Source organism: Corvus moneduloides, chromosome 4 (genome assembly GCF_009650955.1).
Source record: "Corvus moneduloides isolate bCorMon1 chromosome 4, bCorMon1.pri, whole genome shotgun sequence".
Classification (NCBI taxonomy): Eukaryota; Metazoa; Chordata; class Aves; order Passeriformes; family Corvidae; genus Corvus; species Corvus moneduloides.
Window position 1 is genome coordinate 31,089,411 of NC_045479.1, and position 72,089 is coordinate 31,161,499.

The following is a 72,089-nucleotide window of genomic DNA, read 5'->3' on the forward strand; positions in this document are numbered from 1 at the left end:
ACCTCAGTCCAGGGTACAGACAGTTGCCCTGTAAAGAAAAATATTAAAGCAAAGTGAGAGACTCAAGAACTGAAAAATACCAAGGCATTTCTGACATGCCTGCCAGCATAATTGGAGGCTGGAATGCTGGATCTATCAAAAGGCTGTGGGGTTTTATAACACAACTGGATCTGCAAGAAGAAAAGTCCTTTTCAGATGCTGCCAGCACAGTTAAAAATTTGGCCACATGCGTGATTCTCCCTGCTCCATGCTCTTCTCTGGCTTTTTCTGTTTCTTTCTCAATAGTCCAGTTTGCTACCACTATTCTTCTTCAACATTTTGAGGGAAAAACACCACCATAACAATTGTGAATAGAAGCCAGTGGCCACAGCAGACTGTGTGACACTTGAAGGAAGAAACACAAACACTGAGGTAAAAATTCGGAAGACAACTAGAAAACCAATTTACATGTTTGCAATTTCTAACTCTAGCACTTATCCTGTGTCATTGAAGGGATTTTCAGTCACCCTTGCTGCACCCAAGTGGTTTCCAATGTTTGCTACAAGTAGCTGCTGTTCACTTTTCCAGCCTAGAAAAACTATTTGCTGATACCAAATTGCAGCTAGTTTCATTACCTACCTGGGATCAGATTACTGTAGCATCTACATTTCTGTGTTGATTGTTAAACAGCTAATATCCCTCTTCTGCCATGTGTGGCTGAGGATCGTTGACATTGTTAAAATCAGCAAGTTAATATCTTTCTCCTGACTGAAAGTCTCCTCCGTAATTGCATTTTTTTACCCAGAATTGCTTACCCATTTAAGCATGAAGAGAGGCTCTATAGGGCACCACATTCTCTGTGTAGTGATACTCAGGAATAGTAATAACCACGTCAAGAGTAAGAAGCAATATCCATAATTCATCTCATGTTCTGCCCTAGCTAAGTTACTATCTCCCCCATTAGTAGAAGTGATATTGCTTCTAAGTCCTGTGCTTGCCCTAGCAGTGCTAGTTCCAGCAATCTACACTTTAATGAATTCAAAACCTTTCCAAATACAGTTTTTTCTTATACTTCCTGTGCTATTGCCAAGAGTCTGTACATTCTTCTTACTCTTTTTGTCTCGGTTTCTGTAGCATTGGAATGAGTCCAAAGGAGGGCCACTAAGTTGATCAGAAGGCTGGAAAACCTCTCCTGTGGAGACAGACTCAGAGGGCTGGGACTGTTCAGCCTGGAGAAAAGAAGGCTTCAGAGAAGTTGTGGGTGACCTATGCTTGGAACTGTTCAAGGCCAGGTTGGATGAGGCTCTGAACAACCTGGTGTAGTGGAAGGTTCCCTGCCCATGACAGAGCTGTTGGAACTAGATCTGTTGCAATCTAAATCACTCTATGATTCTTATATCCATTTGACCAAACTCTCTGCCTATCAGCTTCATTTAGTTTTGTTTCTTCAGTGGTTTTTCACTTATGCATCTTTACACATGTGGTGTTAATGTCTGTCCTGATGTCCTGCCCTTTCCTGGTGAGTCAACTCCATCCGGAATTCCCCAGGGAAAGGGTTGCCCTGGCTGCACACAGCTACAGCAGCAGAACAGCCCCACTGCTCACAGCGCTCATACCTCCTCCAGTGCCTGAGTGCAGACCCAGGCTGGTGCTGTCATGTACAGAGAGTATATCTGGAAATCTCTTTTCCAAGGCTTACTCTCCCCACCCCCAGTCTTTTTTGTAGGAAAATTTGTGGGGGAACTAGAATCACATCTTCCACCAAGAAAAGCTGTTCCTAATTAGGGGCTGGGGCAATGAAAGTGGCATGTGGACTCAGCAAGTCTCAAGTGAAGCTAGGCTTTTTCAGTAAGTTTGTATTCATTAAAATGGTCTATCACCATTTTTATTAAATTTTAGTGGATTCAGAAAAAAACTTGCAAATAGTTTCAGCCAGAGGAAAGGAAAAATTTCATGCTTCTTATTTAATATTCTTCTTGCTAAGATGTCCATGTAGCATGATATGCCCTTCACCAGTTAATGAAATCCTTGGATTTGTTTGAAATCATGCTCCCACTGCTAGGAAGCCTATTTCAAGGGTGATAATCTCCTTGCGATGCTCTACTTTGTTACAGGACTTGAAATAATCACTGATTCTCTCTCCTGGCAGTGAGGATAGGCTTCATGGTATTATAGGATCTAGGCTCAAGTCCTTGGCTGAATCAGAAGCAGATTGAATTGGAGTGTAGATTTTTTTTTTCTCTCTGAGGAGGCTGTTTTCAGCACCAGACTAGAGGTTCACACTTCTTTGTGAATCCTAATATTTGTTTTTTGTAATGACTGGAACTGCTTCCAATGAAAAAGACTGATGGCAATGCTCCTCAACTATGTTTAGCAGCAAAATAGAAGTGAGTAACACTTACACTGTCTTTGACAAATCTGCCAGGAGCAAGGTCCCCAAATTCCCTGCTTCTAAATTAGTGACCAAATTGGGAAGAGAAAGCTGTGCATGAAGGTTTTCTCTGAAGGTCCCAGTGGTTTGGATCTTTTAAAAAGCTAGTTATTTATGTGTTTATTTTGGTTTGGTGCAAGTTCTTTAACATTCAATTTAAAATACCACATATAAACATGGTGTGAGGTTTATTTTTCATTTTTATATAAAGAGGAAGATTAAAATAATTATTTCTTCTTTAAACAAATATAAATATTTTTACATTGGACTGACTACCAAATAAAAAAACAATCAGAAAAGTAAATTTTCTGTTCTTAAGTCAAGAATTCCATGCTTTCCTTTTTTTCTCCATTGTTATTTATTTACAACTGCATTCTGTCTGGCATCAATGTGGCAGACTTATTATGTATTGAGGAACATTGAGGATTATTTCAGCTGCAGTGTTATCCATGCTTCTCATTTTCATCAAAGCATTAATAAGACTTGTGCCTGTATTTTCCTACTTTTGCAAACCCTGCGTTACAGTCCCCCTTCTGCATCACAAAATCATGGAGTTATTTTGTCAGTTGTAGAACTGGGAACAGATACAAACTGTGATGAAAAGGAAGTGATGTGATATGAACAAATCAGAAATCAGTTATCAGATCACATTCAAAATGGCTGTGGATGGCATTTTTTACTTAGAAAGGTATGCTAACATTAGCCATATTGATGGCCTTTTCCACTTTTTTAAAAAGTGCCCTTTCACAGCATTGTAACTGTAGAAAAAGTGCCTTTTTAGGGAGAATTCTTAGAGATCTCAAAAATCTGTGCAGGACCCTCAGTTGTTACCAGTTTTACTCAGTATTTCCGGATATAGGAAAAAGCTCTTGTTGTGGCCTGTATCTGAACAAGTAATAAAAATAGTGTATCTTTCATTTTTCATGTCACTAATATAACGATTCTTTGATAAGGAAGAAGAAAAAAGAACTCAAATACTAGAAAAGAGAAAATAAAAGACATTTAAAAAATGACTAGGAAGGGAAGAGGAAAAATTTGTGATGAGGGTATAAAAGAGGAAGAAGGAAAAACATTTGTAAAAGAATGGGGAAGGAGACACAAGATGCTCATGTGCTTTTAGGGAGGAAAAATGGAAGCTGGAAAGCTTGGAAAATATCAGTCCACAATGCTGCTTATAGCCTGAGACTTATAATCCTTCAGCCTAGTCTAGAGTTATTTCTTTTGGGAACTGACACAACAGCAACAGCTAAGAGTAAGTGTTGAATATTTGTAATGCTGACTAAAGCACTGATTAATACTCAGTCCAAACACAAATGAACTGTGCAGATATGCGAATAACACCCATGAGCTTTCTTCAGATCATGCATTGCTGTATTCCGTGCACTGTTTCATGCTTTTTTTCTTGCCTTTTAGAATGAATTACAGAAGGAATATGATAATATGCCACAGCCATCAATTTCATTAGTTGGAAACCACATGAAGAGGCAATGTCAGCTGGCAAACCAATTCTGGCAGCTTCTCAGGCTTAGCCTTCACCCTGTAAACCATATGCTTCTCTGTGTTTTATCAGCTTATATGCTTAGTTTCATCAGCTGATGTATCAGACACTGGTTGATGTAAGATCCAAGGTCTACTAATTTTCAGAGGCATGTTTACTTGTTGGGCTTTACGGAAGTGCCATGGCTCCCTCAATACTGTGAGCTGCTGAATCACAGCTCAGATGTACTACAAGATCCAAAGCAAAGTTTTGGCTTCTTGCTAGCCTCCATTTCACATCATGCAATGAAAAAGTCCTATTTTTTTTTTAAGAACACCAGAAAAAGATTGTGCATGCTGAAGGATAAAAGTCAATATTTGATGGTTATAGAAAAAATGTTTAAAGAAATTCTAACTGTCCAAACACTGCTTAATTATAAAATCTTTGCCCATCTAAATTGGCTGGCTTTGTAAATTCATCTTACTCATGATAGGAAAACAACTGGATGCTTAATGTTGATTGGTATGGTGCAAATTTAAATTTAAATTCAAATTTTAGAATATCAGAAATCCAACTTGCAGTATTTTTTTTTTTATTAAAAACAGGTTACTTTTCAAGATAAACCTTTTTCAGGCTTTTTTTTTTTAAAGGAGATAAACATCTGATCTTACATCCTCTGGGGTTCCAGGAATGTAAAAGTAAACTTCTTATTATACAGATAGATTGGGTTACATTGGTCCCAAATGGCTTCTGGTCAACAATTTGACAGTGAGAACAGCAGCACTGTTTTGAAATGGCCATGACAGCAATAGCAACAAAATTCAGCTGTTCCCTCGTTCGGGACAATGAAGTCAGTGAAGCAGCGGTTCCCAGACACGGAGGGTGATCTTATGGGTTCCTATTAAAAACTAAGGGAAAAGTAAGGGCTAAAAGGTAAACTGCTTGAGTTTCCTAAGTCCTTTTCTACTCTAATCATATATAGAAGAGTAGAAAAAGACATTAATTTTGAAAGTGAATTTCAAAGGAAAGGGAAAGCTGAGAAGAAAATACTCAACAGCTTATTAAATCCTTGTACTCACATTATTTCTTTTTGGCTCACCCTTAACACAACACATTTTTATTTCAATACACAATCTAATTAGGGAATAAAATGTTGGTTTGGATCATTCATTTTCTCTCCACACTGACTCATCTTCTTGCCAGAATTCCACAGTGGCAAGGTTGTTCTTTGTGTCAATAGCTCCCAATTGAGTGATATATATGCTCGTTTCAGTATGGTTTTTTTCCAATTAAATATGTGTAGCGCACAAAAGAAACATACTGCATGCACGTATGCGACATAGGGTAGAGGAAGAGGCACAAGAATGAATAAAAGATACTATAAAATGAAGATTTCCATGAAACTGGTTTTAGTTAGAGGAAAATGAAGCTTTTAACCATAATCAATGCTTCAAGCTATTCTGGAAATAATCCAAAAGAAATGAAATGAGAATGAGGTACTTGAAAGCTGCTGGGTTTGAAATAGTAACAGCTGTGTCTAGAGAACCTGGACAAGAGGGCTTCTTATCCAAATATCTGTTTAAATAGTATTTCTGATTCAAGCATACATCTCAGTCCATTAAAACAAAGGAAAAAACCAGGGTAAGCACACAGGACAAACACCATATGATCTTCAATAAACAGCCTTATAATCAAACACCGTGTAATTATTTCAAGAATTGAGTGCCAAAAATATGTTGTGATTCTATGAAATGTACCCTTAAGGATTTGTGAAAAAGAATAGATATTCTAGGATCTGTGCCCATTTATCCCCTTTTGTTCCACATGAAAGAAATTATATTAAATCAACTGAATATCTGGAAAGAATTAAATCATCATCTCTCATTGGCAAACCTAAAGGAAAAATTCACAAGAAGGCACAGTTTTATATAATAAAAGTTCTCATGTTTCATGGAGTAAAAGGGAAAAAACTAACTGCCAAAGGGAAAGTTTTTGTTGCCTTTGGTTATTCTTCTCAGACTATATATTATGGAGTTCTCCTCTGCTCCCTTTATTATCTTTATTCAATGATATAAAATTTCAGACAAAATGAAATGAAATCATTTCAAATTCTCTTGCATTAAGTCCTTCAGGAACAAACTTTTCTCTGTAGCAGCTGATACAGTGACAGTCACTGCCACTATAGAGTAGCAACCAAAGCTGACTGGTCCCCTCAGCAGGATTCTTTTTAATGACAGAAATGTCTGACTTATTCACTGCCCTTGAATTCTATTTAAAGTAGCACGTGGGCCAAAATCTGCCTGTGCTAATGGGGTTTCAGAGGTGTAAATGAAATCAACGACTTTTGCCAACAGACTGTGCTCACCACAGGCCCCAAATGATTTGCCTCAGAGATGGCTTTACTTCAGTAATGTCGTTTTACAAGTCACACTGCACTGTTCTTTAATTTAGATTTAGTTTTGGCATATTATGCTTGCATGTTAGTTATCATTAAACCACCATAAATTGTTCAGGGCTCAACTTTCATTAATCTGCACTCTGATGGGAAAATCTGATGATTTTCACCAACTGCAGCTGTGTTCCTCAGAATTTACTAAGGTAAAGAAAATCTATGAATACAAGAAATTACAAATGAGATGAACACCTACATCTCTGCATAACAGAGATAAACTGTCTTTTTTTCCTTCCAGGAAATGAGTATGTGAAAAAGTGGTGGTTCAGCATCTTATTTATGGGTTAAATAGCAACATCAGTAACTGGGTGTCCTCTTACATCTCAAGTCATTCCTCAGTAGTTCTTAGTCCTTCCCTCAATCTCTTCCACTCCCTGCTGATCTCCCATTGCTCATTTTCCTTAGACAAGTTTATTGATTCATACTTCTTGATCTTTAACCTCTGTGGTGGGGATTCCCCAGTCTCCTGCTGATGACTACATTAAAGAAACTGGAATTTTGAATGGGGAAATTTTTCTTTTTCTTCTGTAATTCTCCACAATGTCATCTATGTGTCTTCCTTACTGATGTTAATATCTCACCCACTCTTCTTTCAGACCCCACAATCTTCTGTGGTGTGAAGTTTGTCACTACATGTTATGCTATTTCATATGCCTGAACTGTCTGTCATTCCTATGCATGGTTCTTTTCAGCATTTTTGTAAAGCTCTGTTGTTAAAATGTCTTTCTTCTGGTCTCCAGTACAGCAATACTTTTTCTTCTTTCTTCCTTCTCTCCTCACACATGATCATTCAGATACACTTCATACATTATAAATGCCCAGTTGCAAAAACTTCTCCTTGCCTACCATTTTGACCACATCAGCCTATAGCTGAACATTCCCACTTACTCCCTTCCCATGGATGGTTAAAAAGCCCTTCTGATCTTCATATACAACTTCTTCATTTGGACCAAAAATCTCCATTACTTGTTATCACATAATCTAGTTAATGCATTTTGGTGCACTAAAACTACCAAAGGCTTTTCACCATCATAGGAGAATTCCTCTACTGCTCTTACAGATAGGAAACTTTAAAGTTTCCACCATATGGCTGACAGAAGACCTTTTGCCATGGTGCCAGCAGATAATTTTTTCCCCAGTTACTTACAGCAGACCAACTGACTACCAAAGGAATCAGCAAATAACTGCGGGCATTTGGGCAAAACAACGCTATAATCACTGCACTGCTCATCAAAGGACTGAAACAAAAAGAAAGCACCATTTATACCATGAAATTCAACACTGTTTCCCTTGTGCCTGTATGGAGAATTTTCCTCTGCACCAGAGCTGGAGTTATTCCCTTAGTTTAAAGCTGGATGAATCCAGATAAATCTGGGTTTCCTGACTTCGGGAAACTTGCACAAGCTTAAACTTCCCCATGAATGATTCCTTCACACATTCATTAGCACAGCTTTGTGTGAAAACAAGACATAAGCAATCTTGAAATAGTACTGAAACAAACTAAATGTGCAATTACGTGGAAAGATAACACTTTCCTTTTCCCTTTTGTGTATCATCCAGTCCTTGTTCATTTTCCCAACACTTGCTTAGATCAGGGTTTTGCTTTGTTTATCTCTTCTGGATGGTATCTGATAGTGAAATTTCAGTCAGTGAACCATTTAACCTGTATTTTAGCTGTATTGACTGTGCTAGAAAAAAAGCCTTTCTTTCATCAGCCTATTCTGATCCTGCTTCTGTTAACAGCAACAGAGACGTGACAGAGATTGCAGAGCAAGACCACAGGGTAACTTGGTGCAGGTGGTGAGCTGAGTAAATACTGATTTTAGGCAATGAGGGTCAATAACACATTGTTCAGGCAATGAAGCAAAACAAAGAAAACCCCTAAAAGACAATGCCACAAATTAAAAGTTTAAAGGCCATTTGATTACACTATGCTGAGATCCTTTGAAGCTGCTAGGATCTGTGTGAGTGTGTGTGTGTATATAAATTAGAAAAACACTTTTGGAAAATGCCCCCTATATTTCAAATAGAGCTGAAAAGCAACGTTTTAATACTTTAGTTCAACCTCAAATAAGCACAGAGCATTAACTTAAGTATTTTTCTTGGATACCTGCATTTTAAAAATATGACGGTCTGACCTGTAAAATAGCAGAGAGTTTCACATGCCACTCATCAACCAATGATAGTTTCCTTCATTGTCATGCTCATAGCAATCTGCACTCTTGCTGAGCTGCTGTCTTTGTTGATATTTTCTAAAAACTTTTAAAAGCTGTTTTCTAAATATTTAATTCCTATAAGTGAAGGTCTGGCTAAAAACATGTTTAATTCTTGTTCACAGACACATTATTTTATTGGTAATAGATAAATCCATAGTCATTCCAAGAGCTAAAGTAAATTAATAGTTTTCCTTAAAGCCTACAAGAAAAACCAAGATTCTCACATTCTTTGTACATTAGTGTCTCAAAGGACATGTTCCCACATCTACTCAGAAAAGAAACAGTTTAAAGCAGAAATTCAAACCAAATAAACAATATAAAAAAAAAAAATTCGGATGAAGGGTGATGTGTCTCATTTACAGTGCCAGAGGTCCTGGAGTCAGGCTGTGGTTAGCCCTGGCCCAGATCAGCTATGTCTGTCTCACTTTGTGCAACTGGCTTGTTCACTTCTTCCCCGCATTCTCTGACCACAGCACCCACCTCCCATGTACCCACTGAGTGCCACATTCCTTCTGTACCCTCAGCCATGTAAGCTGAAGCATCCAGAAGCTGGATAGAGCCTGAAATTCTCGGTTGTAGACAGAGTAGGATTATCTAACAGGACCATACTCAATCATTGATTCCATAAGAGATTAAGAGAATTAATATATTTCCAAAATTCTAGATCAGAGCAATGTAAATTGAGGATGGTAGAGCATCCCTTGATATCAAAGCCCTCAGAGCCAGTACCTTGGCTCCTGCTAGAAGAAACAATCAAAAGGAGACAATGCATATATGGCATTGAAGGATGCAACTGATATTTAGAGAACATGAACACTAAATGCATGTCTAACACACTGGTGACTGTGTAAAGTGTTAAAATTACTGGTTTATACACTGCACTAATGATTCCCAGATTATATTCTGAAGTCTGGAGGAATTACAACTTTTTTTGGATCACTGTGTGTGAGAATTACTTGCTAGTGAGTTGTACTGTTATAAAATTTATGGTACTACAAGTTATTAATATCAATGCATTTTGTAAAAAATTCAGTGAAAGCAAAGAACACCTTTATGTTGCAAACATAGGATTAGTTGAAGGCATTCAAATGCAAATGAAATTGCAAATGCCATCTTCTTTACAAACATTTTTTAACATTTTGGAAACGTGTATAGAGGGTATAAACCACAGCAATATATTTAATACAAAATGCAAACCTAAGAGCATACATACAATTTCATATGAAACTGGGACATATTTATGCTAATGAGAAAAGCAACTTTAATTCATTACATCAGTTTCAAATTTTCTCAGGATATTGAGGACATTATGCTTCATAAAATCTCTTACAGCCTCTATCTATGAAATAAGTGCAGCATAATAGCGTTCACAATTTCATTTGAATACATGGGTATGTCAACATACAACACAAAGCTTGTCCTCTACTGAATTCCGTATGCTTGTCTTATTGAAATTTGTTTTCCGTTTATTTTTCAGTCCCAAGCAAAACATCATTCATCTTTTAGCGATAAATATGATAACCCAGCTCTGAACTGTACTTGTTTAGCTAAGCAAAAACATGCTGAAATTTTCCATCTCTGAGGCATTTTCCTGAAAGGGTCTAACACCACCAGTCCACAGGCTGGGCTGAAACAGCAGACAATAACTCTGTATGCTAATAAAAACCATTTTGCAACACCACATGCTTGCATACGCAGCAGTGCTATCTTATATTCAACCATGATTAAAGAAAGAACAGTGATTTCTTTCCCTGCTCCTTCTCAAAACTGATGTAAATTATACCTCTTAAACACAAACTGTAGATTTGGTTTTAGAAGAATGACAGTCTGTCTAATGTGAGAGGAATAGGACCCAAGTATGTGAGTCTGAAGCTCTGACTCCTGCCTTTGGCCTCAGTGGGAATTCCTGAAACTGCTTTCATTAATGAGCTCTAGTATAACCTGCAAAGATCTGTGTGCATGCACATACCTGACAGACCAACCCACATGTGTAACCCAAGTCATTTCAAAAGTATGAAAGGAATAGTAACAAGGTAGAAAAAGTTGACCCATTAAGATTTCTCCGGCAAAGTCATTAGAAAAAATGTCTACTTCTCATATCCTTAGAAAAAATATATTCTCTTGATACTCTTTAATCAAATAAAAAGAAGTGCAAGGAATATAATTTATTACATAGGGTATTGCAGACCTGTTTTAGCAGAGTTTGAATAATTGGAGTTCTCTGATTTCCAAAGTGCTTTCCTAGGCTAACAGAATGGTTTATTCACATATACTATATAGTAACAATCTGACAAGGTTTTCACCTGCTTTGAAATTTATAACATACAAAAAGAGTGAATAACATGCTATGATGGATTTAACTTGTGAGCTTATTATTAAACAAATGTTGGAGATGTAAAATTGAAAATGTATTTAAGGAGGATCTTAGAATTTTACAGCAAGCCTTGCTTAAGATGATTAAAAGTAATAGGTTTTGGATCTTGCTCACAGTCTGCAACAAACTTTGGTAATTTCAGAAGCAGATATTGAAGGCTCTAAATCACCCTTTCTGAAAGAAAAGTGGGAGCCATCCATTTCTGTTCCTGTAACTATGGATTGTTTGATTCTACTGTAAATGTGCATGGTCTCTGTTAAAGCTAACGCTTTTTCTTAACTTAGAAATTCTAAGTATACCAAATGCAATGATGTATCAGAGACTATATAGATATAGTCTTTACATATGCAAGAAAACAGTATTCTGCATGCTCACTTAGAAATTCATCATAGTCTGGTAGACCAGACTGCACGAAAATATTCTGAGATTTTACTGTTAGTAAGCAATATTAGACAGACCTAGCATACATCTGACAAAAAATCGGCATGTTATTTTTTTTCTGCAAGATTCAAAAAACCCTGACCAACCAAAAAAAAAACCAACTGAAAACCCCCAAAATCCGAAACTAAACAGCTGGACAGGCAGTACAAAAAAAGCAACAATAAATATTTGAATGACAGGGAAAAAGTCATATGCTATCTGCCTGCATCAACCATGGAAGTAAGAGGTCACAATAAAAGTAACCATTGAGGAAAAAAATAACAGACTTTAAGGGTATCTGAACTGAAAATGAATCCACCATTAAGAACCAAAAATCAGGCAAATGAGAAATAAGACACTTCAGTAGATCTGTACGTAACGGGTAGTTATTCCTCTGACTCATTAAAAAGCTTCTTTTTATTACTGGCATTCACTGTTTATGCAGAAATAATTAAATCTAAACAAGGCTTTGCTAGCAGAAACAATTGTAGCTATCTCAAATTTTCTGTTTAACTCTCTTTTCCCTGCTGTTTATGCTGATTTGCTCAGGGGATGGAACAGTTGGAGCACTCTAAATCCTTCTTTTGTACTTCTTTTAACTTTGATGAGCAAAATGGAAATGCTAATCCCTTCTGCAGACACATGATTTCCTTCCTCTCTCCTTCTCTCTGAGATATTTGTTTTTCTGTTATCCAGTCTTTGTTCCCTAGTCCCAGAGAGGTTCATATGATGCTCTCCTTTTCCCAGGGCCCTAGGGTGAACGAAGTTCCACAATCCAGCAATTCATGAAATGCAAGTGATGCTGAGACAGGCAAGGGATCTATCAAAGCAGCCTTCTACCCCTCCATCCTCTCACTATGCCTTTAGAACAAACAAACAAACAAACAAACATTCAAGAATGTTCAGTATTGCAGAAGGAATCAGTCTAAAATACTGGCCTGGATTTATTTTAGCCCTCAAACTGATTGTAGGAACTTCAATGATTCCAGGATTTCACATTGTGCTTTTCCTTTGTTCAATATAATTCTGACCACATATTTAAAATTGGAAAATAAATAATAAATAATGATTCAGGAAACAATAAAGTCACAGATTATAAACAAGGTGAGAAAAACATTTATTTGGACATGAAGCAGATGCACTGGTGCATCATGTAACATCCATGAAAATGTTGCAGGATTTTCATATTAAAGGTCTGGGAGAAGTAAGATGTAAAAGAAGGTTGATCCAGGTGCAAAAAGGTAGTGCTCTTTGCTATGTACTGTAGTAAAATTCTTCATTCAGTGGGCATAATATGGAGTACTAAATACTACTTTTATTTAGGAAATGAAAACCAATGCATTTGAATTAGATTGAGGTACATATGTGTAGGCAAAAAGATATTGTTTGAAAATTCGTATTTTAAATCCTAAAATATTTTTTTTAAATTCCCAATAATGCATGTCTTTTCAACGAATTTAGAATGTCTGTAGAAGGAGTTGCATCTACTTTGCAGTCACTTGTCTACAATAAACTCAAAGAAAACAAACATTCATTTGCTTGCTCATACTAACATTAACAAGCTCATGAGGAATAACATATTTTGAGAAATGCATATTCATGGACCTCCCACTTCTGACCAAAACACAACTGTCTCTGTCACACAATGTGAGTGACCCCATTTCGTTCATCTGATGGATGCATTTCTGCTCACAAAATATGGAAGAGTTGGAGGAAACTGAGTGCAATTTTTTTAGAGACTGCATAACCCAACAGTTGAACTTACTGTCACCATTACTGGAACACTCATGTATTACCTCCCCCTTATGCAGGACTGGTTCCTGGCCCAGGAGAAAGTGATCTTTTATTCTGTTACTCTTATTCGAGATGAGAATACATCAACATGCTAATTTATTTTGCTTTATTACTCAGTTTCAGACCAGGAGAATCTTTTAGCCAGGTGCCAAGGTAAAATAGCAAAATGAATGAGATATTTTGGGATTCCCCTGTCACTCCTTTCAAAGCTGGATATATCTTGCTTTTCTTGTTAAAAAACAGTACAAGAATTTTCCAGAGTGGACACAGTAAACTGAAGACCTCTACTTCTGTTCAGACTGGCAGGCCAAGAAGCTGACAAGAGGGAAAGTTGGTACAATACCCAAGCTCTTTCTGAGGGTCGGATAGGTTTTTTCATTTTATGGCAAAGCTAGCATTTTTTCCACACATTCTTCCTTATCCCAAGTTCCTGGGGATGAATCTGTGAAGACTGAAAGAAAAGAAAACAAAGAAAAAATTATATTTATAACAAGTGAATGTTGACAGTCTGAATAAAAGGCTCAGTGCTTTATAATCAAAGTTTTGGAAAAACAAGAATAGGATAACCCTGAGGCTTTGGCACTGAGTTCAAGAACACAGTTAGGAGTCATTGCACCTCCAAGAACTGGGAGAACTGAAATGGAAACAAAGCCCTCTCAAAAAAGAAGGGGAATAAATTAATTCATTTACTACTGCCAGAAGCTATGCAGTGGGAATGCATTCTAACATGGAATGTGTTAGGCAATGGTCACAGCTGGATATGCTTCCAGTTTAAGTAGTGCCCCAAAAAAACTGAATGTGATGGAACTCTCCATTAACTTCAGTGCGCTTTTAATCAAGCCCAACTAAGTCAGACAGCAAGATTTAAAGACAACTGAGGAAGTTCACAAGACAGTAACAGGCACAAGGCCAGAGGATCTGGAAAAAACCCAAATGTCAGTGAAGGGACTAATTAGAGGACGTGAAAACTCACTCCCAAATGTCCTTTAGACAGTCTCAGGAATTTCATTATCTTCTGTGATAACAGGATTCAGACAATGAAAGCAGTGATCTGAGTCAGTTTCTAACTCAAGCACAAATTTTCTGTGAGCTTTTTTAAATGCTTGGGTTTTTGCTCAGCAATACCACAAGGCCTCTAAGTAGTCTTTTTTTCCTTTTATCTTTTTTTTGTTGGGTCTCTTGGGTTTCTAGCTGGCCTAGGATTGCTAGCGTCAGGACTTCTGTCATCCAAGTTCAAACAAATTGCCGAACATTAATTTCAGCATCAACTAAGGCACGTCCCCTACTGATACGTCACTCATTCTCCAAAGTCTTGTTCTTTAAAGCATAAACCAAACCAAACAAAACTCTTTTCTTATTTGTGTGCTATACATAACATCATGCTTGTAAGCTTGTAAAATTCTTTTTATAAAATATATTATTTTTCAGATAAGTTTCCCTAGTTCTAACAAAAAAATAAAATTCCAATATTTGTAAGTTAACATTTGCCTTTGATTAATTATAGTTACTTAGTGTTTCTGAAAAACAAGGCCAGCAAAGCATAAAGTAGTCTGACAGGAATACAGTATACCACTAAAATCAAAGCTAAAATCCAGACACAAAGTGGTTCGAAGTTAATTGGTCTTATAAAACAAACAAAAAAAAAACCTACAGACCAAAAATACAAAGTTTTCAGGCCCTAGGTCTCTGTATGCCTAAATCTATTTAGTTGTGTAAGAATGAAGGAAAACATTAGTAACGTTATGAATAATTTGTTATAGATAAGTTTTTTCCTTCAATAAAGAATAGAATATTGGGATCTTTTGTAAAAGTGAAAGAAATACTGGACCTGCCTAGAGAGGATATATTTTGTAAATGAAGGAGACACTTTGGGAGTGAGGATTTAGCAGAATAAACCTTAAATTACCAAGCACAGCAGAAAATACTATATTTAAAAATGAAATAATGTTAATTACTTGCAAACAGAGCAGCATAAAAATTACCAGAAGAAGTAAGAAGGTGAAATGATGAATTTTTGTTGCAAAAGATACAGATGTTTGCTTTGTTGTCAGGAAGGAGCATCCACAGGCATTGCAAGCAACTAGATCATTAAATTAAGGAGTAAACTGAGGCTCTTGACCTGAAGAAAAAGAGCAACAGGACACAATAGTGTGGTGTTTTCACTGTACTTACTGCCCTGATTCTTCATGGAAGAATATGCATTTGCAATGGGAAGGGACAGTGAATAAAGAAATTAAATACCTGATTTAATGATTCAAGATCCCTATTTTCATAGAAGCAATTAATGTTAAACCTTCCTTAGAAAGAAGTCTGCCATCCAAGAGGGGTCATAATACTGTAAGCCAGTGCAGACTTGACTCAGGTGTCAAAACAGCACATGATACCATTTGGTATGTTCCCTAACCTCTACCTATCTGCTAACAAAGCTATTGCTCTTCTACCCTTTGACCTGTCAGCCAAACCCTGTCAAACATCTTGGATTCACTAGGCTAGCTCTAGAAACTTGATGTTGGACATTCAAATTATTGGCATGTGGCTTAAATTCTTGATGTGCTTCCAGTGCCTCATGCAAATTTGGCCTAGTAGGAAAATTTTTTATTGGAAAAAAAAATTTCTGCGGAAGTTACATAAAGCAAAGGGAATAAAGTTTCCTTAGCACACTGGAACCTTATACATGAATCTTACATCCCTCCATAGATACAGAAGAGGCTCTGTTGTTTCCTAGCTGTTAGTATTGGACGTTGACAGTATTAGGAGGCATACTTCTTTGAAGGGTTGGAAAAATGATGAAAAGATTCAGAGAAATAGGTGCATGTTGTACAAATACTGGTAATATAAAAGTACAGAATTAAGTAGGAACTGATAATAAAGAAAACACAATCAATTAGGAGAAAAGATAGCTTGACTTATGCTAATATAGTAAAACCTTTTTCTGGTGTAACAGACCACATTATAGTACAGTGTATGCCTACCATTTGCAGCATATGGCAGAGGTTAATATCTATTAAGAAAGTGGAATTTCATCTCGGAAGGAAAACATACTGGAAATAGTATATTCTCATAAGTACTTACAGAAAAGTAAAGGGGGGAAAATGCCTCTGAATACACAAAAGATAATACCTGCAGTAGATGGAAATTCATTAAACATTATCACATAAAATAAGTCACAAAATAGAAATGTTACATACAGGAGAAATATTAATATATAACCCAATTTTCTTAAGCCTTGATTTTGGACACTGAAAAATTTCCATTTCTGCGTGATCAGGTAGCACAAAAAGTTGTTTCCAGAATACAGCTGAGAGTGCTATTGGTGTATTGGCAGGAGCAGCAAGAAATTTGAGGGGAAGGGGTAAAAAACTGTGACATGAAATAAATGCCATTTCCTCACAACAAATCTTTGTTTGACCTTCCAAAAATTCAGTTCAGCAAAATCATACATATAAAGGTGTTTGCAGTCTGAGAAACTCCCTGGGCTGAGGTCTTCAGCTGAGGGTAGAAGTTGTACTACCTCCCACAACCCCAGAATGCCACTGCCATTGGTCAGGGTCTAATACCACTCTGGTATTCTGAGTAACTCTATCCCATTTGAGAGAGTGGAAGCTAAAGGTAAGTTTTGGCACTTCTCTCTTAGTTGAATTTTTATCGCTGGAAATACTAGTATTTGTTTTATTTTATCATGCTTAATACTGATTCAAAGCTTGCAGATTGTGAAGCCTATTTTTTTTTCCCTAGATATGTCTTAGCTCCTTCCTGTGAGAGGTGTACATAATCTTCATCAAAATATTTGATCTTACAGCTACGGCAGATGCCAATATTTCTACAGTGCGTTCCAATATATTACATGAAAGGGAAATAGAGACATGCAAACAGGGCAAGTTAGTGCAGATACTATAGCCATAGGTAAACAATTTTTTTTCCACAGATTTGGTTTTGTCTACATATATAAAAAATTTAATTCTTATCAAGCCTTATACCCTTTAAAAATCTCTTATTTTTAGGCAACATGACATGAAAACAATTTTGCATAGTAAGCAAATTTTTATTTAAGAATTGTTTATTCAGAGGAAAAATTACACCACATATGTTAGTACCGCATTTTGGGTTGATAGACGACACCCTTTATAGCTGAATTATCTGGGGTAAATGACATGGAAAGGAAAAGCAAGACCAAAACCAATTCTGCCAAAAATAGGCAGCAGAAAATGTAAAGACAGACAAAAAAATGCAAATTCTAGCATACTTGCTTATTTCTGAGGTTGATTGAATTTTTATTTTAAGTTATTTAATTTTTTAATAAAGCAGAATACTTTTAGTAATATTGGAAGCTAATACTGAAAGGTGAAATTCATCTAAGCTTTCTCAAAGAGAAGACCCAGTGACTCTAGCTTCTTCCAGCAGCAGCTGAAGTCTTTCTGAATAAAGAAAATGAGAGAAAAATGAATGCCTTGTTACTGACCATCCCCAGAGGAATTTCATATCCTCATGCTTAAACCAGCTTTATAAAGACCTCTTTTCATGAAGCTAAAATTCAGCTTGTTGCACAGCACACACATTAAAAAAAGTCTCATGTATTTCTTAAAGTAGCTACAATTTTGAAATTAAATATTTAAGCGTGTGTATCATGGCATCCCATAAGGAGTACAATTTATTAGACTTATGCATTGCTTGTTATCACTGTGCTCTTGGTGAAATTAATGTGAGCTGTAGATAAGTAAAGGTGTAAGCAAAGAATGCTGAATAGAGCCTTGTGTCAGGCGTCTTATACGATAATAGCGAATGCACCCCTTACAAGGAAAAGGGAACGCATAAACACTAGTGCTCAAGCCTAGCAAGAATTTTCTACCATTTCACAAAATTCTGGAACTTTAAATGGGTGATAACTCAATTTTACCATTCTATTTTCCAAGGAGAACAGGTGAACGTACTACACCACCATTTCTCACTACTTTAGAAGTGGTGTTGACTAAATAATGAAGGAATTCAGAGTACTGTCGTTACTGTCCATGGGGCTATGAAGGACACATATTATTTCTTATTTTTCTCCCAAGACCTTTGCAAAAGTATGGTCCAAATATGCCACACCAATTAAAGTTACATTCTGATAAAACAGCTAGTGGGTGAAAAGTGTTTTGATTATGCTCATCCAGAGACAACAGAGTTTCTAATGCTTTCTAATGGATTGGTGGGTTTTTTTCGTTTTGTTTGGTTTGGTTTTTTTTTAGTTTGGTTCAGTTTGGGGTTTATATAATGGAGGAGAAATATAATATTACATTGTTATACATTTCAAAAGATTATTTATTGTGATAAAAACAATTAATATAATAATTTACCTTTTCACTGGTTTCACAAAAGTTCGTAACTAATGGTGCAATGAAAATAGGTGAAGTTGGATGAAAGGGGAAAAACACCACTCATACGTTCTCATTGAGGTCAGTTTATTTTTACACCAATAAAATTCAACTTTTCTAAATTATATAAATATGAGAATGGCCAAAGCAGTGTGCAGAATTCTCAGGCCCAAGGACTCTTCATGAAGAAAACCAGACTAAACCACTGAGTGCCCGTGAATAAATACAAATTATTCATCAGAAATATTGTGTTTTATATATATATAAAAGTACTGTATTTGTGACATTAAATTGTCATAGATTCCTTGTGAATACCAGATTACCTACAATCTGTCCATTTTGTTCTCTTTCAGAAAAAAAAAAACAGAATGCAGACCTTTGTAAATGTTTTTCTGGGATTTTTTATCTTTGAGTTTGTTGGAGCTGCCCCTATCACTGATACCATAATTTATGATTCTGAGTTCTATAACATACCATTTGGAGAGCTGCCTCATGCATTTGCCTTTGATGAAAACAAGCAGTCTGATGAAGTAGAGGTAACTGGAACTTATTTATTCTGTCTTTCCAAAGTCCATAAATGCAGTAGCTACTGATCAGTTTCTCTGTGTCATGAAAACATTTATCAGACAAATCTACTCATGTGGTTTCTATTGCCTTTGCAGTTCATGCACTTTTTCCCTAACCTACAAACAAAGCCAAAATATATTCTGATTGTTTGGGGTTTTATTTGTGGAAATTTTTAAGAGTAGATGAAAGGTACCATGCTTTCCTCAGGTCTCCATGTTCCACAAATTCTGTTGGAGATTGTCATTGTGATTTATTTGTCTGTATGATGCATGGAGGCAGCTGAGACAGGACTTCCAGCAGTTCCCATTAAATAAGGTTGTAAAATGCTGTTTCCTTAGGTTTATGTTCAGTACAACTATTTCAGGCCATAAATGCTAATGTTTTCTCTTGCTGTTATGAAAGTGGCAGAAGGAAGAAAAAGAAAGGGAAAGCACTTGAATTTAAACACAGGAAAGTAAGAAAAATTACTGAAGAAAAACTGTTGAAATTCTAATACAATATGAGCTGGTAAGATATGTCACCTGCAGAAGGAAGGGACTCTACTTGTTGACTTAAATGCTTCCTTCCTCTTCTATATTCCTTTATTTCTTTAAAATTATTAAAAGGTTACATTAATTTTATTCTCGTGCTCCTGATTAGACATCGGCACAACTTCCCTGAAGGTAATATAAGCACTCTGTGTTTCAGGACTGTGTGTGATAGAAGTTGAGTGAAAAATACAACATTTAAATAATATGGTCTTTTCTTTTTTATACATAATATTTTAGTACTCTTTCACATAACAATGCATAATTCATGAAAACACATTCCTTTGAAAGATTCATGATTACAGCAGGAGGGATAGGAGCTAGTCTTTCATCATTGTGCGATAGAAATTGGATAACAACTTTGAAATCAAAGGACAGAGACAATTTAAGAATAAATATATCCCAAAACAGGAGAACTGAAGAGGTAAGAATAATCTCAAAGCTAGAGCTAAGATCAGAACCTTATAGTTTGTAGGAAATAAATTTTCAGTCTAAGAGGGACTGAGAAGAACTTTGCTCCAAAGATCTTACCTTGCCTTTGGCCTGTTTCCCTTGTGCCACTCTTGTGCTGTACTTGATTCTGTTTGAGCTTGATTTCCTGATAAAGTCACTACCAATTTTAGTCGCTGTGCTCTCTCTATTTCACACTGATTAATAAATCACAGTTTCTGTCTCTCTTTGTTCTTAAAAATGAAGCGTTTATTCCTGCAGAAATTACTTCCTTCCCAGAAACGGGAGAAGCTATTTTGAATGTGTCTCATCGCTGAGTTTTTCTCATTCAAACAACAGATTTCTTAGTAATGCAGTGAATGGTAGATGGGATTCTCCCATGCTGTGCTTTCTCTGTGAGGTCCTGTAACACCAAAGCATGGGTGTTATAGGACCAAACTTTCCCAAGATTCTGAGTGAAAGATAAAGATAAAGCAAGGTTTTAGTGTTCTTTTCCAGCCGAAAGGAAATTCAGGATGACTGATTTTGCACCCAACAAGAGAAGATACAAGAGATCCCAACACAGGTTGGGTTTTTTTAAGAAAGCATGGAATAGGCAGAGTTCAGAAAGACTGTTCATACTGTCTGGTAAACTTTTCCAGAGCATGATTATCTTCCATTACTGAGCTTTGCAGATGGACTTCTTAAAATTCATCAGGTGAAGTTCATCCGTCACAGTAGTTGAACAGAATTTTGCTTTGCATATGGATGGACCTCCCTGTATGAGCCATTTTTCATAGATGTTTAGCCAAAATCTTTTTTTTGCTTACATTCCTAATACCATGTACCACCCAAGAGAATCCTAAACATTCAGTTCCACATATCCCAGGAGATATGAGTGGTCAGTGCTGTAGAAATCAAGCAAATTTTATAGACATGTCAGTGTACTATTTGAGAGGGCATATCAGTCTTGCAATTTATATTTTAATCATTGAATAATATTGATATCACTCAAGTTTTAAACAGAATACATTTGATTTCTTGATTGTGGTTATGACTTTCCTGTTTAAAATCTTGTTATCATAACGATGTGAACAACACAAGTGGGTCTATGTGTAAAACTCAATATTTATTCAAGGTCATGGGTTAGTTTTTATTATGCATAGCTTACATGATGAGCAATACCACAGAGACCCAGACAAACAGCAGGCCTTCAACAGATCTGGCCTGTGTGCAGTAACTCTTTAAGACCTGAATTTCCCTTTAGAGAGCTCTGAATCATGTCTTTAGACTTCTGAAATAGTGGAGAAAAAGTTAAAGTAGCATTTTCTGTTGTTCCTGTCTTCAATTTAAGATTTTAAAATTCAGTTATGTGCAAAGATAAGTCATTCTGTTTAACACATTTTTAGACTCATTGGCAAAATGCAAACTTTACCATGGTTGTGCATCCAACTGATTTGCAGAAGGTCCAGGAGACTGACCAGTTCCAGTACCTCAGATGCATTTGGTGTGCTACTCCTGTTAATTTCAAAGTGAATTAACCACCTGAATTAACTCAAGGAGTTAAACTAAAGCACCTGTGTCAGCATGTCCTTTTCTGGACCCATTAGGTACTGTAATCACACATTCAATGTGTAATCACCAAAATGAGGAAAGACCTAAAGGTAATTAGAAAGGTATAGTTTCCAGTCATTACGTCTGGTTTAAATTAGGCTTTGCATCCCAAGATCATGCTCCAAAACAAGTATGAATCATTCTCTTGGGATATGTATTGAGGTGAGTTGACCTTAGCTGGCTGCCAGATGACCATCAAAATGTTTTCTCACTCCCCTTTCTCAGAGACACAGGAGAAAAAATTAAGGTTAAAAACTTGTGAGTTGACATATAGTCAGTTCAATGAAGAAAAACAAAAATTGCACGTAGAACAAAGGGAAACAAAATGTTTGTTCTCTACTTCCCATTAGCTGGTGAGGGCCAGACACTTCCAGGGAAGTAGGACTCGAGTACGTGTAGCAGGTGCTCCTGAAGACAAACACCTTGATAATAAAGCCCACCCCCTGCCCTCACTGCCTTCTTTCTCTTGGCTTGTATTGCTGACCAGATGCCATATGGAATATCCCTTTGCTCAGCTTGGGTGACCTGTCCTGGCTGTGTCCCCTCCTGAGATCTTGACCACCTCTAGCCTATTGGTGAGAGTGTAATGTTGGAGAGACTGCCTTGGTGCTGTGCCAGCACTGCTCAGCAGTTGCCAAACACAGGTGTGTTATCAACACCTTTGCAGATAAAACCACAAAGCACAGCACTGAGGGGTACCATGGGGAAAGCTAATTCCATCCCAGCCTGACCCCATATACCTATCTTCCTCAAATAATTTTTGATGAACCCTAGACATCTGTTTCAGGCTTAGTACAAAACTTTTGCCTTAATACAGTTAACTAAGAGTGCCCGAGTCCAAGTTCATGACTTTGTTACTTCTCATACTCTGGAAGTATTTTTTCTTGTGTAGTGTGTATGTGTGTATACACACACACGCTTCATTGTATTGAAAACATTTTTCTGAAAATGTTTCTAGATAATGGCTCTTGATATTCTTCCACTTGAAGTCTATTTTTGTCATAGATTCTAGAGTAATCTCAAGGTTGGGAAAGGTTACTTAGTGTATACATGGGATACATTTTTAATGCAAATATTTGCACTGCGAAAATAATTGTAGCTGTGAATTACTCGTTAGAATTGTATTGAATCCTCAAGCAAAGCTATGTATTGTCATATATTAGGTGGGTCAAATTGGCTACATAATCTATGGTTTCTAAAATCCCAGGTTAGTGAGACACAAAATACCTAGCTAAAGCTTTGCATCCAAATGAAAATTGCTACTGGAAAAACTTTAAGTAATATCACTCAGAAATAAAATGTGCATAGATACATTAAGATAGCAGAATCAACTCTTTCACAGAAAATGGCTAAAAAAAGGCAATATAAAAGAAAAGTCTATTATCAAGGAAAGAATTCCAAGGTCCTAAAGGAGAAAGATACTGCAAATAAATGTACTGTAAGTGTACAAGCTTTTTGTTGAATTTATCTTCTGAAACAGACAGTAACAACAGTATAAACATGAGCTGCTGTATCTTCCCTTTTCTTTAAAATTCATTAGTATTTTGAATTAATTTTATATCATGATAGGGTTCAGAGGCCGCAATCAAGACTGGGTCTCCCAACTGCTCTCAAAGCATATACGAAGAGAGATTTCCTTCTTCAAAATGAATACAATCAAACCAGTCTCTCAAAGGAATTCTTGTGTGAGCTTCTCACTTTTTCCCTCTTTGAAACGAAAACTTTGTTTGGAAAATGTGTGAGAAAAACAAATTGTGGAGAGAGATTCTTATGTACATCAGCTACTGATGCCTAATAAAATGGCACTGCAATTTTATCACAGTATCTGTTAAACATAATCAGTCAGTTTTCCTTTAGGTAGGAAAAACTAAGTTAGAAAAATGAGAAGTGAAATGATAGGCCAATCAGAAGAATATTTTCATTGCTAAGATAGGCAATCAGTGAGGCTGAAAAACAAAGGAGCACTTAAGAATGGTTTGCCTAGCACTGAATAAACAGAAAAGCAAGGGAGTTAAATTAAATAAGACAGTTTGGTCTGGGTCTGCTTACACAAAATAAATAAGCTGTAAAGTAGGATCCACAAAATACTCAGAAAGAAGCAAAGCAAAAGTCTTGTATTTGATGCATTTGAGCTGATTAGCATTAGCTTGTTGAATTTGAATCGAACTAATAGTGGGATATTCAGGTGCCTGCACAAAGCTCAGAACTGCAGTTTGAGACATTTGCTTGTGTCTGTGTGCATACACACAAGCCATCTCTGCTGTTGCCATAACACACACGAAGAGGGGCCATACTTGAACAAGAACTCACTCTTGCCATTCTGCAGCGTTGAGAGAGGCTCACACTGCTGTTCATATCATTGTGGTAGGTATTAAATAAGAGACTTCTAAGTGGGTATACAATGACTTTTCAGAACATGCTGTATACATTTTTTAAAAACCCTTTTAATTAGTACAAGTAATGTACAAGTCAGCCACAGAGTTGATAAGAGAATCAAACTTATCATTTGAATTCCTCAAATAGGAATTTTTCTACTTTTTCAGGAAGTCTTTGAAAGCTCTTATTATTCACTTTTCTGAAGTGACTAACAAATCTATTTCTTTTTAAGATAGAACAGTAGGAGAAAAAAAGTCTTTAAAAGCAAAATTCAAAAAGAAACCAGTACAAGCTACTTTTGGAAAGGAAAACAAACCTCCCTGCCCGTGACAAGGGGGTTGGAAATAGATGATCTTTATGGTTCCATCCAACCCAAACCATTCTGTGATTCTATGAATAGCTTCTACCATAATTAGACATATTCTTGTAAGCCTTTGGTAGTTTCAGAACAGCTATGGGGGAAACTAGTTCCTTTTGATGGGTCAGTGTGTGGAACAGCTGTCCCTTCTAGTTTCTAATGCCTCTTTATAAGTTTTGAATTTTCATCTATGTTTTAAGTGTATTTTTTTGCAGTTAAAGAAACATTGAAACAGAACACACTTCATATTCTCCTGTGGATTTAAACTTATCATATGTAATACATCAGTTTTGATCCTAAAAGGTGTAGACATAAAAGACACATAAAATAAATTCCTGAGCCTTTTCTAGTCTTTCATTTGTCTTGCCTCCTTTACTGTCAATGGTGAGAGACAGATACCTAAACATTCCACCCTAAAAGGAATTTCTGTAGCCAGTGTCTGGAGCCGCTTTTCAGAAGTTTTGTATCATTCTGTACTGACTGTGAAGAGATGCTAATATAAACTAAGTGCCCAGCCTATGGATGGCAAGTTACAAGTTGGGTTTTACCAATTGCTTTTTATCACTTACTGATGTGTTCCGATATCTGAATTCTTGACCTTTGTAACTTCCTGGTCTGAAAGTGCCTCTGAATTGACCAGCCACTCTAAGCAATTTCATTAGAAAATGGAGTCACATTGGATAAATACAAGGCGGGGAAAGAAATAGATGCTTCATGCAATCTCAGGAAAGATACCACTGTTCTTTGGTGTGCTCTGACACTAACCTGCACTGGTATTCTCTAAATCTCTTGATTGATTCCAAAGACAGAATAGGGTAACTATTAACCATATAGTTAGATGTCTAAAGATAGGTGATGTGATACCCCTTCAGTTTTTTCTTATGCCATGTATTAAAACTGTCTTGGACAGCAGATTATTATTTGAAGACTTGCAGCTATTGGCAAACAGAAACATACTTTATTATATTTCTCTACAATGTTCTTCCTGCTTTGTGATTTTCCATAAAGCATATTTCTTAAAGTAGCAAATGAAATACAAGTCCACTCCCTGCCTAATTCCAGGCTCCCTTGTCCCTCCAAAAAACCCTATGGAAAATAATGCCATTAAGTGATATACAATCATTTATATTTCAAATTTATTTTGTTTTTAGTAAAGGCCATGTTGCCAAAAAATAAACAAACATCTGGAAGATGAGGGATCATTCTGTACAGTATATAGTCCAGGAAACATCTTTGTCTTGTTACAGTCTTGCATGATTTATCAAACATGTAAAAGCTGCATGGATCAGATGACCAATAATGGGAAACAGACTTTTACCTTTAGGTCACTGGTTCAAGTCCACATTATGTACAGCAAGAAAATACAGCTCATGCCCTGGGTCTGGTATGTAAAACACGTATGTCAGTGAACTCTACTCTGTTACCAGTATAAAAATAGCAACATCATTAAGCTGACGTCAATAATTTTTATTTCTTATGACACTCACAACTGCAGGAGACTGAATGGATAAAGCTAACTACTTGCAACAGCTTCCCTAAACCCTGGATTTAGTGCATTTGCAAGGAAGCTGCTGGGAGACTTTTAACTGCGCATCTACAAATCCAGAAAACATCCTACAGAAAGAGAGAGATCACAGTCTAGAAACAGAAGTACTAGAAGTTAACACCTCTGCTTTGTTACCCAACAGCTACAGTGATTAATCAACTAAGAACCCCCAGAGAGCATAAAGTAAATCACAAATCCCAAGAAAGTTCCATAAAGTATATCGCCAAATATGGACAAAAAAGTCCACCTTGAAAATACTCTCCTCCAGAATATTATTTTCAGTAGAACAAAGTTGCATATGAAGACATTAACAGGTCTCAAAATCTCTGGATTTAATTCCAAAGTTCAGAATAGGTACTCTTATCTGATTTCCACAAAACTGGTGAAGAAGTAGACAGCATGTGCAAGATTTTTAGTGCTGTCCTAACCTGGGTCAATAAAAGTCTGGAATGCATCTCTCCCTCTAGGCTTCCTCCATTCAGAGAACAGCTGTCCCATTTCCTTTGTTCCCAAAGTCTTCTTTTGATTTGTCCCCAAGTCCATTCCTGGTTAAGCTGTCTACTCTCAGTGCTGCAGATGGTAACATTGTGTTTTTGTCTGCACAAAATGACAAGGTACATCCTTACTCTTACTTACATCAACTCAAGTTACTCAGTCATAGTTCAGCAGAAGGTCATCTTGCTCATTTGATTACCTTGCATTTTGTGAGGTTATGACCTTGGTGACTGTATTGGGTCATTTTTTATCCATCAACTCTAATTATTAATAGTATCTGTGACTTTTTAGAATACAACTAAAGAATATACAGAAAACCTAAATTGTTCTTAGTCAAAATCTGAGCCTGTGTAGTTCGGAGTGCTTACTGGTTTTTTATTGCTCCCATGTTCTCCGTCTTCAGTGAAACTGATGCAAAATATTTGACTCTATTTCCATTATATAACCTAAACCAAATTATTTTTGTACAAAAAATTAGATTTTAGGTAGTTATTTAGGCGTTCTAAGGCAGTCCAGGGTCACAATGCTTAATACTGCTTGTAATGATATATAGCTGTGCTGCAAGATCCAGGTAGCCTATTATGAGTTATAAAGTGTTTTTTTTCCCAAAATTTTCACAGATCATAGAATTTTCTGGGTTAGAAGGGACCAAGATCTTCTACTTCCAACCCCCCTGCCATGGGCAGGGACACTTTCAACTAGCCCAGGTTGCTCAAAGCCCCATCCATCCTTGCCTTGAGCAAGGGAATCCATAACTTCTCTGGGCAACCATTTCCAATGCCTCACCACCCTCCCAGAAAAGAATTTAATAATATATAAAAGTTTCAGCTTCAAGCCATTCCCTCTTGTCCTATCACATGTCTTTCTAAAAAGTCTCTCTCCAGCTTTCTTGTAGGTCCCCTTCAGGTACTGAAAAGCTACTACAAGGTCTTCCCAGAGCTTTCTTTTCTCTGGGCTGAACAACCCCAACTCTCTGTCTTCATCTTCTTGGCCCTCCTCCAGACTTGCTCCCACAGGCCCATGTCATCTTTGTGATGGAGACCCCAGAGCTGGATGCAGTACTGCAGGTGGAGTCTCATGAGAACAGAGTAGAGGGGCAGAATCACATCCCTTGAGCTGCTGGTTACATGTGAAATATATATACACGTACAGAGAGATTCAAAGAGGGATCAAATACAGCAAAAGCTTTGCCACTTCTTGGAATCCAGATGTCAGGTGTTTTAGTTCCTTTAACTTCTATAGTCTACATACAAAATCAAATTTTAAAAATTCTAACCATTTGGCTAGTCTGAACGCAATTACTTTTTAACTGTCCTTTACAATCAGAATTTATGAACGCTACTGTAATGGATTTCAACAACTTGCTCTCCATAAAGACAGTAAAGACAGCAGTAGCTGTGGTATGGTCTCAAAAAAGGAGATGCTTGGTCAGGTGAAAGACTCAGGATTCAATAGTTTTATGGTGGTGTTGTGCTAGAAAGCTGCAGTGGATGAAAACTGAAGCAGAATTTTTGGCTTTGGTGCCTTTGCACTTGGAATAATGATACTGTGACAAAATTCCTATATTTGGCTGTGCCTTAGAAAAAGATAAGGAGTGCTAACTGCAGTGCAGGGGTGCAGCACCACAGGATTAGATACATCAAATTTTTAACAGAACCTCAGCTGTGCAAAACCCTATAAGGACACTAATTAATTGTCTTGGATTTAAAGAATAAAGATCACATTTTCACAAGGGGCTCAGTGCAGTCAAACAATATTATTACACATGGAGAAATGAAGATACAGCAGGAAAGCAACTTGCAAAGGTCACACAACTATGTCTGGGTGATTACAGAAAACAACTCTGTCTCTTTGCTAACACAGACCCCTCTGCAACAAGCTTAGCAAGTCTGCAATACTCTTTTTATGAACAGTGATATGATACAAGAAAATTGCTACATCTTAATTTTTATCCTAAATTGTCATATAGGAAAATCAACAGAATGTGTTTTTAGAATTAAAGTTAACCTGACAAAATTTACTGGTTTGACTAATTATGTTGAGTGAAGGACAAAAAAAAAAAGTTTTCTATGTCCATGCAAAGATCTTCCAAATTTTATAAGTGTTTTAAAATCTAGATTTTATCCAATATTTTTATATAAATCAATTTTTTCATACCACATAATACAGGTACTAATGAATGCAGCTAACCAGAGTCTTTTGGTATTCAGATATAGGGGAAAAAAAGACAAAAAACCCACCAACATATTATCAAGTAATATGTGAAGTCAGAATTCAGAATTCATTAATAATATTTCTAAATGATGTTAGTGTTCTAAGCAGAGCCTCCACAGCTACATTGGATTTGGATTTATGATGGTACAACTTACAATTTTATGGTAAATGACTTGCACCTTTTTGATATTTCACAGCAAATTTTCATTTGTCACACACAGTTTATCAATTTTTATCACAAATCTAATTTATCTTTAAATAAATATGAAAAGGTAATTTTGCTAGTATATATTCTCAGTAATTAAGTATATGCATGTGTGAATACATAAAAAAACATTCAAAACACTGGGATAAAAAGTGAATAAGTATGTTGGATTTTCATGAATTTTTTATATATCATCAGAATTCATTATAGTTCCTGGATAAAATGAAGCTCGAGCACTAAACCTCAGAAAATATGTGACCTCTAGTGGGAGAATACGAATAACTGGAAAAGAAACAACTTCCAAGGGAAGTAAACAGTAACATTTCCTTTTAATTTTCCCTAGACAGAGATTGGGACAGAACTACCTTCTGTAATTCAAGAGAGTTATTCTTCTGCACCATCGACAGAAGAAACTGAGGATGAAGCATCAACGCCAAAATTAATTGACGGGTCTTCAGCACAGGGGTCAGGGGTTCTTGGACCCCAGACTCAAGATGGTTAGTAGGAAAGAGAAATGAGGTTTTTGTGTGTAGCTTTGGTTTTGAGCAAGCCCACTTTATTTTCTTTTTTACTGAAGATGAAGTACATAAATTCTATACTTCTCTTACTGAAGAAATATATAACATGCCTATCTTGCATGCTCCAGATAGGTGTCAAGAGGTTTCCATACTATGTCACCATGAAAACAACTGTGCCAGTGAAGATTTACAACTTAAAAATTTGCTGATAGTTGGCAAATACTACCAGTACTTGTTTTTTTGTCTTAGATTTCAATATCATTATCAACTGTCTTTATTTATAATGATTTGCTACATGTTTTCTCTAAATGTTTTCATACAAAGTGTAGTTAAAATGTTGAAGAATTTTTGACCATGAAAACCTGTAGACTGAAAAACTTAAGGAAAGGGAGATGCTTAGAACTTTTGAGTAAATAAGATTTTCAGTTCTGACTACCTATAGTGAAATAAGAACTTTATAAATCTTGCAGGGGAATTAAAATTGCAAAACATAATCTGTCCCTCTCCCCCACAAACTTTGAAATGCTAATTATTGACATTTGTCAGAAGCTCCTCTAAATTCTAGTAAGTAAAACTCACTAGAGTTATCCATTGCTGTGAGGGATCTTTGTGTTGTATGGTGATCAACATATGGTAGCAGGAAAATCCTACTTTTTACTATGCTTAACACTACAGCTGAGTGCCATAGAAGAAAAATGAAAAAAAAAAAAAAACAACCGCAAACATAAACCCCAGAGTTCCTGCTTCCAAAATTGTGTATTCAGTGAAATTAACAATTCATAATCTTATTTTGGTACATACAACAAGTGAGCCTGACCAGGCAAAAATAAACACGGTCAAAACAAACAAAAATGGAATGAGAACTTCCCAGGAGATTTCAGAAAAAAGAAAAAGAAAGGCCCATACATACATTTTTTTCAATTTTGAGAACTACAAGATGTTACAATATATCCTGTAAATATTATATATGGTGAATTCTGTATCGATCAACATTTTTGAGTACTGCATGCAAATCAAGTAGTGCATCAACTAAAGAAATGCTCAAGACAGTATCATGTCAAATCAAATTTCTCGTGTCTTCCATTTTCTAGCAATACATTTTCCTGTCAGACATTGCTGCTGTTGGCCTGGTACTGAATAGAAGACTGCAAGGATCAGTAACATTAAGACAAGCTCATTTTTCTTGTTGATATCTTTTTGAATCCTTCCCCTACCTCTGCTTTTTTTCAGTGTCCACCAGACATAAGTGACAAATACCACTCCTCTAAGACCAAAAATAGGACAGGGTGAAACCCTTTCCCAGTACTATGCTATTATATTGCAATATTATGAAAAAATATCAGCCATCCTTAACTCTAAATTCATCTAGGCCTAGATTTGCTGGAATAGTTCAAAGTGTGGATATTTTTTCCCTGTGTCAGGCTTGCTCTCTGTAACCAATTAAATCTGTCCTGTGCAGAAAATTAGGGAAAGCATGAAAAGGTTCTTATCTCTCCAGAAATTGCATTCCTGGATGTCCAAGTAGATATTATCACATAAAAATAAAAGAGTACTCTGGTTACTGATTCTTTAATCTTGTCTCAAAAGGCACCTCAATTACCTACAGGTAATTGAGGCAGATTAAGAAGGCACATCTCTCATGTAGCCACATCTGATGTGGAGAAAAACCAATCTGCAAGAAAAAAATTTTCATATTCCTGAATTATCCTACTATTCTATAAGTAACGAGAGCAAACAACCTCATCTGCTACAAGAAGGAGGAAAACGTAACAGAAAAGTACTTCTGTGGGATTAAAAGCTGATAAACAGATATGATGATTTATACCCATAAACAAGGAAAATATGTATCAAAAAACTCAATGTCACAAGTATTATGATCCCGCTATTAAAACTGTTAGAGAGATGCCTCTGCCTGAATTAAGGTGCAAACAAGACCATATGCCGAAGTCAATAGGATGAATTTTATTTAATAGTAAATGGTGTGAGGGGGAGAGAGAGAGAGAGAGCAGGATAGAAAGAAATATAAAAAAGGAGGGAGGGGGAGAGAAAGAGAGTAACAGAGAGATAGATTCAGTAGAAAATATCACCACTCCATGGATCCTGATGGCATCCCATTGATCCTCATTTTCTGGTCTTCTTGGTAGTGAGGGTGCCAGAAAACAGAGTTCAATGGGTTAATATACATTAGGGCCAGGTGGGAATGCCCCGGTAGCTCTCCTTGGGGGTGACAAGTTTGACACAGGCTCTTGCAGCAGACTCTGGATCTGTTGCAACCCTTTGCATCATGTGCAGACCTGTGGTACAAGGCCTCAGGAATGAGTCTGGGGGCACTCTGGGGGTCTTTGATGGATTATGAAACCCCCTCAGCTGCCTCTTAAGTGAATGCCCCATGGATGTGGCCTTCCCAGGGTGGAGAGGGGTATACAGCTGAGCCAGTTTGTGTGAGGGAGGATGGGTGTTCATTGCCTCTGATCAGAGGTTACAGCGCACACCCAAAAACTCTCCTCCTGCTGCTGTGGTTAGGGGGTTGCTTGTGCCTCCCCAAACCCAGCCAGAGTTTATTTTCAGGACAGCTGCTGGGTTTTGGCTTTCTTGTGAATACATTCTTCTCCCTCAGCCTTGTTTATTTCTCCCCATACCTGAGATAATTGAATAGTGTCACCTTTATCTTATCTCAAGTTTCTTTAGGTGGTTCAGCTCACAGACCAAAGTTCCAGTCAGGAGGCACCTTCAGGGAGAGGTGGGCTTTGGTGGTCAAAGCTTCTTTATACACTTTTGCCATAATGGCAAAAAGTACTTCATAACAATGTTTAAGACATTACCTATAACATTTCAGTCTTTCACAAGTCTCACCAAATTTGAACAGTGCTATCAAAAAAACCCCTTTTAGCTTCATGGTATTCATGCAGTTTTATGGCTGGTATCATATGACTTCATTTTTCGTTTTCACAAACTTCTAGTGGCAACCAAATGTTTTGTTAACATGGTCTCCAAGTTACCTCAGCTCAGGCTCATATTGAAAATATTGTCATGATGTAGAATTCCTGTATCTGAAAATGTAATTAAACAACATACAAACGAAACACAGGTTCTTCTCCACAGCTCCGTAGGAAATTACTAATTTCCTTACAAAACAATCAGAAGTAAAATTTACAGAACAAAATAGGAATTACAACAAGTTTCATTCATCAGCTATTATTCCTCTATCTAGATAGAAGTATATGCCTGCTAGCTTAAGGGGCAATCAACTTTTGGCTGGTTGCTGTCACCAAATATTCTATGTAGTCTGAGAAACACTATATTAGAACAAGTTAATTGTTCTTCTAGGCATAGGGAGAAAAATAACTTCATTTTTAAAAGAATTTAATCACTTTATTGTTGTAATTATATGGTTTGGTGATCAAAGCAGGATGGGAAGTGAACTTTACCATAGACAAAATATGATCGCTAGGTACTTACATGAGCATTTCATTGTAGTAATTTATGTAAAATTTTTATAAATTTCCATTCTAACAAAGTGTTTTCTCTTAAATTTCTTGATAGATCTTCCCACTTGCCTTTTGTGTACATGCCTAGGGACCACAGTCTACTGTGATGATCGTGAGCTTGATGCTGTTCCACCATTGCCTAAGAAAACCACATATTTCTATTCACGCTACAACAGAATCAGGAAGATCAGCAGAAATGACTTTGCTAACTTAAGTACGGATAGCAGTATTATAGCAATTAACTTTAATTTTGTTTATTTCTGGCTCATATCAAGCTAAAACATAATGATATATTTTATATACTGTTTAATGATGGTAAATTTTACACATAAATGTGCATGCATTTTGCTGCTTTGGAGTAGAAAGGTCAATACATTAGATGCAAATTCTCTGCCAAATTTTGAGTTATAAATAACAATGATAATTGATCTTTTTGCTGTTACTTGCAATCATCTTTAGAAAGGTAATAAAAACCTCCAAATATTCAATTTAATTTTGGGGGGTTTTTTTAATTGGAAAAAGTGCTTGAGTGTATTTTATAAAGAAGCCAATATATCAAATTTCTTACATATAGGAAAATGTTGGAATAAAGAAATGTGGAACAAGGTAGTAGAGAATATGTTTGTTTCCCTTGAAGTGTTTGTTACCCTTTTTCAAAAGGTAATAATTGAAAAGATTCCCAAAACACACAGAAATCTTAAAACTCTGAACTTTGAAGTCTTTCACTGAAATATATATCAAGAATGACAAAGGCAGGGTTTTTTTAAAATATCACTGAATACATTCTCACATCTGTTATATCTCATTTCTCTGCCAGACCATTTAAAGAGGATTGATTTGACTGCAAACTTTATATCAGAGATCCACAAGGATGCCTTCCGAAGATTGCCCCAACTTCAGGAGTTGGTGCTCCGTGACAATAGGATAAGGCAACTCCCTGAGTTGCCATCTACCTTAACGTTCATTGATGTTAGTAAGAACAGGCTTGGTCGCAGAGGGATACCAAATGAGGCATTTAAAGTAAGTTTGAGTGTGATGGGAAAATCTTTTCTTCCCCCCTCCAGAGGATGTGGATAGAAGTGCCGTCTATTCTCATGAGAGAGATGCTCCAGTCCCCTAATCATCTTTGTAGCCCTCCACTGGGCCTGCTCCAGGAGCTCCATGTCTCTCTCTTGTCCTGAGAAGCCCAGAACTGGACACAGCACTCCAGATGTTCCTCACCAGCGCTGAGCAGAGGGGCAGGATCACCTCCCTTGACCTGCTGGCTTCCTAATGAACCCCAGGATCTCACTGGCCTTCTTGGCCACAAGGTCACTGGTGGCTCATGGACAGCTTGTTGTCTACCAGGACCCCCAGGTCCTTCTCTGCAGAGCTGCTTTCCAGCAGGTCAGCCCCCAGCCTGTACTGCTGTGTGGGGTTATTCTTTACCAGGTGCAGGACCCTGCATTTGCCTTTGTTGAATTTCAGATGGTTCATCTCTGCCAATCTCTCCAGCCTGTTGTGATCCTTCTGGAGGGCTGCACAGCCCTCTGGGTACTGGCAACTCCTCCCAGCTTTGTGTCATCAGTGAACTTGCTGAGGAAGCATCTGTCCCTCCATCCAAGTCATTGATGAACATGTTAAATGGTACTGGGCCCAGTACTGAACCTTGGTGGACAGTGTTAGTGGCAGATCTCCCACTAGACCCCATGCCATTGATTATGTCCTTCTGGGATCTGCTGTTCAGTCAGTTCTCAATCCACCTCACTGTCCACTCTTCCAGTCCACACTTCCTGATTTTGCTATAGAGTATACTATGACAGAAAGAGTTGAAAGCCTTACTGAAGTCAAGGTAGACAATATTCAGTGTTACCCCTCATCCATTCTGGTAGTTGTTTCATTTTAGAAGGCAATCAGGTTGGTCAAGCCTGATTTACCTTTATGAATCCATGCTGGCTACCCTACTGATCACCTTCTTGTCATCCCTGCGTATCGAGATGGCTTTTTCAAATACGTCCGTCATTTCCCCCTGCTTTTTTCCATCTTCCTCTAGAATCTGGATGAACTGCAGCACCTTTATATCACTGACAATAACTTGGATCACATTCCATTGCCGCTCCCTGAAAGCCTCCAAGCTCTTCATCTTCAGGTAGGCTACAAAAGAAATGTCTCCTTACATCATGTTCAGATAGTATGCACAACTGGGAAGGGCAACCATTTGTCTTGTAGTTCCTTCTCTTTCTCCAAAAATGTTCTTACTTGACTAAAAAAGCTATGGGAAGCATAAAATTAACTAGTGAATGCAACCTTTCAAAGAAGTAAAATTTAGCTCAGCTAAGCATTAATTTTCAAAATTTCTAATACAATATTTTCCAAAAATCAAATTCTGGAATTATTATTAGCACAAGTTAAAGTTATGTTCACAGCTGTCAAGAGCAACATTAGTCTAAGAGACTTACCTAAGTGTCTAAGAGACTAATGACAAATCCTTTACACTGCTCATATGAATCTTCCAACAGAAATATTTTTGAATACCATGGGGAAGTTATTTTACGTATTTATTTGTATCTATATTCAGTGCATTTCATTCTTTTAATAAAGGCAATTCCCAGCTACCATTTTTTAGTCAAATTTTTCCATTTGACTATGTTAGAACATCCCGTCCATCACCCTTCTGTAATCCTTTTTTTCTCTACTTCCTTTTATCAAATAGTTTCTCTCTGAATTCTTCCTTTTAGCCTTTTCCAGGTCTTTCCCTTTATCTCCTCTTATAACTATTTACATTTTTGTTTATCAGATATTTTTACTTATTGTATCATACAGAAAAAACCTTTCAGTAAGCAATGTACCTCACATCATTTAACCTCTGTCTTTCAGTAAGTAAATTTATAGAAACTGCCTGCTAGCTGACTTGTTTTTTCACCTGTTTGTGACTGTAAATTAAATATTCAGTGCTGTGTGCTACAGAAAAAAGTTAGTGAGCTGGACTTTTTCCACACTAATTTCTGACTAGCAAAGGAATGGAGAAGTGAAGAATTTTCAGACGGCCCTCATTTTAGGTGATGAGCTTTTTAGTCCCAGTTTCCTGACAATATTGTGTTCCAGCATTTCATTGTTGAGAATAGTTCATTTCAAGAACGGAAGTTCAGAGAATATAAGGCATATAAGAGGAATTTAAATCAAAGGAATAAAACTGAAAGCATTCTGTTTTCCCAGTATACATACAGATGTGAGTTAAACTAATGTGAGAGGGCCTGGGGGAGAGAAATTGTCACAGATCAAATTACAGATTTGTGCCTTTGTAGGTTGAGGTACATTAAGATGTCAGGACGATAATTATGTTTCTATGATTTTTAGACTGGCCTATCCTGGCTCAAATTTGTCTTAACAAGGCTCTTCAATATAATCTGGAAATTGAAAGTGCTCTATATTTCTACAAGGCTCCTCCTTCAAAGCCTGTCTCTGCTACTTGGTTTGAGTTACTTAGTTTTGAAACTTTGCACTGACCAAGAAATTTTCCTCTGCTTGGAAGATATCTCTGTTGATGACTTGCTGCCACAATCTGGGCCCTTGAGTTCAAACAAGTATCTCTCTAGACACTGAAAATACATCCATAAATGGTTTTACTTTCAGGCAACTATTCTGATAGCTTTGTTTTTGTTTGCTTGTTTTCTTTTAGAACAACAACATTCAAGAGATGCATGAAGATACTTTCTGCAAAATGAGAGATTTTACTTATGTACGTAGGGCTCTCGAAGACATCAGACTGGATGGTAATCCCATCAACCTGAGCAAAACACCTTATGCATACATGTGTCTACCCCGTTTGCCAGTTGGTAACCTCATCTAAGCTTTGACAGCAGCCAAGACTGTCATATGCTGTAAGAATCTCTAAAGACAAATCATTAACTCACTGCTACATTAACCAAGACGAATTTTTACAAATATCATTAAATTGGGAAATATTTCCGTTAATATTGGAATTGATTACTGAGATATCAAGATTATGAAATGCTAAAAGACAAATCCATTATCTACCCAACTGCAAGTTATTTAGCAAGATCAAGAAAAATCCTTTACTACAAAAACAAGGAAAATACCAATTTTTTTGCTGAATTGTTCAGATCAATGTATGAATTCTAAATTTAAATAATTTTATATATTAAAGTCTAACTATTACATGGTAAATAAAGGAATAAAAGTAAAATATGTCTACACACTTGATTATTTTTTGGCTTTTATTTTAATTAAATATTTTTCTCTCAGAGGTGCATCCATTTTTCTACTTCTTTCCTTGAAGGTCCCTTCATTTTGGAAAAGTACTAGCAATATTCAAAACAACAAGTTTTCTTCAGATAACAGAATATTTCCTTGAATCAATAATGAAATACAGAGCTCAAATTCATATCAGATTACCCTCCCATAATCTATTTATACTTTTGCAGAAACAATTTATCTTTGTAATGCTGATGAGACCCAAAGCTGTTTTCTGTAACTTTGATAAAGTTGCCTGACAAATTATGTGGTAATAAAAATCTCAAATAAAATAGCCTATTTGAGAAATACTAGATTTTATTCTGCATAGAAAATGGAAAAAAATTCCCTTTGTCATATTTACACAGTCAAACAAAATTTTGGAGCTCAATACACTAAGGATGAGGATTCAGAGACCAAAGTCACAAACCTCCTTGTGGAGCTCAATTTCCAATTACTTGAAACAATTTCACAAAAAAATCTCTACTGTTCAACAGCCTTTGCAGGTAAAGATTAGAAAATTTCCCTCTTGGGATAGTTTGAATCACTCTTCTCGTTTAGTGGAGAAGATTTAATACATTTTTCTAGGGAGAAAGCCCCCAGGAAAGATCCACTGGATACAACATAGGTACCTGCTCATTCTGTTCTATGGTGACAAGCAGCAAATAACACCTGCACATCTTCAGTGATAAAGGTTTGATGAAAGACTTTGGCAAAAAAAAAAAAAAAAATCCCTTCAAACATAACAAATCCACGTAGAAGATCTGGTATTTGTTCAGTATCTAAGTTCCCTTTCATCTACCTGAACATATATGCTCATTTAAAATGTAAATGATAAATTTCCCTTGGGCCGTGCAACAGAAACTGTTCACAGAGACCTCACTCTTCACCCTTGCTGCCACTTTCTAGAAGTGAGCACACATGGAACAATATCAGACCGACTAAAATCAGCACAGTTTGAGCTGGGAGGAAGGAGGTGAGGTGAGTTGAGCTAAGGACAGGATATGGAGTGATATGATGAAGCAAAAGAGGAAGTAAACAATGTTGAGAGCAGAGACAGATCATTCTTGTTCTCTCCTGTCTTGCTGAAAGGCAGAGGGAGAGCAGCAAGATTCCAAAAGTCTTAGACCCTAGCTGCATTTAGTTTTGTTTTCAAGAAATTCTATGCTTTCCTTTCCATTCACGTCACCTCTCATGCCATCATCAGCTCATTGTGTTCCCAGCAGAACACATGTATTCTGGGAAAGATAAAAATTCAAAGGTTGAGGGGTAAGTGAGGGAGACCACTGAAGCCCTTTCTACAGTTGCTGCAGCCCCTGAACTCTTGTACAGAGGTCAAGCTCCATGCCATGGTGAGGGATTTGCTGTCCATTCCACAGCTGTTTCAGGGAAGATGTATTTCTTTTGGAGAGGGCAAGCCTTGCTAATCATGAGGAGTATGGTGCACCCCCATTATATAAAGGAATGTGGGTGTTCAGATGTCTAGTCCCCAAGCATATTCTATGGTGCAAACCTGCAGTGTCGAGATTGTTTTGCAAGATACTCTCAGATCAAGGACAGTGAGAAAAGGGTATACTGTAGACAAAAAACAACTATTGCACTCTGGAAGTCAAGAAATACTAGATGGAGTATAATGTGTCTAAACTTTGCCTAGGAAGAAACCTCCAAAATCACAGACCAAAGCTCCCTCTCTTGTGTAGTGGTCAACTGTACTAATCTAATGCAGACATTATTCAGTTGTGGAAATCTAGCCAAGGAGTTCCCAGCTTTTGTGCCTATATTTTCCTTTTGTGTGTGCGTGTGTATTTTCCCTTACTGCATTAGAGTGCTATCAGAGGTAATACAGTTGCTGCTCTTCCCACTTCAGATAACAGTTCAGAGGTTAGCAGCAACAATGCCAAGGTTACATGTTTGAGTTACATACGGGCTGATCGGCTACTGCTTTCTACCATTCCTGTCCAGACACATACCAAAGTCATGGAAGTGAACAGAACCCTGTCTCTTCAGGGGTACTTTCTGCCAGTTGGCCTCCGTTGGGAAGAGAAATCTCTAAGACAAGCTCCTGTTAGTAAATCACAAAAGTAAAACCAGTGCTGATTTTAAAAGAAAAGATTGCTATTGCATTTTATAGACTGTTCAGTGCAGCAGTTGTGTGATTGACATCTTCTAAGAATGTCTGCAAGGACTATCACAGGAGAAATTAATAACTTGTAAATAATTTATTGGCCTGGGAAACTCAACAGTGCTGGGAGAATATAAGGCCCCCGAAACAGCAGAGCTATCTTACCCCTGAGATCTTCTCAGTAAATCCTGTTAACTTAGGCTTTTTAGAGTGATGCAGCTATTTCTGCTGCTGAGTTCTAGAGCTGGGGAGCATACAGGGGTACTTCAGCAGCACAATCCATTGACCAGTACAAATACTTCTTCAGACACAGACTCAGCTTGGGAGACCCATGAGAATCTCAACCATGTAATTACTTTAAGTTACAGGGAGTTGATGTTAAATGTCTAGTTTCTATTAAAGATCTCACCCGAAAGGAAATCCATGAAGACATGTTCTGCAAAAAGGCTGAAGCCATCAGTGTTCAACAAGGAGACAAGTAATGACATCAAATCAAACTGATAATTGTGAGTATTAAGCTACATGTCTAAAAGACTTTTCCTTTTGCAATGAAAATGAAGTGGCAATGCAGTTTGAAAGAAGTTGTATTTGCTTAGTCAATAGGTCTCTTCAGGAAGCACCTTTGATACTTCACTCAAAATTGACCACAGCTAAGGGAGTATTGTTAGACAAATGGGCTGCTAGAGAAATCTTTGATGTGAGAAGATCACAAACTCTATCTGGGATAACATCTAGGGTCACCTTGATCAAGAAAAGACTGTGAACCTTCGTCTTTTTTCTTTTTTTTTTTCATTTCTCTGTGGAGCTAGGCTCAGAATTGTCAATATTTATAGGCAAAGGCTGTAGCTATCTCTAGAAAAAAAGGCCTAAAACAGATTTTGTTTCACTAAGGCGCAGCATCAGTTAATCATTTCATGGACCGCTACTGCCACCGTGTGTTGATAAATAGCGACACTTGCTATCATACCAAAGCCTAACATTAAGGGTAGACAAGACTTGCCTTTATTTGTTCGGTAAACTTGACCCTAGGCACATTTTTTTTCTTTCATCTCTAATGCAAGCTGAAGGAATGGAAAACTCTTTGATGATAAAAACAAAGGAACTTTATGTGGATTTTTTTGTTTGTTTTGGTTGAGGGGGTTGTTCGGTTGGTTTCAGTATTTTGTCTGGGGTTTTCTAATCAACCTAGAAAATAAAGAGAAAAAAAACTAAAAAGAGGAAAATCTTCTTTTTGTATAGAATATTGAAAACAAATATTTTATAATTTTTTTTTAAATTCTATTATTTTTCTCATTTTGTATTTAAATAAGTGCATTATAAATGCCATCAGAACAATTTACGTCACAGGGCATGATATTACACAGAGGCTCTAGTCATTAAGTACAAAAACTCAGCATCCTTGATAATATCTCTCAGCAAAAGATAGACACAGTTTCTGGTCTAAATGTGGATATGCATCACTCACTATGAAACTATACGCCTGATCTGACAGTATTAGTGAATGGAGGGGGAGCCTAAAACAATAAATACCCACTTACTCCCAGCTACACAAACTATGTAAACTTCCAAAGACAAACACAGACCCAAAAATCCCATTCATATCTTTGTGTGGTGAGAATGAGGACCCTCTTGTCTTCAGCCTAGCTGTCTTCCATATAGCTGTTTCTCTCACCATAACAGACACTTTAAAAAATATTTAATTTTTTATTTTTTTATTTTATTTAGTCCCATCCTTGGCAGTGTTCAAGGCCAGGTTGGGACTTTTGAGCAGCCTGGTCTAGTGGGAGATATGCCTGCCTGTGGCAGGGGGGTTGGAACTAGATGATCTTTCTGGTCCCTTCCAGGCCAAACCATTCTGTGATTCTGTGATTTATTAGTTTTTATTCTGTATCACAAGAAGCCAACAAGAGGGATGCTACAAATAGTACCTGGTGTTATATAAATATACTGTGTATAGAAAATTAATCTTGAGATAAGCCTGGTATCTATATTTCTACCTTCTACACTGAAAAAGTGGGAATTAATTTCAATGGTTGACCTAAAGGGCTGGCTGCAGGATTTTGAGTCAGGAGGGCAAGAAAGGCTTTTGGAAGGTGCTGACTTTCTGTGCCAGCCTGTGACAGCTACTTAGTCCCGCCACACCCTTCTTCACCAGGTGCCCAGGACAACTTTCCTTCAGTCTCACAAGGTGTTGGGAGGGAAGCACGGACCAGGGCTGGCGATGGTTTCAGGGCTGGCGATGTTATCAGGGCTGGCGATGGTATCAGGGCCAGGGATGGGATTTGTTTCAGCGAGGCCTGCTCGGGGCCTTCAGGGCCCGCACGGAAGGGAGCCCCCTACTGACTGACGGGCTGTGTCCTTGTCACCAGCTCCGTGTCGCCGCCCGGCACCGCTGGCTCCTCCAGGCAGGGTGGCAAGGCAGTGTGCCACAGCCTGTCCACACGAAGAGCCTCTGCAGGACAGCAGGGTGTCAGCATGGAGAGGGCAAGGCACAAGGCTCCCTCACAGGCCTGCCAGGTAAACACCCGCCGTGGGGCCAAGGGCGCTGCCGTCGCTGCAGGGCCGGGCCACAGCAGGAGGGGAAACCAGCCCCAGCACCGTGTCCCCAGCCGTGCCGTGCTGCTGGCTGCAGTCGCTGCGGGGCTGCGCAAGAAGGCACGGCAAGATGAGGACAAGGACAAGAGATCGAGGCAGTGGCAGCAAGTACAGGCAGATAACATGCTCGTCATGCTCCTGTGTAGCAACAGGGCTAGCAGGGGCAGGACACGACAGCAGGAATGGAAGCACAGGGGCAGAAGGCATGTTAACAGAGACGATCAGCGAGGGCAACAGGAGGGAGAGAAGGACCTCATGGATCAGGACCCCTGTGCATCTTCCTCAAATGGCTGTGGGAGACAGGGTGCCCAGCACAGGGGTCCTGTGCATGGACAGCAGCAGAAGCAGCCTGGGAAGGCACAGTGGCAGGGTCACAGCTGTAGGAGGAATTGGAAGCAGCAACCACTACAACATACTGAGCCCCTCCACCAAGACCAGGCAGGTGTGCAGAGTGGCAGTGATCAAAAGAGAGAACTGCTCTGGAATGCGAAGAAGCGCTGCTGGATCACAACGTCGCGTTTGCCAGCAGCACTGCGGCGAGAGGCAAGAACGCGCCTCCGGCCCATGAACATGGCAGGGTACCGCCTGCCAGGGATGTGCACACCTCGCCCCACCAGCCAGTACCTCATGGGCCAGCATGACTACATGCAGATAGATGAAAAAGAAGCGGCAGTGGAGGTGCCTGGAGAAGTGAGCAACTGCAGCACTGAAGGTGAGGATTTTCCCTCTCATGGCCACTTTCCCTCCCACAGCCCAGTAGGCTGAAGTCACAGCAGCAGAAGAGGAAGAGGAGAGCACATGGTCTGCCTGCCAAGACTGCAAGCGCCAAGACGATAACTTGTGTGAAACCTAAACCTGAGTGACAGCACAAGGAAAGTGTCTGACTTGTAAAATCATCAGCTATTAAGAGCAGGGAACCACTTGACATTCAGCTCCCTAAATAAATATAAATATGTACTTCTAACGTTGCTGCCTACTGTCTAATGATTTGCATACACTAAGAGAGGCCTGGCAGAATAAGAACCAGAAAAAGGTTGTCATTGCATATGCCAGAGTGGTCAAAACTGCTACCCCAGAGATTTATTTTTAGAGACCCTCTGTTCCCCTCAGGTACATATATCCCATTCAGGAAGGTTTTTAAGTACATTATTATGTTATACTGAAAAGAGAAAGCCTAACTAGATGATGAAATTTTAAAAAATCCCAACACATATTTCAGCCCACATTAGAAAGGAGGCTTTTTTAAAACATTAGGGAAAAAAAGAGTGTTAGATAAATATACTTTTTGATATAAACAGACACTACAACTTGTTTATTGATGACTGAAGTGTGTATTTACATATAGAAAAGTAAGGAAATTAAATTCATCTCAAAAATAGGAGAAAAAGAACAAAAACATCCCATTTAGATCACAGACCGTGCACCCTGACCTGTCATGAATGCTCATAGAGTTTTCCTTTCAGAAGATGTCAAGAAGAGGCAAAGGCTTGGTGATATGCCCTAGCTTTGCTTTTTAACGTGGCTTAAATAGCCATGGAAACCATCACAAACACATTAGTATTCCCAACAGTTAAGAACTCTCAGCTTAAGAGGCTGCTTGAGAGAGAATGATGTGGGCTAGGGATTTAAAACGGGGAGAAGGAAAAATGTTAGTGGGAAAGGCTGTGGATCTGACCCTTATATTTGTAGCCAAAGATAAAATGAGGTGCTATAAGCCTTTTCTGACTTTGGTCTAAGTTGAGAGGAGATCTAAAACTCAGCTTGTTATACAAGTATTAAATTTTTCATGTTTCTAGTGAAACAAACCACTAAAAAACATAAATAAAATCAATATTAAATACAATGTTGCTATAGAGGTTGATAGGCTTTCCGTGCAAAGCAACTATATATATATATGTATATATTTGTATATATAAATATACATATTTAAATTTCTTGAATACTTCATGAAATTAAGTGGCTACCTAGATCTGTGGATCTATTTTTCTTCTTTGGGCTTTTTTCTCCAACTCATTTTTAAAAATCCAACATGCTCTTCCTGAAGTTCACCTTTAAATCTCATAATGTTTTAATACTTTTTGGTCTTCCTCCTTCACACTCTTCTTCACTGCTGGTTAATAGAAACCCTCTTAAACCATTAGAACTTGAACATTTATCAGAATGCAAATCTCTTTTTTGGCAGAAAGCCTAGTTTTTAGCTCCCTTATCTTGACATAGCCCACAAGATGATATCATGGACTGTAATAGGATAGGGTGGTGTTGAGAGAGAGAGGGAGTAAGGGAGAGGCAGTAAAGCAAGAAAAGGTTTGATATGCCATAAACTAACAAGTAGAAACTATTAATTCATATCAGACTTATCAAACCCTTGCTTAATTGAACACCATGTTAATAAATTTATTCCTAAATCAGTGTAATTTTCTCTCTTTTTACTGTCTGTAAAAATTACATCAAATCCACTAATCATTAAGAAAACAATTTGAATAAGCGTAAGGTTTATAACCTCATTATAGTATCTCCTTTTGGTATATTTCTGTCTTTGAAAGACAATAAAACCTTCATAAAACTTTGGCTTACCAAAGGGGATCTTGATAGACTGCAGCACTTGGCAGTCATTAACGGAATGAAAATTAGCAAGAACAAATGCCAGATTCTGCCGCTAGGAAGAGTAATGCCTCTACAGAAGTATAAACTGGGAGAGGAGTGGCTGGAGAGCAGCTTTGCAGGAAAGGATATGGGCGTGCTGGTGAGCAGCAGTCTTGATATGGGTCAGCAGTGAGTGAGCCCTGGTAGTCCAGAGGGCAAAATGCATGGGGTGCATCAACCACTGCATGAACTGCTGGGAAAAAGAGGGGATTGTCCCACTGTACTCAGTTTGGGCTTACCCGGAGCACTGTGTGCAATCCTGGGCCCCACACTTTGAGAAGGATGTGAAGATCCTTGAATGCATCCAGAGGAGGGTAACAAAGGTGAGGAAAGGGCTGGAAGGCTGAAAATCTGAGCTTGTTTAATTCAGAGAAGAGGAGGCTGAGAGGCTTTCTACAGCTTCCCAAGGAGGGGAAGTGAAGGGGGAGCTGCTGGTCTCTTTTCACAGGTATCCAGGGACAGGATACATGGGAACAGTTTGAATCTCTGCAAGGAAGGTTTAGCCTGGATATTGAGAAGCACTTCTTTACTGAGAGGGCGGTAGAACACTGAAAGAGGCTTCCTGGAGAGGTGGTCGAGACTCCAGGCCTGTCAGTGTTTAAGAGGCATTTGGACAATGGCCTTAACCACATGCCTTAACTTTTGGTCATCCCTGAAATGGTCAGGCAGTTGGACTAGATGATCGTTGCAGGTCCCTTCCAACTGAAAATATTCTATTCCACTCCTATTCTATTCTATTCTATTCTAATGTTGGAAGGTTAACAAGAGCTGCAGTATCCCAAGAACAAAAAACAGAGCTTTCCCGAAGGCATTTCAAATGTAGCTCTCAAGTATTTTGCATTCTCATTCAGATGGCTTCTATTCAAATTTTCTTATTGGTTTTTAAATTGAAAGATTAAGATAAACATCCTTATTTTCTTTTATGGATAAGAAAAGATTGGTCCAATTTAATTAAGTATTTTTGTAATGGCTGAATTTATATTTCAAGCAACATCAATTAGCATTCAAAATTCAGGAAGAAAAATTTTAGCTTCTTAACTCAAGAGTTCTTTAATCATTGCAATACCAAGTCCATATAAAGCTGGAATTGCTTATTCCCTTTCTCTGTTTTGTTATCCCACTAGAAAAGATGACAATTTAATGCACCACAGTTAGTACAAAATATTTATAATTTTGATACCCAGTCAAATGAGTCCAAATTATTACAGAGTACTTTCTCCATTCACAGTGTACAAGTTGTATGTCATCTTTTTGAGTTGTTATGAATGGATGATGTGGGTTTAAATCAGTCCCTGCTTTTTGCTGAGGCCTTTGGCAGCAAGCAGTTGCATTATTGAGGTGGCCAGCACCCCAAGATCCACACTCATTCACAAGTTCTTTAATAATAGCTGATCCTGTCTATTATAGAATGAGTTGTGTATTAATAGACACAAAACTAACAGACAGAAAATGATATAGTTGTTTACAAAGAAGGCAATTAAATTACTTTCAGATCCCAGCCTTCCCCATCCAGGAGCTCTTCATCCATGCTAAGCACTTTCTCTAAAACCAGCTTTCTCCCAGTCTTATGTTTTCTATTTAGACTCCTTACTCAGTCCTCTTCTCTAATGTTCCCAGACGGAGATGTTCAATGTTTTCTCTGTTCTTACCTCACTACCACCAGAAGCCTTCATCTACATGAGAAATGTAAAATGCACAAGGGAAGATGTGTATATCTTCAATATAGAGCTTGGCATCCTTTTGACCTGAATGAACTAATGCATTTCTTCTCAATACCTGCAGTCAGCAAGGGCTGAAAGACCGTTCAAAGCCAGCAGTCTGGAGAGGCCATTCTATTTTTTGGTGGGAAGGGATGGGAGCTATATAGAAATAAGCTACACTGTGTCAGTAGGCCTCAAGGTCAAATGCAGCTTCAGAGACTTTGTTGCTATCTGTATGTCTTTCCTTGTTTGAGCCAACTTTACTCCTGGTTCAAATTTTCTTGTTGGTAGCAGTGCAGTAGTAAGATTCCTATTCTGAATTTAGTCCACACACACCCTCAACTCAGCCCGCAAAAGATCAGAGCTGCCCAAATCCTTTTGTGCCCCTTTCAATGCTGCCCTAGGAATATGAGCTGGTACATGTGTCTGTGTGGATAGCACTCATGTATGCAGAGCAAGTGGAATCTTCAGCCAAACTGTAAAACCTTTGCAAAACCTCCTATAGTCATTATTAAACTGCACTTTTTTAAAAGGTTCATAAATGGAAGAAAAATTAGTGATGCATTTTTCATTTGCAACAGAAGAAGTGTGCCCTAAAATAAAAGTAATACTTCAACTTTCAGTTCTAAAGTTCCTGCCCTTTAGAGGAAGTGCAGGAGGTTAAAAAAGGAGCGCAAGGATTTTTAACAGGGACATGACACCTCTTCATAGTCTTATTCTAAGAAACAGCTAGAATAATTTTATTATGTCTCCAAAAGTTAAAACTGAAGAATATATCTAACATGGAAAATTTCAGTCCATGCTCAATTACAGACACCTGAGGACAGGGTACTATAGTGACAATTACAACTGATAATAGGCAGTGCTTAAAATTACAAATTACTGAACTACCAATAAAAACTGCACATATATGAAATAATTGTTCCCCCATGAAATTACACCTGAATATAAATATTCTGAGAACACAACAGGATACTGGATGGAATAAACAACTTTGGTCTGTGCCAAACTCTCCACACCTAAACCTGTGATAGGAATGATCCCACCTCTTTAGACATCTAAAACGTCAGTTGTCCCCTCCAGGACTTTAAGAACATGGTCCAGACACAAATGAAAACAATAATGATCTTCATCCCTGAAAGCGTAAGATAGGTTCTTTAGATCACACTGAGCAGAAGTCCATGCCTCATCCACAGCATGGCTGGCTTTAGCCTCCGGAGAAAAAGGCCGTTTCTGAGGCATTATGGAGTTCAAATTACTGTAATATTTTGGCAGACTAATATATGCATTATGGAAATATTAGCAGGATACAGTATTTACCTATCCACTTCTTCAGATAACCACAGAAAATTTTTGTAATCTAGGTAGGAACAAGGTGTACAGAGCCATCAGTCATGATGTTTTCAGTCAGAGAACTAGACAGGTTGTGATACTCAGCTATGACAAATTTGAGATTCCAGTACTGGACCATTTCTTCAAAACTGTGCCTTAAATTATCTACTATTATCTTTTAAAATCCTTTTGAATGGGAAACATTTGGATGGAAATCCTTGAGTAATTACAGAACCAGCATGACGACACAAGAGAGAGGGTGCATTAACCAAATTAAATGTGGCAGGCTTGGGGGGGAGGTTATTGTGGTGCTGTGTTGTTGGGTTTTGGTGTTTTTCTTTTATTCCTTCTGTATATGAGTAATTTGCAGCCCCTACATTTTACTCCTGCTTTTCAGAACGCGTTGCGCCCTATTGCCGTGCAGAGGCTGTCGAGGCGGGGCTGCTCCCGGCCGGCGGCGCTGCGCGCCCGGGAACGCGGGGAGACGGAGGCGGCGCGGCGAAGGGGAAGGGGAAGGGGAAGAGGAAGGGGAAGGGGAAGGGGAAGGCGATGGCTGCCGCTCCTCCTGCCAGCTCCAGAGCAGCGCCTCGCTGCCCCTGCCGCACCGCCAGCCGCGGGGCTGCCCAGCAGCGGCACCGCTCCTGTGCACTCAGGGAGCTGCCAAACAGGGGGACAGCGGCATTTCTTCACTGCCAGTTTAACACGTATTTGTCACCACCAAAGTGGCAGATCCTTTGCAGCAAAAAGGTTTTATTTGTAATGGTAGCTTTTTGTCAGATCCGAGCTTTCATTCCTGGCATTGAAACCCGTCTCTGTTCAGCAGTTTTTAGCACCAAGCTACGGCAGCCTGAAAAGAACAGATTAAACTCAAAATATCCTTTCAATTTCCCTGACATATGGCATCTAGGCACTAAGGCTTTACGTTATTTGGGCAGGGAAGGGACAGTCATTTTAGGACAAGTCCTAAATAGTTTAATAGCCTTAATGGTTAAGAAACAAAATAGTTCAAGAAAGCATGAATAATCTGCCCTCAGACATATAAACCCCAAATTTCAATCTCCAGTCCTGGCATTCTGAATGGGGATAAGTGGGTTGCCAAACAATTTTAAACTTTGATTTTTCTACAGGCAAAGCAGCAGTCTTTTACTTGAGGCTGCTAGATATGCCAGCATGTTTAATCCATTCATAAACTGTTTAGAAAGCTCTGGATGCACACTGCAAAAGAAATAAAAATGTCTGTGTATCCAGGGGTCATCCCAGCTCTTGTTGCAGGTGGGGAGTATTTTTAACTGTTACTGAGAAGCAAGAAGTGAAAAACAGGAGAAAAGGCTGGTTTCAGCCCCAAAGAGGATTGAGGGTTGAGAGTGGGAGGAGAAAAATTTGAAGCCAGTAAAAATTCCTGGGAAGTGAAAAGCATCAACCCCCTGAATCTCACTGCTGGTGGGAGTAGTACAAGTAGCTTTCCATCTGCTCAGCTCTAGTATGCAGAGCTAGTCAGAGAGCCCAACAGAACATTTTCCTGCTTGAAAACACAGTTTGTCAAAATTAAAGCATAGTTCAGGTTGACAATGAAAAATTGTTGCTGTTTAGAAAATAAAAATGGTGACAGAGGGGAGATTCTGCTAAAAGCAAAATGGAATGTTATGGTTTTGTTTCCAAATAATTTTTTGTTTCTATTAGCATGAGTTTGAGGAAACTGAATTATTTGTAAATGATAAGACCAGGATCAAGTTACATCGTACACCCCAAAATATTGCTAAAAATGGCCATTATATTCCACTGCCATGTTATCTAGATATGCCACAAAGTGTGCATAAAAGCTATTTTAGAAATATTTTGTAGACTTAAAAAAAAAAAAATCCACACATTGATTTTTTTTTAATGTCATTATCTCTATGGAATAGAGCTTGAGAGCATGAACCCATCCTGAATTCATTAAGTACAGTGATTATTTTATGCCCACAGCCCAAAAAAAAAAAGAGAGATTTGCTTAGAAAAGTGCCTATAGCTGGTGCAATATGCCACTGAATTTGGCAGTTTGACACAAAAAGACAGTTCTACCATTCTAAGGCTGAATGTTCTCCTTTTTAGGCTCAGTAAAATAAAGGTTGGGGATACTTTGCTCTTAAATGTAGAAGAAAACTTACTTATAGTAGATTATCTGAGGATACAGAGGCAATTCAAAATATAACAGTAAATTTCAGCAAAAGGGGGTGCTTGGCCAGAAAATGTCTGATATCATGGAAGATTCATGAGGACTTCATGCACTGGCAAGTAAAGACAATAAACTATTCTCAGAAGACTTTGTCTTCATAATAGTGCTTCTTTCATAGGTACTCAAGCTTATGAAGTCTTTTTAAAGGCTAGAAAATTGTCCAGTTTGATGTACATTTGCAGCATAATGGAAGGTGCAACAAAATTATTCTACTATTCCTGTGACTTCACGGGAAGGAAGACCCTCTAACTGCCTGGGGAACTAAACTGTGTGGTTATATTTCATCTTGTCTCCCTGCCCTCAGCACCCAGCCCATGATAGCAGGCAGTTGAGTAGTTTGGTAGATACATTACAAAAATCCAAAACACATCAAGCTCAATTTTCAGGCTATATTAATAAGAGTGCCATTTATATCGGTGGAACTCTGTCACTTTATACAGATATACGTCATCCATATTATTTAAAATGCAGGCAGATTTGTCTTGATCTTTTCACCAGCTTTTTCTGCCATCTTACCTAATTATCAAAATGATGTCTTGCCCCTAGAGAGAAAGTAATTTGATATGTTTTTCTAGTTGCTGCAGTAGCTGAGTCATAATACATGGTTTGTGAAATTACATCCTTTCTTTGGTGATGGCAATAAGATAGAAGGAGCCGCATGAATTAGTATATACGTAGGAGAGTTTCAGAGAAGAGAAAAATTTTGGCAAGGTAAAGTCTACTCTTAATCAACAGAAGTGTCTCTACTGTAGAAAAGAGGACTAAAAAACCGACTGTCAAACTAATGGTTTTGGCAGAACATTTCTCCTGGAAACATGCTTTGGTGTGAATTGTCTCTAAAAAAAACCCCTTAGATAATATATTAAAGTAGCTTGAAAGTACTTCTTGTACATTTTTACATCCCTAAGCATGTAATTTCAGAGAATCATGTTTTAAAAATCCAGGACTTCTTTAAGAAGAAGATGGCTAATTAGAACAGACGTCCAGAAATTACATAACTGCTGTGGTGTACTGAAAAAAGAATCTTCAAGGGGATTTTTTTTCCTTCTCTTTTAGCAATTAATCTTTTGAATAAATTCCTATACTGATTAAGATAGCTATCTTGGCCAAATAATTAATTAAGAAAGCAATCAAACAGAAGGCATAAGTGAACAGAGTCCTGTGACTGGAGGGCTTTTTAATGCTGCACATGTTCCTACCAGTCAGCATTTCCTTTGAAAGGCTGGAACACCCTTGTTTGCTCTTCAGTGACAGATTAAGCACAGATGGAAATTCAACAGTCTTGTCTGCACATGTTGGCCCAGCGAACGTGACCTGCATCAGTTTTAAGCAAGAGACTAATGTGTTTGCTCAAGACACCAGCAGGCATTGCTGAGTAATCCTTGGATTCACACGAGAGCCTCTTTTCTTGCCTCCGAGACTTCTCCAATGTGGAAGAGCAGGTGTTCATACGTGCTGGCTCAAGGTTGAAAGATGGCTTTCTGGAACGTGGTTGAAATTTTTATTTTGAGACATTTTTGTGGAGAATGTGAAAATAAGCATATTATATTTTAGAGAAAGGTTAGTGGATGCTATGCCACAAAAATTTTGTTCTTAATATGTAATGGCAGCAGGCCATGATTCAAATGTGCATTTTAAATAAAAATCAAAATATTTGTTGCAAGTCTAAGAATATTTACTCTGTGCATGTACAGCATTATTTGCAGACCAGTATTTTTTGTGAAGTAAACACAAAATGTACATATAGCAAGTTTATCATCAAACTTTAAAGTTTCCTTATTGTGTTAATTTCTATGCAACACTGGATAAAATCTAGCACACATTTTGTCCTTTGTTCAGAAAACTGGTAAGATATAATTAACATGGAAAATAAGGACTTTGTGTATTTTCTGGAAAGCATTCTAAGGTACTACCCCAGAGTTGTCAGATAATGCTTAGATCCTAATGGCCAATGTTGGCTTCATTTGTGTTTTGTTTTTTTTTTTCTCTTAAAACCTTAATGAAATCTTTACCTTGTGTGTAACATTTAAATGATTACTATTAAAAAAAAAAGTGCAGTCACGTTCTGAAGAGCTTCTCAAGCTTCAAATTAGTGGAATTTCTATCTGGTTGTGTCACAGGGTACTTTTTTCCAAAATCAGTTTTAGTTGTCCTTTTTCCACCGCGATAATATTGCATCAGAACAGGATATGATCACGAAATGTAAATTTTGGGTGTTATGGCAGGAAGACTGAGGACTGCAACAAAGCAATAAGGAGAAACAATTCATAATGTAGGGACAATTGTAAATTTTAGATATTTTTGTTGTCAAATTATATACATTACTTTCAAGGAAAAGAAATTTCATTGTTTTCACACAGTTCAGTTAGCACAACCTGCAATTCTGTAGTTAATTTTAATACTGATATATTTACTTTTCTAAATCCATTCATCAAACTCTTTAAACTCACAAATAGAATTAACTTGAAGTTCAATCTTAAGACACTTATAATTTAACAGGTTTTTGCAATCCTTCCAGCTCTTTTTGCAAATTTTTTTTTCACTAGTTCTTTACAAGGAGGACAGATATAAATTCTACAATTTTAAGGAACTAAGAACAGGAGACTTTGGAGTTAGAATATTAAATAATTTCTTGATACAAAACTCCTGCAGCACATCCTTGCACTGTACTGAATGTGTCAGTACATAATACTCCTAAAAAGAAGATAAATATAATTTTTTTGTCAATTTTCAGCACTAAAACCTTGCAATTTCATGAAAAATCAATATTGTTTCCCTAGAGATGGTAGTTGAACCACGCAATATTTTTTCTTCTCAAATCAAACTCTGGAGCCAAATGGCAAGACCCAATCAATATGACTAAAGAAAATCCCTGATCAGTTTTTCTACTTTCTTTGGGAGCTATTTTTGGGGAAAAAATTATGAGAGTCTGACATTCATTTTTTACATGTAACTTGCTCTTCAATAAAAAGTGTCACAAATTAAAACTTTGAATTTTAAGATCACATAATTGATTAACTGGTTTTAAAAGAAATACAAGTAATAATCACAGAAAGTGTCTGCAGTGGCCCTGTCTTAATGAATCAAGCAGTCTTCACCTAATAAATGCTGTTATTTGGGACAGTTGGAATAGATGGTCAGATTATTTTTTTATTTTAATTTTTTTTTCATAAGGCAAAAATAAAGAATTTTTCAGGTCATATATAAATCTTTTTCCCTCTTAAGTGTTAGATTTTGTGAACTGAAGCCACTGTTCAAGTTAACAAAGCTATTAAGAATTATTTTCCTGCTAATTTAAAGCCTGTATTCCATTCCATTCCAAGGAGTTTAATTTACTTTTTCATTACCTTCAAAAGAAAACTGTGTTATACATTATGTGAAAAATGACACCTGTTCTAGCAAATTATTTTTGCAAGTGGTGGCATATACGTTACCAATGCATATATCAGAGATATTCCTAGCTAATAAAAACTATCATTCCAATCAGCTCAGTGTTGCCAGGATTACCTGTTTCACCTGGGTTATTAGTAACCAATGTCACACTGAATACACTGAGTAGTTATTAAAGTTTTAACAAAGACTGAGATTTCTCTATCAGACCAAGCTCACTGAAACACAAAAAACCAACACACAACATTGACCATAAGTACCATAACTGTGATTTTTTAAATTTTTTTGTCATGAACAAGAATAAAATAAATTCTGGTCAAAACCAGATTATAGAAACCTGTCTATTGACATCACCAGCCTCAGGGCACACCAGGTTCACCAAAGCAAAAGGGTTTGAAGCATTCTAATTTCAGCTTCATTCCTGCTATTCTTTTCAAGCATATGCTGCTCATCAGTCACTGTGTTTATAGTACAGAAGTTATCCAGGACAAGCTATAGGTTGTGGGTAATCCCTCCCAACCAAATGTCCTGTCTGGCCTCAGCCAAGAATCATCCCTAAACTAGGATAGAGAAGACAGACGTGTCCAGAACCTGCTGCCCATAAAGCCCATTGGTCTGGTCCTCCACTAAGCCTGCCACTACCCATGACGGTGCTAGGTCTCACAGAGAGCATTATCAAGAAAGTCAGAGCAGGACCTGTGTATGCTGAGGTGAGACCATTTATCATTGCCAGGTCTTGCACAGGTCTGTTGGTTTGCCCTGGTCCTCAGACAGCAGGACATGTAACCATTTCCAACATCACAACCTCTCCTTGTGCAGGATATGACCCTGATGCAGCAGGATCTGGAACTTGCAGTCACAAAGCAAGAAGCAGGACTTCAGGGTTGTGCTATAGCCAGCACTTTGGTATGCCAAACTACATTCCTGCATGTTAAGCCTTTCCTAAGATGAAATTTATGATAGTGCAAAGGTCCCTACAGGTGGAGACTTCACCACTTGGAATTATGAAATCTGAAAAACACAGGAGAATAAAGGAAGACTAGGCAATGTGGGCTAATTGTTCACTGAGTTGGGGACCTGGTTACACAGGACTCAGCGCATGGAAAAGATGGAAATACCGAATACCTTCTTTGTCTCACTCTTTACTAGCAAGGCTGCCCTTCAGGAATTCCAGGAGGAAAATTTAGAGCTGGACCCTTAGTGGAAGAGGATCAGGCCAGGGAATACTTAAGGAACTTGGCATTGATCATGGTGGCTGAGAGAAGTGCCTGAAGACTGGAGGAAAGCAAATGTCCCCAGCATCTTCCAGACAGGCAAGAGATAGGACCTGAGGAACTACAGGCTAGTCAGCCTTGACCCTTGGGGAGGTAATTCCAGAAACTATTTCTAGGCACACAAAAATGAGAAGATCATCAGAAGTAGTCAGCATGGCTTCACCGGACTGAAGTCATGGATTGATGAGCAGACAGTGAGGTGGATTGAGAACTGGCTGAATGGCTGGCTCCAGAGGCAATGAACAGTGCCTTAAAGTCTAGTTGGAGGCCAGTGACTAGTGGTGTATCTCAAGGATCAATTCTGGAGCCATTCCTGTTTAATATTCTCCATTAATGATGTGGATGATGGGGCAGAGTGCAACTTTTCAAAAGCGAAATTGGAAGGAATGGCTGATACACCAGAGGGTTGTGCTGCCATATGGAGGGACCATGGCAGACTGGTGAAATGGGCTGCCCAGAGCCTCATGAAGTTCAGCAAAGGGAACTTTGAAGGCCTGCACCTAGGGAAGAACCAGCCCAGGTACCCAAATATGCCATGAGCCACACAGTAGGAGTAGCTTGGCAGAAAATGACCTGGGGGTCCTGGTGGAGACCACATGGAATGTGAGCCAGCCATCCTTCCCATTTATTCAGTGCTGTGAGGCCATCTCAAAAATATTGGGTCCTGTTCTGGGCTTCTCTGTATAAGACAGACATGGTCATTCTAGAGACAGTTCAATGAAGGCCCACAAGAATGATTAAGGGACTAGAGCAGCCAACTGATGTCTTTTTGGGACTACCTAAGAACAGAGGCTAGACAAAATTAAGACAATAAAAAATGGTTATAGTTATTGAAGGGCCTTCAGGTACATTTAGAGCAGATAAAGTGCCCTCCCCCCCCCCCCCCCCCCCGGGGCTACACCCAAAAATGGACAAAGGGTCATGGGTTTTCATACTTTTATAAGTTTGGTCCATTTGCATATTGGGGATTAATTCTCCAATTACAGCTTCAGGTAATGAAGTCATTTACCCCAAGTTTGCTCCCCCCCAAATCTCTACTGTTTACATTTCTTGAGGCCTGAGACAGCAAGGTGTCCTTGATTCCCAGGTCTAGAGAAGAATTGTTTTGTCTGACTAAAATGGCAGAACAGCAGCTAACACTGGAGTTTAGAGTTATACACTAAAGAATTGCAGGATTCCAAATATATAGAAAATATAAAAGCTAAAATCCTAAGGCATCACAACATATGAGGAAAGGCTGAGAGATCTGGGACTGTTCATCCTGGAGAAGGGAAGGCTTTGGAGAGATCTTATCAATGTATATAAAAAACTGAGGGCTAAGTACATAGACGTAAGCTCACTCATTTCTGTGGTGCCCAATGATAGCACCAGACGCAATGGTCACAAACTGAAACTCAGGAAGTTTCTGGAACATCAAGAAACACTTTTTTTGCTCTGAGGGTGACAGAGCACTGGCACAAATTGCCCAGAGAGATAGCGAGGACTTTTACATTGGAGATATTTAAAAGCCATCTAGACATGGTCCTGGGAAAATGGCTTTAGGTGACCTTCTTAACAAGGGGGTGCGAACAAGATGACCTCCAGACATCCCTTCCAACTTCAACCATTCTGTTACCCTGATTTTGTGGCAGACATTCTCTCTGCTTAACATTCAGACCTTGCTCAAATTCCTGCAGAAGTGCAAATATACACTTAAAATATGCAGGAGAGAAAATCCAGGTAGGGAATGTTGACAGATATCTACTAAACACACAAACTGAAAATGCAGCAAGTTTTAATTACTTTACTTCAGGAGAACAGAAATAGACATTGCTAAGTATATTATCCTTCCAACTAAGTACAAGTTGAAAAATAAAGTATTGAAAAACTTTTTAAAAGATAATCCAAACCAATCAAATGAGGAGGCATATGAGGATGAAAAAAGTAATTAATGTGAAAAATTTTATAGAGTAAATTCCTGAAAATACTGGATATTTTAAAAGGAAGATTCAGTTCAAAGTTATGCACATATTAGACATCTTTTTTTTCTCATCAGTTTAGGGTTATGGAGAGAAGTGGATCATAGCAGTGCTATCCTGACTTTGCTGAAGTAACTGAAAATTGTATATTTTCCAAGATCTTGTCTTCAAAACTATGTTCTCTCTATAATTTTGATCCTCATCTGCAGCATTCTTCTACAATATTTAATCTTGTACATCTAGATAGGATCTCAATCTTGCTCGTTTTCTTTAAAGAGATATCTGAAATATCTATTGGTGTGCTTGTCTTACTGCATCCAAATACGTCTTCAAACACAGCATAAGGACACTCAGGATTTTAAACTTTTTTATAAATACATTGTTAGAGAAATATATAAGCTGTATCTCTAGTAATAAACCGAAGAGTACAAAGACATATTTCCAGGACCTGAATCAGTATAGACCTCTAAATTGTTAGAATATATGCTGTGGTGATTTGGCCCAAGTCAGCTATCCCTGCTCCAAACACCTCCTCATCACTGTTCAGAGGTTAACATGGGTTGAGTACTGCTCTCATTAGGCAGGAACAAGGCTGTTCTGCTTAGAAAATAAGAGTTTAATAACATAGATGTTAGTTTAATAACATCTAATTTATAATAACATTTAATAATAGCATTTAATAATAATTTAATAACATTCAGCTCATTAGTCTTGATGGTTACTAATGTCTATAGTCTTTTGACAGCTGTAGCTTGAAAGCTTCATATATAGCCTGAAAGTCAGTCAATACACAAACCCTTTGTCAATTATTTTTCTCTTATCTTTGTCACAGCAAAAACTGAAGTAGGCAAACCTTATGACAGCCAAAACCTACCAAATTCAGGCTCAGAGAGATCAGAACAAGATCTGAGAACAAGAATCTCATGCAACCTTTTATTTACCCCTCCTTAAAAGAACCAGAGACTTTTTGCATGACTGCAAACTCTCAAACAATCACCATCCAGCTTCAAGATAAATAAACTATGTGAAGCAACATAGCTAAAATGTAGCTCAAAGATTAAGACACCTGAATTTTATGCTCACGCTCTTATCTAAGCTTCCAATGTAACGTAGATTTCCCCAGCGAAATGACAGTCTACACACCTTGCTCAGTGTAGGTCTGAAATTCTACTTAGAGATCCCTGCATTAGGTGCCATAATCTATATACTGAATCTGATTTCCTCCTCTATCACTACAAACTAAATTCTAAAACTAATTTAGGGTTGTTTTGTTGTTTGTTTTTTCCTTTTGATTCAATGGACATATAACCATTTTAATCTATTGACTAAAATAATTAAATGGCAGCTGAGCAACCACTAAAAATGTATCTGTGAATGAAAGCTTAAACTAAAGGAAACTAAAAATAAAGGTCTTTAATAAGGCAATCAGTAATGACTTTGTCATCTTCCAATTTCAAATTCTAGTTACTTTAATGTTTATTTTGGTTTTGGTTTCTGATCAAAGATACTCTGTCAACATTTTGGTGCGTCTCAATTGGTTTTGCTGATATAGATCAAGTCTGACATAAAATAATTGATTTTTGTTCTCATCATTGAAATACTTTCCTCCTTTTTCTTGTTACTCTAAAGTATTGATCTGTGACATGGATAGGCCTTTAAACACATGCCTTAGAAACGGTGAATATTAGTATCTCATTAGTTCTGCTATGTCTTCAGAGAGATCTGAAGTGTCTTAACAGATAATTCATGTGATATTGTGTCATAGATTTTTCTTACTGCATCTTCCTACATTAAAGAATTCAAAGATTTATTAACTACCACTGGAAGTTAACTCAATGCAGCTCGACAAAAAGTAGCAAGGACAGTGATCTGGACTATACATATGTAATTATAGAAAAATAACTATTTTTTCTTTGACAAGATGCTTTCAAATTCTTGCAAAATACCAAATAAAGCATATGTATGCTAAGAAAGGGAAATGAATAATGAAATAGCTGTAAAAGCATCCATCTCAATAACTCTTCTTCTGTAATAAGAGTCATAGGGGTTTTTTTAAGAGAAATCCTATAAAGCTGCCATAAAGAAAAAAAAAGCTATAGAAGGGGTATATCACATATACAGATTTGATGGTTTGATAGTCCTGAGATTGAAGAATTAATGTTAACACAGGAAAAGGCAGAAAGCTGCTTTTATTACCAAAACAAAATAATTGACAAGGTTTAATTTGATAAATATTATGTATGCTATAAAACCTAGAAGTACAGTTGACTATTTTAATGTCATTCTTTTTTATTTAGAATCAAATGGATTCACCTTTGATATGAAACATTTTCTAAAAACAAGTTTATTTTCCAGGAATGCCAATGAAATGGTTTTAAAGCTGTCAGGAGACAGATGAAGAGAAGACAGGCATCAAAAGTACTTCACTGTAATTAAATGTAATGTAATTAAATCTATGATTGTAAATAGTAAAAGCATTTACATGAATCTCTGATGTTTCTTCTTAGAGTTCACAGCAATTGATTGAGCTTTTAAGCCTGTCAAGAAAGAGAAGTATTTATCTAAGGTGGCCCAGCAGTCACAGCATGCATTCTTGGTCAAAAGCATTGAAAATTTCCATATACCATTTTCAAAATTGCATCACTGGTGTAATCTCTTCCAGCCTGCAGTCACAGAGCTGCCTCCTTCACTGTCTCTTTGCACACAAGTTGGAATTCACTGCTCTAACACATCTGCCACATACTCCCATTGTAGTTAGAAGTTTAGACTTTTCAGAAAACTGCTAAAAATGAAATTATTTTAAATATTGCACTGTTGGGGGTGAAGTAAGATTGTAACAACTGCAGCCCCAAACCTGCAGGTACGGAATCTAAACTCTGATTTATTTCATTACAGGTTTCTCCAGATCTGTGAAAAGTGGAAATCAACATTGTCCTTAGTCCATGCAAAAGAGGACCACCCTTAGGTGACTGTGTTCTGTGTTATTAATGATTAAAAAGAAAGAAAAGTGAAAGAGTTCATCATTTTTCACCACTGCAAAATGTGACTGTCAGCAATTTAAGACACATTGTGCGAGCTATAGAGCATCCCTGCCCCATCCTTCACAGACTATGTTTCTGTTATATCCCATGTTGCTTGACTGACAGCAATCATGTCTCACCACGTTCCCTGACTACATTTAAGAAAGGGGTTTAAATGTCACAAAAGTCAAGCAGTTTTGCTTAGAGGACAATGGATTTGGTCCTTGCTGTTTTGAGGAATGCTTGTTGTCATCTTGATATGTATCATGATTAGAGAAAAGAAATTAAGTTAAAGCAGAACTGATAGTTTGCTTAATGCATAAACTTATACTCCCCATGAACCAAACAAGAGGAGACACTTTCAGCTTAGATATAGAGGGAGAAACTGAATAGCCTAAGAACTTTGAAAAACATCTCCTTATGATCCCCTGTATTTTTAAACAGGCACATACTTCCAGTGAACAGGCAGCAATTCTCCAGCAACACCAAGAGACCTCTTTGACAGACTCAAATTCCAACTCAGACTCCCAGTTTAGGGGCATTACCCTGACTTTGTAACCCATACTTTTTTCTGCTGCACAAAAGGCTTTGAGAATAGCTGATACTTCTAGTTGGTGAAAATGGTTTTTTTAAATATTGTGTAAACTAAAATGATTTCTCTTAGCATCCAAAGTGTTGGACACTTTAAAATTTTTTCACCCTTTTGCTTGCATTTTCAATTGTAAATGAAAAACCTTCAGAACTGACTCATTCCAAAGATAACAACAACAACAAAAAGGTTGTGACATTTCCAAATTTTTCCATAGCCCAATTCTTTTTTTAGCTGATCCTGAAATAGAGTGATGTTCACCATCCGAGAGGGCAACATTCTGCCTGACATAGACCTTATACTTTTCACCCTGTCTGATGGAGAGGATATACCTACCTCCTGTTCCAAACCATTCCCCAAATTGAATGGAAATATGTAAAGAATTAAACTTTAGTGTCTGACAACTTTACTTTTGAATTAAAAATGTCTTTTGTAGAAATATCACATACATATGAGTTCTTAGCCTTTTAATTTTATCTAGTAATAGAAAAAATAACAGGGACCATTCAGTACACTTAGATGGCACATGGTTGTTCAAAAGTACTCTAACTTGTCTGACTTTCTGCTTTTAGCTGTAGGGGTTCTTTTTGTTCTAGGCTTTTTTGCTGATAACTATGAAGTACAGTAGCACATCTCCTGTCCAAATTCTGGTCTACTCTCTAGGACGTCCTGGTCCTCAGACACTATAAAATTCAGCTATAAAAGAGTTTTTGTAGATCTAGGAGTTAATATCATATTCCAAATAATTCTTGTATGCTTAAAACTTCTCTAAATCTTTTCATTTCTTCATGATTTTCTTGTAGCATACTAAATGAGAGTACCGTGGTAGCTATGGCTTCTAGCTAATAAGATGATTATTTTTATCATCTGTAGTAATTAATTGGAATGGGTCAGGTACCTGAAGGCAATCAAAAAATAAATCAAAAGAACTGAGTTAATCAGGTTAGAATTTAAAATGTCTGCAAGAAGATTTTTTCCAATATAGAAACTAGCTTTGAAGAAAATGCCATAAAGTGGCATAGGTGAACTGAATACAACTTTTCAGAGAATTAAAAGAAATAGTTTTCAATCTAAAACCTGAAATACAAAAGGAAAATCTTGTAGCAAGAATATGTAAGACTTTTATTCATAAAGTTACATTTCCAGTTCAATTCCTTCCTCATTGAAAAGTGTTTTTCCTGATCAGTACATGGCTCTGAAATAAATGAGATCAATAGGAGACTTGCCAAGGCTTCGATTTCACTCTAAATGCTTTGCAAGTAAGAAGATGACCTTTTCAAAATAGCAGTCTTGAATACTAGATCTGATGATCCTTAGACTTACATTTAAATTTCTGCTTGCATACTAACAGAAAGAAAGGTAGATTCATAGGAAGAAAATCTATGTAATTAGACCTTCAGTTTCTGTATTCCTACTGTATTTGAGAAACTACAAGAGGCTGACTCAGTATTGTTATAAAGTGGGAAATTACTTACCTTTTCATAGACTATTTTTCAGTACAGGAGCAGTTCTATATGTTATTTTGCAGTAATTTATTTACTAGAGGTCACTCTTCATAGCTGCTCAAAGCAGAACTGGACAATAGCTTCATAAACACATTTTTGGGTCTGTTTTCTCTTCTCTCCTCCTGATTTTAAGGACTCAAGGTACTCTGTTTCTGTTTCAGCTTGGAGAGCCGTATGTACTTTCCTTACCACACCTCCATTAAAGGAGTTCCTTGTGCATCTTCCTTTCCCACAGTCCTAATTACCTTTCAACCAACATACAAATGGTTCAGGTTATCAGTATTTTGAACTATTCTGGAAATCATGGAGGTAGAGAGGAAAAGGAGTTCTGCTGTGCTGAAAGACAGTAACTCCATAGCAGGAGAGCTTGTTATGACACAAGAGGCTTGACCACCAGACACAGCTAATATCCACACAAGCTACTTGTGACAGAGCAGGCATCCTGCCTGCCATAATCTCTGCTAATTCATTGTAACTCAGGAATTTATAGTATCGATATACATGACAAGCAGTTATATAGCTCTGAGATTCCTCTCTACAAGGACACTACTTATTTCCTAAAAGTTTTTAATGTCCTCTACTGCACTTCCTGCTACTGATTTTATTGTGAAAACCCTGTGTTAAATCTGAAGATTTGCCTTCTTTGGTTTGTTTTCTTTGGTTTGCTTTCTACTTTCCACAACTGACAGTCTCTGTTTCCAAAGCTTTCCTTAATGTGTACCACAGAAATCTCTTCTAAGGAGCCAGCGGTTGCTTTTTTTTACCTGGGATTGAATTTTTGAACAGCTATTTCTAGTAATCTGCTTGCTCACAGCAGAGGATTATTAAACCCTTCATTTATACTTTCTGGGTGGCTGCATAACTCAGGGTTGTTTATACTCTATCACGAGTTCCATGTGTGCCTCATGAGTCTCTGTGGTTTCCTAATTTCCAGTTAATAGACATTCCCACAGATGTCTTGTTCATTCCTTAAGACATTGTGTTCAAAAATCACCGTGCTTCAGTCAGAAGAGCTAACATTTGGTGTACAGGACATTACTGTCTTTTTGGATGTAGGTGATTGCATACACTGAGGTTGAAAGGATAAAGAAAAGCCATGCTATGGGACAAGACACATGGAATCTTGCACTCGTACACCAATACTGGGATGTCACATAGTCTCACCTAGTCAGTGATGTTCTGTTGTTTGTGTACTCAAGTCAGACACGGTTTAGGGTTATTACTGCGAACCATTTGGAGGACATTGTTTGGAGTGGTGATCTAAGGGATGGACCATTTGTGGCCATGCTTTCATCCTGCACTGTCTGCATGTGGACTTACTCAGAGACTGAAAATAGAACTCTACTAATTCAAAACTGGCTAATTCAGAAAGAAGGACTGACATAAATTAGTCTTTTGATTTTTTTTTTTTCCCATTGGAGAAAGAGCTCAGATTGTCTTTCTATAGTTACACGAGTGAAATAGTTTCTAATTGATCCACTGAGGCACTGACAGCAATTTCATCCAGTCAGGGAAATGGAAAGAAGAGTTCTATAGGTTTTCTATAGAAAGACAAGATTTAGCTTTCAAATGCATCACAGAACAGTATCAAAAGATGTTTGCAGACAGGCAGGGAGAGCACAAAGTTTGTACCAGCTGCAACTGAAAGTTTGCAGAAGGTTTGCTGGAGCTAATATCTGAATACTGAGCAGACATGAATCAGAGCCGCAAGGTGCTTGACATTTTGATAGTGTGTTTCACAGACCTTTAATGAATATATAAAGCTACAGAGCAAATGGTGGACTAAGGAATACACAAAGCAACAGCCCAAATACCAGAACTTCATTGAAGAATAAAGCTACACAGCTAACAGGAGACAGCCATTGTATATGCCCTTCAAAAATAATGAAAGAAATAAGAAAGTATCAAAGGGATGTTGCCTGGATAAAAATAATGATTTTCTGTAAGAGCTCTATCCTGGTTCCAGCAAACAAAAGGTTAATTTTTTTGCATTAGCCAGGAGGGAACATGGCTACTAGAACACAGATGTTGCTCCATACCGCCTCATGTCATTGCTGAGGGCCAGGTAAAGGAGCTCTGTTCCAGGGAGAAGGGGTTCCTTTGGGTTGAGCAAGTGCAGCAGATGGAGCGGGGGGGTAACACTTGTCCTGAGCTGGAGGAAGCAGTTGGGGTGAGTGGCTGCAGTTGGGCTGAGCTCCTCACTCTCTGTTTTCTAGACTTTTGTTATTAATATTTTTGCAGTCACTGTCCATTTTCATATTTTATTGTTGTTTCCAGTAAATTGTTCTTATCTCAATCTGTGATCTTTGCATTTTGTGCTTTCAGTTCTTCTCTCCAATCTGCTGCAGTGGGGATGCGGAGGGGAAAAGGGGGGCAGAGAGTGAACATTGTGTGGTTTGGGGTTTCAGTGGGAACAGTACATTGGTGAGTGCCATTCCTAAACCATGACAAAATCACACTAATAATGACATATTTAAATATGGTATTTTCCTATAGAGAGGCATCAAATACCTAATTTTGAAAATCCCAGGAGAAAAAAGGGTTTCCATATTTTACATACAACCAGTAAGCTGTTGCTTTGGGAACACACTCACATTTCCCTACCAGATTATCCCTTGGGAATATATGCCAAAGTGTACCACTTCACATTCATGGCTGGTGAAGGAAGTCAGAGAAGAAATGGAAAGGAAGGGTAAAGGAGAAGATTACAGTCAGTTGTCATTACCAACTGTTAACACAGCTTACAGGTAGTATAATGGTCTAAACAGATCAATAATGATAGATTTCCCACAACTGTTGGAAGCAGCAGATTGGATAATAGTCTGTCCAAGGCCCAGAGCTAAAGTGGAGGCCACGTAGGCACTAACAGCTCATGAGCCATGCCACCACCAGCAGTTTCCAGAGCTTCAACTGAGGTTGAGGGCAAGATGGGCTAGCAAAGGGAAGGTTCCTGCAAGTGCTAAGTTGTAAGATTTTACAAAGATCACAAATTTTACAGAATCACAGTGGAAGTGGAGCTTTGATATCCCAAAATACACAAAGCTACTGAATGCTAAAGCCATGTGACTGTCCTTTGCTGGGTCTTTAGATACTGAGAAGAGTGAGAGAATTATAATTGACCTTGCACTGATGTAATTTTATTAGTGACACCCTCCTGTGGTAGAGTGTTTATTCCAGGAAGGGACTGGAGAGGTGGAAGTGTCACTCATACAGAAGTAAAATCTACATTCAGGATGAAATTCACCTCTTTGCCAAGAAATGCTAGTGTTATTTATAGAGAAATTTCATATACTGGGTCCCAATCACCTCCTTGAAAAGGGACAGTGTGAATTCCAGGCTTGCATGAAAAATGTCTGCCATCCTGACCTGCACATTGGAATAAATAAAACTTGTGGTAATGTGCTCTGGTACATATCATACTGTGTAGCCAGTAAGGCCCTGAAGGTAGATTATTTTTTCCTTTGTTGTGCTCTGAAAGGTTTCCATGTTAACAGAACAATCAGCTTTCTTTTTAATCATAAACTGGCATTTCTAAGCTGTTCAGTGTGGGTGAGCACTGTCACTACTCTAGTTTTTTGCCACAGGAGACTGTGGAATGAATAAATAACTGCTTATTTCTAACATTCCCCTACTCACTGAATGTAACATCTGTCACAGAATGAATCAGGAGAGTCAAGAACCATTGTATTCCTTTGACACATCTATAGCTCACATAGTCTCAGTCATCAGCTGAATTCATTAGATATTCTTGTAGAGACTTTTTGATTACAGAATTTCATTCCTGTAGCAGAAGCTTACTTTAATAATAGTAACAATAACACCAAAAGTATGACCAACATCAACTCCACAAGCAAAAAGAACTGAGAAATAAAAATACTGACTGATGATCCATCATGAATGTTTTAGGAGTGAAGAGTTAAAGAGACATCTAACTAGTATTAACAGGCATATTCCATCGGTGGTTTAGAAATGGAACAAAGCATCACCAAAATATAATTCAGTGAGTGTGTTTTCAGTGTTCAGGTTTGCTATAAAATCAAGTCAATAATTCTGAGAGATCAGTGTTACAAGTTAGTGCAAATCTTTTCTGGACCACATGACAAGAAAAATAGATTTGATATCCTATTAAACTTCACAGATATGGAAGTATCAGGTAAAAGCGCTGACTGGTAGTAAACTAGAAGGGATGCACAGAGGATAAGAACACAAGGAGTAACAAGAAGTAGGGTTGGTGTGCTCCGAATGAGCAGAGGTGGTGTTACTTGGAGAGACAAGAGATCTGGCTGTGAGGACCCAATGGGGTGGGGACTGTAGGTCTTGAGATGTTGAAAGTCCATCAGAAAAGAGAAAAGGCATATTCACTCACTGAATAAAGCATTTTTACCAAAAGCCTGAGCATGGAGGAGTGGGTGGAAAGAGTGCGGAACAGCAACTCTTGGCTCAGTGCAGGAAGGGGAAGGAGACTTTCACAGTGGTGGTATCCTTCATGCAGGCCCTGATCAAGCATCTTTGGTCCCTGTCTCCTGCCCTTACGGTTTCACTGCCCTGAGCCAAGGCAACTACTTACAGAGCCACTTTCTATCGGTCCTGCCTCCTTCCCTTCCCCTTGACTCCTATCATCTCCTAGCAAAGCAGAAAACAAGCAATCTGGTGTAACTGAAACCTACAAGGATACTGTGTCAGGGAAGACATAATTTGAGCAGCAGGGGGCTATGGATTGTATGTCACTAGGGAGTGAGTGGGTGAAGCAGGAACGCATTAGAGGATTCAGGAAGGTATGAAGACACTGCAGATCTTTTGGGAGAAGAGAGTTAGATAGATGATACCAAGACATATTAGTAACATCACCACAGGATTTTCTACAGTACAAAAATACTTCCCTTATTATCACACCCTCATTCCACTGTGTGCATCCCCTTGTTCGCAGCCCTCACCAGGGAAGGAAGACACACAAGTGCTGCTCTGGATGCCTCATCCACTAGCAAAGGGTGCAGAGGGCTATGCATATATACACCAAAGACTCTAGTTCTCATGGTCTAGATAGAAAGGTGGACCTGGGTGGAAATGTTATCTGAGCACAAGGTTGCACAATACACAGCAAAGAGCCATGTTTTGGATAATTGGGGAATGCTGGTATCATGTCTGTCACACCATGCTTCTTGCCTTGCTGTCTGAGGTCAAAGCTTCAAACTTGACATAACCTGTGTTTGCACAAAGGGGGTTAGTTTTCATCTACATGTGGGGTCCAGGTTAAACCATTTGGGGACAATATGTCCAAAGAGGACATTTAGCAAAGGAATTTCTCACCAGAAGTGTAAGAATGAGGGGAGGGTTACAGTTAATGAAACATCCTGACTTCTTTCCTGCAAGTTTAGGATTTGGTTAGTGTTCATAGGATAGGAGGCATATCCTTTCTTCTTAAACTGCTGCATGGCTTGCTCTCCTTGATCTCCATACTAAGAAAAATAATGTTTTACAGCAGTTTCTGTCACTCTTCTCTCCTAAGTTAATGAAGAAAACTCCCAGCTCCATCCCTTCCTTTTGTTAGCTTTCCCTCTGGAAATCACTAAAATTCAGTGTTTCTTCTAGTAGAAAATATTTTGTCTTAGAAGGGACAAGATACTCAACGGACTTTGGCCCAATGTCTCAAATGTTCTAGTCCCAAAAGATGGGTTTCATAATTTGACTGAAACATATTTCCAGTGAGTTCCACAGGGCATTCTAAACAGTCTGTGGTATTTTTCGTTAGTTGATTGTTTTGGAGTTGTTTCACAGAATGCACTATGGCACATGTCCTTGTCATGGCAGAAGATATAGTCATAACCACTCATCAAGTAGTTATTTCTGGGCTTTCTAAAATGAAATCAACCATCTTTATCAAAGTTATTTTAACCTTTTTCTTCTCAAAAACAAGAGTCCTGGTTACAGCTAGGGTAGAGTTAATTTCTTCTCAGTAGCTGTTACAGGGCTGTGTTTTGGATTCAGAATTAGAATGGTGTTGGTAACACACTGATGCTTTGTTTTCTTGCTAAGTCTTGTTTATCCTAAGTCAAGGACTTTTTTCCTTTTCTCATGCTTTGCTAATGAGGAGGTACACAAAAGAAACTGGGAGGGAACATAGCTGGGCAAAGGGATATTCCACACCACAGAGCATCATAAACTGGGAGGAATTAGCTGGAAGCGTGGCCAATCTGGGTTTGGGAACGGGGGCCTGGCATTGGTCAGCCATTGCATTGTGCATCACTTGTTTGTTTCCTTTTTATTATAATTACTGGTTTTTACCATCATTATTGTATTTTGCTTTATTTTAAATTATTAAACTGTTTTATCTCAACACGCAAGTTTTACTTTGATCCTTCTCCCCACTCCACTGATGTGGGGGAGTTGAGAGGGGAGGGTTGAGTGAGCATCTGCATGGTACTTAATTTCCATCTGTGCTTAAACCACTACAGCAAGACAACAGGAAACCTCTACAAGTTATTTTTTTAAATTCGGCTTTGTCTTCTAAAATAATTGTTCCTCATGAAATATGTGCTTATCAGACAGTGTCAGTCAAAATTTATAATACCAAAATAACCTCCTTTTCTCCTCTGCCTTTTTTTCATCACACTTAGGCTGTCTGCATATACTTTTACTTTTCCTTCTTCAGTTATCTCAGAATCTACTCTTTCTTTTTATACTTGCCATTACAATTCTATTCCACTCTCCTATGCTCTTTTTCATCTTTTTTCCTTCGTTCTATATGCAGTTCAAATACCTCATTCTCAGAGCATAAGTGAATTCATGGTGCTATCCTTATCTCAATCTCTGCTTCCAGTTAACGCAGTCTATTTTTGTAGTTATTATTTGCAACTTTGTGCCTTCATCCATTGTTAAGCACTTTCCTCCATTCTCCTCTTGGTATCTGAAACATCTTTTTGCTTCTTAAGTGATGATCTCTTCTGTCTGCGTCTAGCGCAAACTGTGAGATTCCCCAGCATGCATAAACTTATATTTTATTTTGAATTTTTAGTAATGTAGGTGAAGCATTTTTTTAACCTGTGCATTACCTTGACACAATCACATGTAGCCTGATTTTTTCAGCTATTGAACAAATTGCACTTGCAATTTTTCCTCCATGCTTGTTAGTTGCAAAAAATGTAGCCATTTCAATCAATTTCAAATTAAAAGTTAATTGTAATTTCCTTTCATAGTGAAAAAAAAAAAAATCAGGATACAATTTTCTGGTACCTCTAGGTCATTTCAAAATAATTTTTTTTTAAACAAAAATTTAAAACTTTTAACATATCTCTTAGTGATGTCCATAACAAAGAAACTCATATTGATGAAAATGTAATAATTCAATGGGAAAAGCCCTTTAAACAAATTATTTTCAGGAGGTTTTCATTTTCTCCAAAAGAAGATAATACATTGGGACTGTTTTTCTGATGTCTTCATTTGTGTAGTCATTTAAACTTTAACAAACTGAGTGGAAGTAGGGGGTACCTTCATCCCTCATTTCTTCACCGTGCTGACAGAAGACGGAGGAGGCATTGCACTCTGCAAGAGCTGAGGGGTGCAGGTGGGTTGAGCACAATGCTGCACTAAAAGGCAAATATTCCTCACAGCAGAGTGAGGCAGGGGTAGAGTAAGAAGTCTGACTAACAAAAAATTGGTTTGCTTTCTGGAAACATGATCACTAGATGAAGTTTTATTCAAGAAACATGCATTAGTATAAATTCATTCCCTTTCTGGTTGAACAAATTGAGGTTTTTTTTGCTTTCCCTTTTCTCAAGTTAAAAACTGTGACCACTGTCAATATCCTCAGCTTCAGTGCAATGTTCTAAAAACATCTGCAGGAGAAAAAACAGCTTTAGATCAAATTGCTTTAAATACTACTTGCTAGTTAGTGGCACTTCAGGGGCTAGCCAAGTAATAAAGAAAATAACTTCATTTGAATTGCCTGTTTCCTAAGAATGTGGCTAGTGAGCACAGACCTAGAACAACAATAGTATGTGCTGTTTTCAGTAATGTCTGCTACTGGATTAACTGTTCTTTTATTATTTCTGAAAGAATTATTTCATAGCTGGTATGTAGCTCCACTAACTGACAAAAAAGTATACTGGTCATGGGAAAGATCTCATTTGGGTAACTCCTGACCCTAATTTTAACCCTCAGTGCTTCTGGTTGCATTTCTGAAATGGAGTGGGTTTTTTCAGACCAATCCCCACATTTTAAACCTTCACGTTGTCCAATCTACTGTCTTACAGTTAGCTAGGCACCTTTTCATGCTAGGTTGATCTGAATCCCCACAGCAAATTTTGTCTTTCATTGGGAATGACCTTTATTTCTTTTTCATGAGCTGATCAGTTGTGTTAAGGAAAAAGAAGGAAAACATAGTGCCTAAGAATTTTGAGCCGTTTTGTGACACGTTTATGGTAACATCTCAGATATGCACAAGCTGCTGAAGACACATCCAAGGACAATACCAACAACTCCCTAATGCACCATTTTGTGATTTACTATTATATGGGTTTTTTTCCTGATCAAGGAAAATATTTATTTTATAAATACATATACATATATGTGTATATATATATATATTTTATAATACATTACTTGCAAAAGTTTGCACTAGGTGAGAGTGTGTTTTAGGATGTTTCACAGTATTCTATTGGGCTCTCATTTAGTAAACATTCTTCCTGTATACCTTCACCTTTCGGGAATTGTAACATATTTCATACCTGCTCTGAAATACTTCAGAAACCTGAAGGTAACATAACTCTGAGACTTTTACCCTTAAGCTGCAATGTCTAAGTCTGCTTTAAAAAAGAAAAATGAATTCCTTGTCTGACTAGAGGATTAGGATAGGCTTATGGAATTGACATCTGCTTGACAGAGAAGATACCAATGCATCAGCTGTAAAACTCATTATTTTCTGAAGCTGATGCATTGAAAATATGTTAACCCAGCTTAAAACATGTGTAAAATAAGAGACTAAGTAAAAATGACTGTTTGAGCACTTAAGTTGTATTTTGAAGCTGAGGTACTAAACAATTGGTCCAGCATTCCCAGAGGTCTTTAATACATGCTTTAGAGAACATATATCTTTACCTGAAAATGAACCATGGTTTATGTCAGTTATTTAGGAAATTAACATTCTAGTTTGATTTAAACAAGTGTACCAATGAGATTCAAACAAGAATTTGTTGATGTGTTTAAAAGTAACTGCATTTGCTGGATGCTGGATCATAGTATCATAGAATCACAGAATCACAGTACAGTTTGGGTTGGAAGGTATCTTTTAAGGTCATTAGCCCCATCCCCCTGCAATGAACTGGGACATCTCCAACTAGGCCAGGTGGCTCAGAATGCTTCAAGGGATGGGACATCTACCACCTCTCTGGTTAACTTGTTCCAGTGTTTCATGACCCTCATTGTAAAACTTTCTTCCTTATATCTAATTTGAATCAACCTTCTTTGAGTTTGAAACCCTTACCCCTTGTCCTATCACTAAAAATTCTGTCCCCATCTTTGATACAAGCCCTCTTAAGCATTGAAAAACTGCAAAAAGTCTCCCCCAGAGCCTTCTCTTCTCCAGGCTGTGCAACCCCAGCTCTCTCAGCCTTTCTTCATAGGAGAGGTGTTCCGTCCCTCTGATGACTTTTGTGGCTCTCCTCTGGCCCTGCTCCAACAGGTCCATGTCTTCCCTGTGCTCAGGACCCCAGAACTGGAAGCAGCACTCCAGGTGTGGTCTCACCAGAGCAGAGCAGAGCAGAGAAGAGAAGACTGATGAAGTAGAGTGGAAGATTGATTGCTTTTTATTTTGATATTCTTTCATTTATGCTTTTGGAATGGAGCTTGTTAGCTATTCATATATCAACCTTCATGGACATTTTTTTTTGTTTTCAATAGTGCTCTGACTGGAAAGTCTGTATGCTCTTGTTACAGTTTTCAAACTTGCATATAGCTGTTCTTAACCTGTCAGCTGCTTTGTAGCTCTCATCTTGAAAAAACTATGTGAGAGTTAAGTTAAATGCCACTAAACCAGTTGTTTTCAAGATTGAATGTGGATGGATCTGGATAATAGTTGTATGTCTTAATAATTTTATTTTGCTGTTTTGTGGAGATAAATCAACCTAAGGATACAATAATATATCCTTAAAATATATGCTATAGCTTGATATGCAATTCTCATGTATTGCCATATATTTGCTCATATCAACCTAACCAATAGAATGAGTACTAACCCATACTTGAACTAAGCAACAGATTTGAAATTGATGACTGCATTCACAACCTAATAGATGGAAACTAATTAAAGAAGTAGCATGTACACAAAAAAAATAGTATTACATACATAACAAATACACAGTATCTTAAAAATCTCAACGTGGCAAACAGACCATTTTGAAGAACATTCTCCCTACTTATAAGCAATAAAAAAATTTGTATTTTCTCCCACAATTTTAAAAATTTCATTTTATAGGGAATTTATAGAGCTTAATAAGAAGAGGAATAGTAAATTTTTGTTACACTGAGAATTCTCACTAGCATGTGAGGTAGGTGGTGCCGCATTTTGCAGAATCCTTTGTGTATTTCTGACCTCCTGCTTTATCAGATCTTTCCTGACAACTGATTTACATAGTGATTTTATGATCCTAAGATACATCTGCTAAGAGTAATGTGATTCATTTTTTGTT

The 72,089-nt window shown here is 37.7% G+C and overlaps 1 protein-coding gene across 1 annotated transcript; it reads left to right on the forward strand.

The window, feature by feature from the left end:
• The first annotated feature begins 18,853 nt into the window (after window positions 1-18,853).
• Window positions 18,854-36,931, forward strand: EPYC (epiphycan). Its single transcript, XM_032107080.1, has 6 exons — window positions 18,854-19,030; window positions 29,169-29,322; window positions 32,887-33,045; window positions 33,649-33,851; window positions 34,864-34,959; window positions 36,490-36,931. Exons 1-6 carry the CDS (start codon window positions 18,863-18,865, stop codon window positions 36,658-36,660), a joined length of 951 nt encoding a protein of 316 aa, XP_031962971.1. The 5' UTR covers window positions 18,854-18,862; the 3' UTR covers window positions 36,661-36,931.
• The last annotated feature ends 35,158 nt before the right edge of the window (window positions 36,932-72,089 follow it).

Coding starts and splice junctions, on each gene's coding strand:
- EPYC (XM_032107080.1), top strand. CDS start 18,863: ATGCAGACCTTTGTAAATGTTTTTCTGGGATTTTTTATCTTTGAGTTT. Junction 19,031..29,168: donor AGCAGTCTGATGAAGTAGAG/GTAACTGGAACT, acceptor AATTTTCCCTAG/ACAGAGATTGGGACAGAACT. Junction 29,323..32,886: donor TGGACCCCAGACTCAAGATG/GTTAGTAGGAAA, acceptor ATTTCTTGATAG/ATCTTCCCACTTGCCTTTTG.